The sequence below is a fragment of the Pipistrellus hanaki genome, assembly GCF_964339955.1.
Source record: "Pipistrellus hanaki genome assembly, chromosome: 12".
NCBI classification, from domain to species: Eukaryota; Metazoa; Chordata; class Mammalia; order Chiroptera; family Vespertilionidae; genus Pipistrellus; species Pipistrellus hanaki.
In genome coordinates, this window is record NC_140514.1 from 48,560,503 (window position 1) to 48,621,450 (window position 60,948).

The 60,948-nt window shown below is 59.3% G+C and overlaps 1 protein-coding gene and 1 pseudogene across 2 annotated transcripts; one reads left to right on the plus strand and one right to left on the minus strand.

Annotated features, from left to right (window-relative positions):
* The first annotated feature begins 19,782 nt into the window (after positions 1 to 19,782).
* Positions 19,783 to 51,746, plus strand: ATOH8 (atonal bHLH transcription factor 8). Its single transcript, XM_084900283.1, has 3 exons — positions 19,783 to 21,114; positions 28,443 to 28,634; positions 50,690 to 51,746. Exons 1-3 carry the CDS (start codon positions 20,371 to 20,373, stop codon positions 50,693 to 50,695), a joined length of 942 nt encoding a protein of 313 aa, XP_084756409.1. The 5' UTR covers positions 19,783 to 20,370; the 3' UTR covers positions 50,696 to 51,746.
* Positions 51,747 to 54,455: 2,709 nt separating this feature from the next.
* Positions 54,456 to 59,994, minus strand: LOC311631154 (small ribosomal subunit protein eS6-like; annotated as a pseudogene). Its single transcript has 4 exons — positions 59,961 to 59,994; positions 55,750 to 56,128; positions 55,381 to 55,518; positions 54,456 to 54,498 (listed from the first exon to the last, which is right to left on the minus strand). The product of its transcript is annotated as a small ribosomal subunit protein eS6-like (transcript).
* Between the last annotated feature and the right edge of the window lie 954 nt (positions 59,995 to 60,948).

A 60,948-nucleotide genomic window follows, 5' to 3' on the forward strand; every position in this document is an offset into this window, starting at 1 on the left:
CCCTTCCCCGCTTTCCCAATAATCTCAAGCTTCAGTGTGAAGGGAGGGGCGGGAGAAAGACACACCCTTCACTTTAGGGACATACATCTCACAGCCAGAACGTCCTGACAAGAGCTACCTCTAGCTGCAAGGGATGCTGGGAAATGTAGTCTTTGTTCTGAGCATCCACGTGTCCAGAGTAAAAGGCTCCAGGAGCAAGAAGGAGACAATGGATATTGGGTGAGAGGGACATTAAGAAGAAGAGAAGCTCTCAGGAGCAGGAGGCAGGAAACAGGAAGGAAAGGAGAGAAAGACCTTTGAGTAACTTGCACTCAGAGTCAGTCCTGATGTCTCAGCATACAGATCCCACCCTGAGATTTGTCAGGAACCCCCCCTCCGCCCCCCCAAGATTGGTTAATGTGCTTCGGGGCCCAGACCTGAAGTGGGCTGGAGTCTCGGATGAGGGTCTCAGAGAAAGGTCTCAGGGAAGGAGACGAAGTGCAGGTTCTACTTTCTTTCTTACCGAGAGGCGGCTGTCAGTGTCCCTGGTGGGGTGGCAGGAGAGGTGAGCACTCTGCTGAGTCCCATTCTCTCAGGATCTAAGAGGAACTCGTCCAGTTGTCTTCACGGTCTGTGCAGGTACATGGAGCAGGGGCCATCGCATACATCAATTCGGTGGCTTTGGGTCACAAGTAACGGGAAACCCAACCCCAGTGCTCAGTAAGAGTACTTATTATCTCTTGAAACAGGAGATCCAGAGGAGGCAGTTCCAGGATGGATTCACTTCACAGCTCCGTGAAGTTCCACTTCTCAGAATTTCTCATGCTTTTTTTTTGGTTGTGAGATGGTAGCTGGTTCTTCTAAAACTGCCTAAAGGAAGGAAGTCTTCTCACCACGTCACTTATCTGGGGGACTTCTCCCTCAGAATTCCCTTTCTCCTGGCTGGGCTGGGTTATCTATCTCTCCGGGTTAGGGTTAGGGGTTAGGGTTAGGGTTAGGGTTAGGGGTTAGGGTTAGGGTTAGGGGTTAGGGTTAGGGTTAGGGTTAGGGGTTAGGGGTTAGGGTTAGGGTTAGGGTTAGGGGTTAGGGGTTAGGGTTAGGGTTAGGGGTTAGGGTTAGGGTTAGGGGTTAGGGTTAGGGTTAGGCTTAGGGTTAGGGTTAGGGTTAGGCTTAGGGTTAGGGTTAGGGTTAGGCTTAGGGTTAGGGTTAGGGTTAGGGTCAGGGGTTAGGGGTTAGGGTTAGGGGTTAGGGTAGGCAAGGGGGAATGGGAGCACCCTTCCATGGTGTGGTTGGGTTAGACCAGTGATGATCCATCACCTGGGACCACCTCCTCTGAGCACATTGCTGCTGGATCCTGAGCAAAGACAAATCCTGTTTTCAGATAAACAGGGAGCCGTGACTGTCGGTTAGGCCTAGGGCAGACGTTACTAATCAGTTATGTCTCTCCTCTCACAGGGGCCTAACCAATCAAACGGCATTGGCACGGGAGATAAAGCGTGTGTGCCATCTTGGCTTGAGATAATGGGACGGGAGAAGATCACATCCAGGCATCTTCAGTGAGTCAGTCATCTTGTCACTGCTTCAGGCGGCGTCTTTAAATATGCCCACACACTCTCCGACGGCCCTTCCCTCAGAGCAGTGCTGCGAATTCCCCTCCCGCCGAGTGTGGTCTGGGTGGAGTAATTCCTTTCCAGTGAATAGAAAATGGCAGAAGTGATGGCGTGCAACCGTTGACACTAGGTTTCGCCCTGCTCTCTTTTGGATCATTTGCTTTTGGGGGAGGACAGCTGCCCTGCGGAGACCTCCACGTGGAGAGGGACTGAGCCGTTCTGCCCGCCACGTGAGGGAGCTGTTTTTGAAGGGGATCTTTCAGGCCCGGTCAAGTCCCCAGAGGACTGCAGGCCTGGCCGCCACCTCGCCCGCAACCTCATGAGAGACCCCAAGCCAGGACCCCGAGGCGAAGCCACTTTCAAAGTCCTGACTCACTGAAACCATGACATAATCAGTGTTTATTGTTTGTGGCCACTACGTCTTGGGGTAATTGTTATGCAGCCAGGACTGGGACTAGGGTGAAACCAGAGAGGGCCCCAGGGCGTAATGTCTGAGGGCCAGTCTTGCGGGAGAGCACCTCCTTAAATTTGTGCCCTGGGTTCCTCCCTGGACTCACCCTAGTCCCAACCCTGCGTCTAGCAGGACATGAACCTCCATCCCCTTCCATTTCCCAGCTTGCATGTGGGGGCCCCTGGGGTTCTGAAGAAGCTGGTTCCATCTCTTGTTCCACAGGAGGGGGTGGGGGCATGTGACAAAGCCCATCAGCACATTCCAGTGCCCTTAGCTCACAGTGATGGGATCCGTGTGGCCTGTGACTCAGTCTTGTCCCACCAGAGGAGATGTGTTGCCAGAGCTGCTGGGACAGGCCTGATCCCACTCTTGTGGAGGAACAAGGGTGAGTGTACCTCTGAGGACTTCTGCCAGCCTTTTGGGGACCTGTGAGGGGAGGCAGTTTGGGGCTACCGTGGCTAGAAGGATACAAGGAGGCTGGGGCCGTGGCGATAGTGCGCAGCTGCTAGATTACCGCCTACTTGCAGCTAGCCTCGTTTCTGGACTTTCCAGCCTCGTGAGCTAAGAATTTCCCTCTTAACAATTTAAACCAGTTTCAGCCTGGTTTTCTGTTACCGGCGAAGGAAAGCACAACTGTGATGTTAAACACACAGCGGGGACCCCACAGCGCTTACTCACGCAGATGCTGCCAAGGACCCAGCTGCTTCGCACTGTGCAGCGTATCCAGATGTTTCCATTAAAGTGTGCTTGTTTCAGCCAGATGTTGAGTATCTTGTAAGATGGAAGGTTAACATGATTTAATGCTTAAAAGCAAACACCCTTCCCTCCTTCTCCCTCACCCCGTCGGGTGCCTGCCCGCTCACAAGTCCCTTCCAGGTAGCCGTGTCCCACCCGAATCCTCAGGCAGGCGCCGTGTTTCATATCACGGTGTCATGTTATCCCCCTTCACCAACTCCCACTTGTCCCCTTCCTCCACGTTTTGGGGCAAAGATTGGTCCTAGAGAGCCAGGGAGGCGGCTGGGAAATGACCCACATCTGGCCCGGCACAAAGGGATGATCTGGGGCAGGCACAGCCTGTCTTTGTCTCTCTGAACTAAGTAAGACGTCCTGAAGGAAGCAGTTACAGGTGGAGCCACGAAGCAGAGATGGGGCCCCGGGAGAATGTGAAGCAAGCAAAAGCCATGCAGGAGCAGAAAGGAGGAGCAGGAGGCTCCGAGGAGAGAACTGTCCCAGAGTCCAGGGGGAGACGAAGCCACCGGCAGTGAGAAGGGATGGAGCCGACTCACAGAGAACCGGCTTCCTGAGATTGGGCATGGGCCCTCAGGAGATGGAGATCAGTGACTCAGGATACTAACAACCCCCCTATCTCAGTGGCTCAACCCAACAAGAGTTTACTCTTGACCACACATGGCCTGTCCATCACCGGCCACCAAGGAAGACTCTGAACACCTGGACACATGCGTCCACCATTGCCGAGTCAGGGGAAGCAAATTCTGCCCGTTGCTCCTGAGCTATTAAGGCTTCTATCCAGAGGTGACACGTGTCCCTTCTACTTGCAATTTATTGGCAAAAGCAAGTGTCATGGCCGTGCCTAATATAAAGGCAGAATAACCTTCATATGCTGGTGTGCACAGAAAGAGGAGAAACGGGAATATGGGTGACCAGCCTGCTGATGTCCACAGAGAGGGGAGCTAGACCCTGGAGCTGCCTCAGATGCCACACAAAATCTTCACTATTCTCATTGCCCCACGCATGCCTTGCAATAACCACCACCCTCCACACACACATTTGCTTATTTCTTGCAACTTAAGACGTCCCTCCATGACTTCTGTAAAAACAAATGTTTGTATTTATTTTAGAGGGAGAGAGACTCTGATGTGAGAGAAACATCAGTCAATTGCCTCCCACAGATTGGGGACCAAACCTGCGAATGAAGATGCTATGGCACAGAGAGATAAGCAACCTGGGGGATGCGCCCTGACTTGGAATCGAACTGGCAACCTTTCAGTGCACAGGATGACATTCAACCAACACAACCAACCGAGCCACACCAGCCAGGGCCATCCATGACGTCTTATTCCCTTTGAATGCTCCCTTCTCCACTGGGAACTCCCTCCGTCAAAAGCGTAAAGCCAGCACAAATCACCTTTGGGTCTCTTTTTTTTTATAACAAGGGAGGATCTAAAGGCCCCCCTGCCTCGGGGATGTCAGCGAAGAATGCTGGAAACTCTATTTGCACACACCAAGAGTAACCTGGCAGGCAAGAGAACAAGTGCATGAAGTTTTTTTTTTTTTTTTTTGCCAAGCACTGTGCTAAGATCTTTGTATGGACTCTGCCATTTAAAATACTTTTGCCAGCCAGGCTGGTGTGGCTCAGTGGTTGAATCAGTCACGGTTTGAATCCCTGTCAGGGCACATGTCCAGGTTGTGGGCTCCATCCCCAGAAGGGGGCGTGCCCAGAGCTAAAACATCAGTGATGACAGAGCTGATTCTCTGTCATCATGATGTTTCTATCTCTCCCTCTTCCTTCCTCTCTGAAATCATTAAAAAGATATTTAAAAAAATAAAATACTTTCACCCTGGTCGAGTGGCTTGGTTGATTGGAGCGCCATCCAGTACACCAGAAGGTGACAGGTTCGATCCCCAGTCAGGGCATGTACAGGAGGCAACAACCGATTGACGTTTCCCTCTCATGTGCATGTTTTGCTCTCTTTCCCCCTTTCTCTCTTTCTTTCTTTTTTTCTTTTTTCTTTTTTTTTAAAATATATTTTATTGAATTTTTTACAGAGAGGTAGGGAGAGAGATAGAGAGCTAGAAACGTCAATGAGAGAGAAACATCGACCAGCTGCCTCTTGCACACCCCCTACCGGGGATGTGCCAGCAACCAAGGTACTTGCCCTTGACCGGAATCGAACCTGGGACCTTTCAGTCCGCAGACCGACTCTCTACCGCTGAGCCAAACCGGTTTCGGCCCCTTTCCTCTCTTTCTAAAATCAATTTAAAACAACAACATATAACCTCAAGTGAGGATTTAAAAAAATCAAAATACTTTCAACCTCACTTTGCGAACAAAGAAGTGATGGCAGAGAGAGGTAAGAGCAGTTCCCTCGGGGCCTGACTTCATGGCTGTGCTCACACGTTATAACATGGCCCAGGACCGTGGCCTGCAAACTGCAGCTTGAGAGCCACATGTGGCTCTTTGGCCCCTTGAGCGTGGCTCTTCCACAAAATACCACGGCCTGGGCAAGTCTATTTTGAAGAAGTGGCGTTAGAAGAAGTTTAAGTTTAAAAAATTTGGCTCTCCAAAGAAAGTTCAGTCATTGTACTGTTGATATTTGGCTCCGTTGACGAATGAGTCAATCACTGGCCCAAGAGAATGGTGAGGAGGGTTGGAGGGCTGAAGGGTCTTCCCTGGCGGATGGAGGTTAATCTCTGGGGAGAGAGAGGAAGCGGGGAGGCTGCCTCAGGTGAGCAGACAGCTTCCCTCTGAGGAGGAAGCAGCCTGGGTCCCAGGAGAAACGAACTTACTGGGGCAGGACGTCACACCTTCCTTATGCTCTTGGGCCCAGACTCAAGTCCTTGTTGGAGATTGAGAGACTGAAAGAAAATAAGCTGTGTTTGACTGAGCACATAGAGTGACCGAATTGTGGTCGCCACACACCTTTTCTCACCGAAAGGAACCAAGGCTTCTTGGAGAACTGGCTGTTTCCAGTCCCGGAGCACAAACCTACAAGAGGAGCTCAGAGCATGTGGTACCAGAAGGCAAGACCACTACCCGCCACCCCGGGTCACCTCCAAAGGACTCAGGTGCCAACGTGAAGGCACTCATCCCAGACAGAGGGGATCATTTGTGCATCAAAACCAAAACTAAACAAACAAGTAAAAACCCCACACTCAGCCTGGCCGGCATGGTTCAGTGGTTGAGTGTTGACCTATGAACCAGGTCACAGTTTGATTCCCGGTCAGGGCACATGCCTGGGTTACGGGCTCAATCTCCAGTGTGCAGGAGGCAGCCGGTCAATGATTCTTTGTCATCCTTGATGCTTCTATCTCTCTCTCTCCCTTCCCCTCTGAAATCAATAAAAATATATTAAAAACAAAACACAAACACTGCAATGAATTGAAACACATCAAATATTTAAAAAATACATAGGTTCAGCTGAAACCGGTTTGGCTCAGTGGATAGAGCGTTGGCCTGCAGCCTGCTGAGCTGGGTGGCTGCTCTGCCTGCCCTCCAAAAGCCTGCCCCACTGTCCTCTCTCCCACTCTGTCCCTGCCCTGGCCCCTGCTGTCCCTTAGGCTTCTAACTGTCCCTCCTGCCCTGGGGTCTGGCCCCAGGCTCTCCCCGGCAGAGAAGAGCACCCATGGTCCAAGCCTGAGCCCACCCTTCCCCAGCAATGCTCCTCAGCCCACTTCCTTCCTCCTCAGCCCACCTCCTCAGCCCACTTCCTCCTCCTCAGCCCTCCCTCTTCCCTCCTCAGCCCACCTCCTCTCTCCTCAGACCTCCCTCCTCCCTCCTCAGTCCTCCTCCTCCCTACTTAGCCTTCCCTCCTTCTCCTCAGTCCTCCTCCTCCCTCCTCAGCCTTCCCTCCTTCTCCTCAATCCTCCTCCTCCCTCCTCAGCCTTCCCTCCTTCTCTTCAGTCCTCCTCCTCCCTCCTCAGCCCTCCCTCCTCAGCCCTCCCTCTCCCTCCTCAGCCCACCTCCTCCCTCCTCAGCCCCGCCCTCCTCCTCCCTCCTCAGCCCTTCCTCCTCCCTCCTCAGCCCTCTTCCTCCTCCTCAGCCCACCTCCTCCCTCCTCAGCCCACCTCCTTCCTCTTAAGCCCTCCCTCCTCCCTCCTCAGCCCTCCCTCCTCCCTCCTCAGCCCTCCTCCTCCTCCTCAGCCCTCCTCCTCCCTCCTTGGCCCTCCCTCCTCCCTCCTCCTCCCTCCTCGGCCCACCTCCTCCCTCCTCAGCCCACCCCCTCCCTCCTCAGCCCTCCCTCTCCCTCCTCAGCCCACCTCCTCCCTCCTCAGCCTCGCCCTCCTCCTCCCTCCTCAGCCCTTCCTCCTCCCTCCTCAGCCCTCTTCCTCCTCCTCAGCCCACCTCCTCCCTCCTCAGCCCACCTCCTTCCTCCTAAGCCCTCCCTCCTCCCTCCTCAGCCCTCCCTCCTCCCTCCTCAGCCCTCCTCCTCCTCCTCAGCCCAACTCCTCCCTCGTCAGCCCTCCTCCTCCCTCCTCGGCCCTCCTCCTCCTCCTCAGCCCTCCTCCTCCCTCCTTGGCCCTCCCTCCTCCCTCCTCCTCCCTCCTCGGCCCACCTCCTCCCTCCTCAGCCCACCCCGTCCCTCCTCAGCCCTCCTCCTCCCTCCTGGGCCCTCCTCCTCCTCCTCGGCCCTCCTCCTCCCTCCTTGGCCCTCCCTCCTCCCTCGTCAGCCCTCCTCCTCCCTCCTCGGCCCTCCTCCTCCTCCTCGGCCCTCCTCCTCCCTCCTTGGCCCTCCCTCCTCCCTCGTCAGCCCTCCTCCTCCCTCCTCGGCCCTCCTCCTCCTCCTCAGCCCTCCTCCTCCCTCCTTGGCCCTCCCTCCTCCCTCCTCAGCCCTCCTCCTCCTCCTCAGCCCACCTCCTCCCTCCTCAGCCCTCCTCCTCCCTCCTCGGCCCTCCTCCTCCCTCCTTGGCCCTCCCTCCTCCCTCCTCAGCCCACCCCCTCCCTCCTCAGCCCACCTCCTCCCTCCTCCCTGGGGACTGAGCGCCCAGTTTGGGGCTGACCTTCGGAGCCTGGTCCCTGCACGCCCAACCCATGACTAATGGCCCTGGCTGAGGTCCCCTGTTCTGAAACCTGGCCTTTGCCTGACCCCACGGGCAGGCCTGGGCACCAGCCCCGGCCCTCGCTGGCTGGCCTGTCCCCCTGCCGCCTGAGCCTGGGTTATGACATCTTTCCACCCGGCGGTTCTTATTTTGGGAAGGCAAACACGGTGGTGCCCCTAGGCATCTGCACACACTAATGCACACACACACACACACACACACACACACACACACACACGGCTTTGCCCCGATGCCTCACGCACGGGCGTGAAAATCCGGCCGGCCGTGTTTATTTTCCTTCCTCTCCTTTCCCCTTTAGAACAAACACCAGGCCTGTACCGGCGACCACCCTGGGCCCTGTCCTCCCAGCAGCTGTGAATGGAACAGAGCGGCTTTTAGCAGGAGGCCGCCGCCTGAATGAATTGATCGGAGCCTCAAAGCCTCTGAGCAACTCAGTGCCTCTCCCCAAGCGAGTTTTCCACGGGCCTCACCCCCCCTTCCAGATTTTATTTTAGTTCATTTTTGGTCCCAAGCATTTTGTTTTCTGTTTTCTGCAAGGGAGCCTGAATCTGGGCCTCAGAAAAACAAGGCCGAGCTGCCAACTGGAAATGTTTGCTCTGGGGGCGAGTTCGGAGGCTGGCGTCAGGCGGGGCCAGATCCGTGCCAGCGGAATGTGATTTGGGGGGGAAGCTGCAGGTCACTCAATCGCTGGCAGCCTGCCCGGGAGCAACTGGATGCTTTCTGGGCTGTGTGTGCGCGCAGGCTCTCTCCCCTCCTGCACACGGAGCCCTGGGGACGTGGAGACAGAAGCATTAGGAAGAAACTAGACAGGGGCTGGAAAATCAGGGGGACTGGCGAGGTTAAGTGGGCGGGGGGGAGGGGAGGGTGCCAGGATCAGGGCGGCCGCTTCATCCACAGCCATTGTGTTCTCAGCCGGGAGCAGGGGCTCCTGGGAGCAAGGGGAGCTGCAGACCGGAGGCTCAGGGGCCCTCTGGAGAAGCCAGGCTCCCAGCACAGGGCCTAGCTCAGTGAGGGAAGACTCCCTGGAGGCGGCTCAGGGTCCGAGTCCTGAAGCACGAAGCGTTGCTTTGAAAGGAAAGGAGAACTCTTAGTCGCTACCGTGGGCCAGGCCCCATGTAAGCCCTTGACTTGGATGATCTCCTTTAATTCTCCCACCAGCCCTGCCAGGGCAGGAATCTTTCTTTTTGTGTGTGTTTGTTAACCATCACCCACGGGTATGTTCTCCACTGCTTTCCAGAGAGAGAGGAAAGGAGGGAGAGAGGGGAAGAGAGACAGAGGGGGGAGAGAGAGAGAGAGAGAGAGAGAGAGAGAGAGAGGCCTTGATGTTAGAGAGACACACCAATTGATTGCCTCCAGCACGATCCTCAACCTGGGCAGGGAATGAACCTGCAACCCAAGAATGTGCCCTTGACCAGGAATCGAAACCGTGACCCTTGATTCGGGGGTGGGGAGAAGGGGGGAGAACACTCTAACCACTGAGCACACTGGCCGTGGCTCTTTCTTTTTTGAAACGTTGAAAATGAGGAAGCTGAGACACGGAGGCTGAGAGAGATCAGGGAATTTGTTAAGAAGTGACCCTCAGTGAAGTTCAGGCTGCCCGACTTCCCTTTCCATGGAGGGTCCTTTCCCGCTTAGCCAACTTTCCTGGTGAGGGGCCTGCTTTTGTTTTTTTTTATTAAAAAAAATTTTTTTTTTTCTGTTCCTGGAAAGAAACTGTTCAATGCAAGGTGGGGGTCTAAGATGCGAAGGTAGATTTTGCAGAGGGCAGTGTGGGAAGTGCCTGGAGATCAGAGAGGACCTGCCCCTTTCACACCACGCCAGGCCTCTCCTACAGCCCGGATCGCTGCGCCAGGGGCCCGTCCCTCCGGCACGCCCGGCTCCCCTCCGCCTGCCAAGGTCTTTCCACCAGGTGTTCGCTCTGGGGCTGTCCCCTGGGGTCCGCAGAGGCCGTCCGCCGCTCTGAGCAGTGGACGAGAGGCGAACCCACCGGATGGATGTGCTCAGGGCGACCAGCACGGCCTTGGATTTGGAGTCAGGAGACCCCGCGCTGCCACTCCTTCCCAGGGACGGCAGGCGAGGGGTTACGCTGCTCAGGTCTGTCCTCCGCTCTAAAGTGGGGAGTGGCCAGGACGGCCTTCGAGCTGCACAGGCGGAAGGCAAGAGCCTGAGACGGCCGGCCTGGTAGGCAGGTGCTGGGTGGGGGTGAGAGGAGCCCGTCTCAGGTGCCCAGCCCAGGGCTGGGGGATCCTTTGCCCCAAAAAGTGGGTCCAGCACAGGCCCAGGAGCAGATGGGGCGAGGGAGGGGGGGTCCTGGCCAGGCCGTGAGGCCCAGGCTTGCTCCGTAGAGATCAGAGGGACAGCAATCTGTCTGATGAGAACAGCTCCATTAGCCATTTAGGGACTTTATGGTCCTGAGGCTCAACAGCTGGTTAGTCTCCGCCACTGGTTCTGTTTTTACCTAACTACCACTAGTGACAGGTAAACACCGGCTTGGGGCCACCCGCCCGGATCATCTGTTTTGGCTGAACTGACTCCCTAATTCCAGGAGATAAATGATTTGTACCAATTCTTCCCAGGAACCAGGCAATCTCCTGGCTGCACCAAACCCATGCACCGTTTTTGGCTTTTCAGAGACAAACTGGATCTGACATCTTTGGTTCTCAGGAGAGACAGGCCACCTGCCCCTCACCAACAACAGCCAGATCCCCAAGAAGGCTGGGAAAAACCCTGCCGACAATGGGGTCTGGGACTCAGTCTACCCGCTCTGTAAAATGGGAGACTGGACCAGGCCCGCAGCAGCAAACACCTGGCGTGCATGCTGCCACCCTGGCTCGTCCCTCCACAGCGGACATTGCTAATCAATTACCGCCCGTCTCCGTGGGACCCCGATGCAGCCTCGAATCCTTTCCAACCTGGGGCTTCCCGCAGCCCCTACCAACCCATCCGATTGGGCATGTCTCATAAACAGCGTCTGTCCTCTCCAAGCGGCTCTCCAGCTGTGCTGATTCCGAATCGCAACTGATTGGGTGTCTCGGGAGACAGGCCACCAGCCCGCCAGCTGTCCCCGAGGCGCCCCAGGTCCGCCGCGCTGCCCCCAGCGGGGCCGGGACTCAGCGGTGCCTTATTAATTTTCCTCACTGCTAATAAATGTGCATTGCGTCAGCTCCGTCCTGCCCCCTCCTGTTCTCCGGCGGCCGCCACCAGCGGGGACTTTTTCAAGAGCCGTAAAAATAGTGGTTTTTTTTTTTTCTTTTTCTTTCTGAGGAGCCTGCACAGAAGAGGCAGCCAAGCCTTTTTGTTCCCTTTCTTTTCTGAGGGGATGGGAGAGATGGGCAGGGAATACTTCACAGCGAAGGAATGTGCTCCTCGGGGAACGGAAAGTTGTTTTCCTTAAAATAAAATAAAGGAGAAGTTATCACAGGCCGGTTTCACACGGAGCCGCAGAGCGCGCCCGTGAGGCTGGGCAAGGGCTCCCGGGAGATCAGGCGCAAACCCGGTCTCGTCAGGCTGCCGGGTGAGGGCTGGGGCCTGGCGAACAAAGCCCACACGAGCCCCTTGCTCCCCACCCGCCCCCCGGCTGGGCCCGCTCCCCCGGTCCAGCCGGCTTGCTGGCTCCGTGAGAGAGCTTGTCCTGCCTGCAGGGGAGGCGCACATGGAGGAGAGCTCTCTTTCTCAGAGGGGATGTGCCTTTCCCCACTTCGCTCTGGAGTTTGAAGAGACAAGACAGATGCTAAGAGGCCAGGGATGGCCCTGGCTGGCTTGGCTCAGTGGATAGAGCGTCAGCCTGCGGACTGAAGGATCCCAGGTTCAATTCCAGCCAAGGGCGCATGCCTAGGTTGTGGGCTCAATCCCCAGTGGGGGGTGTGCAGGAGACAGCTGGTCAATGATTCTCTCTCATCATTGATGTTTCTATCTCTCCCTCTCCCTTCCTCTCTGAAATCAATAAAGAAATATATTTAAAAAAAAGAAAAAAGAAAAAAGAGACCAGGAATGGGAGGGGCCTGAGGTACATAGGCTTCACTTCCTCCTCACTCTTGCCATTTTACAGATGAAGAAACGGAGGTTCGCAGGGGCTGGGTCACAGGGAAGCAGGGACTAATAGGGGTGTCGAACTCAATCAGAGAAGGGGCCAAAATCTAAAATCCAGCCTAAATCGCGGGCCGAATGGTTTACTGAACAGTCATAAACTGACAATGTCATAAACTGACAGCGGAGTGCAGTGATGACAGCGCGGTGCGGGCCACATTGCAAGGCCTGGCGGGCTGGATTTGGCCCTCGGGCCTTGTGTTTGACACATGTGGACTAGAAGGATGGGTATGTAACGGGTCCTGGGAAGAGGAGGCATTTCTCACACCCGGACCAGCAGGTCCACGCTGCAGGAAAATCCCACGAGCATTCGCCAAGCTCCTGGAGCCAGAGTGATATGGGCCCCTGTCTTAACAGGCAGCACACTGTCCCCAGTCCCTAGGACACAATTATGCCCTTACGCCTTCGACTTTTAATTTTGATGTGACTGCAACCCAACACCAATGAATAAATTAATAAACCAAATCACAAAGGTGATGAAATTCACAGAACAACAGTAAATTCATACGAGGGATAAGACGGTTTTGCTGAAACAGAGCCCGCAGGGCCTGGAAGAGGAGCAGAGAAGAGCAGCAGAGGCTCTGGGCTCCGGTGAGAAGCCACCGGAAGGAAGGAATGTGGGGGCAGTTAGTGTCAGGGGGAGAAGGCGGGGAAAGTCGGGTGCTGGTCAGGAGAGGCTCTGAGACGTGGCTGGTCTGGGCAGCCCTTCTACCTCCTTAGGGGGAGTGTTCCTCCATGGACAGGTCTTCCTGAGGCATCCTGTCGCTTCTTAGCGAACCTTCGACAGCGCGGGCTGTGCCCTGCCGCGCCCCTCTCTCCTGCCGTCTTACCTGGCAACGGGAAGAACCGGCGCTGGGCCAACGGCTCCTCCCTGCCACTCCCCAGCTCCTTTGGGCGGCATCACGGACCATGGCGTGGTGCAAAGGCCTGGCGGTTCTGTTGTAAATGGGCATTTAGGGGCGGTCTGGGCGAGGAGGTGACATAGCGGCAGAGGCTTGGGGGGAGGGGGGAAGAGAAGCCAGGCATCTGTCAGGGAAGTGGTCTTTCTGGCCAAATCCTACTGTCCTCTTAGCCCTTCTGGCCCCTTGAGAGTGGCTCTTCCACAAAATACCACGGCCTGGTCTGTGGCTCTTTGGCCCCTTGAGAGTGGCTCTTCCACAAAATACCACGGCCTGGGCAAGCCTATTTTGAAGAAGTGGCGTTAGAAGGAGTTTAAGTTTAAAAAACTTGGCTCTCAAAAGAAATTTCAATCGTTGTCCTGTTGATACTTGGCTCTGTGGACTGATGAATTTGCCAAATACTGTCCTAGCCTCATTCAAATGCCCTTCTTCCGAAGTCTCCACACACGGAATTCCCCCAGCGCCCCCTGCGGCATGCACCACCCTGTCCTGGTCTCACAGCTCTTGTCAGACTTGGATTGTCTTTCTCCTGGACCTGGGGCGGGGGCACCGTGTCTCCTCCCCGGAGTCTCAGCTCCCAGGGGCAGCTTCGTGCTCACCCACCGCTGCACCCCCAGCCTCGGTGGGCGTTCTACACCTGTGTGCTGAACTGGCAGAGGCGGGCCCAGTTGGAGATGGGGATCATCTGTCCTCGGCGCTTGAGCTCCTTACAGGAGACTCCTGGTTTTTCTGTCTCAGTCCCATGTAAGGCTCAGCCTAAGACCTGTCAAATGAACGAACGGCTATTGATTAGCACTTATTGGCTCCACTCCATTGATCAGCCAGGGAGACCCAAAGTCAGAGATAAGAGAGTGAATTCGACGAGTGAATTCGACATGGCCACCGGTTCTTGGGGGTCAGAGCAGCTGTTCTTGTGAAGCGATTGAACTGTCTCTGGATCCACTGGTTTCTTCTATCAAAGTGGCTGGTTGAATAGCTGAGCAAGCCCTGGTCTAAACCCAGCAGTGGGCCTTCCTTCATTCAGCAAGTACTTATTGAGTGCCTACTGTGTATGAGGGACTGGAGGCCGGGGTAAAGCAGTGAGTAAGGTAGGCAACAATCCCTGCCCTCATGGAGCTGACATTCTAGTGGGGAGACAAACAAACACACCATATATATATATATAGTTAGATGACAGTGGTTAGTGCTTAAAACTATTTTTATGACTCTTAAAACAGGGAAGAGGCAGGGAATACTGAAGAGGGAGGGTGCACATTTTATATGGGGCATTCAGGGAGGGATGGCCTACTGAGAAGGTAACATAGAAACGGCAGACGTGGGTGAGGCAGTGAGCCATGAGCCTGGCTACCTGGTATAGCGCATTCCAGCAAAGGGAACTGCCAGCGCAAAGCCCTGAGGCAGAGGAATTGTTGGGTAGGTCTGAGGCGTGGAAAGGAGCGCAGTGTGGTGGGAGCAGAACGATGGGTGGGGTGGATGGGGGTGGGAAAGAGCAGAGGGGTTGAGGTCAGAGAGGAATGGGGGACCAGAGGTCAACTCTGGCTCTCATTCCAATGCTCCCGTTTGCCTCTGCTGCATAGCAAACCACCCCACACGGCAGTGGCTTAACATGTAAGTTAGTATTTGTTCCCATGTTCTGGGGGTTCGCTGGGCTCCGCTGGGTGGATCTTGCTCTGGTTCTCCCATGCGGCTGCAGTCAGATTGGGGCTGGGGCCGGAGGCATCTGAAGGCTCCACCCGCAGGTCTGGCGCCATGGAGGTGTCCAGGTGGCCTCTCACTCCTGCATGGTAACCGGCCCTTCTCCTGTGCCGACGAAGGGCTCCCGGTGGCCGGAATCAGCCAGTCCCCGAAAAGCACAGCACTTCCTCCCTTCTGCGGCTTCAGCAGCCAAAGTAGCTGCTCGTCAGCCCAGATCACGGGGGTGGAGGCATAGATGCCACTCCCGGGGATGCTGGGAGAATAGAAATGGATGGTATCTCCTAACCCAGTGGTCGGCAAACTCATTAGTCAACAGAAGCCAGATATCAACAGGACAACGATTGAAATTTCTTTCGAGAGCCAAAATTTTTAAACTTAAACTTTTTCTAACGCCACTGCCTCAAAATAGACTCGCCCAGGCCGTGGTATTTTGTGGAAGAGCCACACTCAAGGGGTCAAGGAGCCGCATGTGGCTCTCGAGCCGGTTTGCCGATCACAGTCCTAACCCATCAGAGAAAAAGTAGCAAGTCCCTGGGAGGTTTGGGGCAGAGGAATGACGTGACATGTCCTGTGTTTTAACAGGACACCTGGCCAGCTGCGGGGAAACCTGGCACCTGTCTGCTCAGCACACAGGATCCCCCTACTGCTGACGGAGCACCGTCTTCCCTCCGGGCCCTCCCCACAGCCACACGCTCTACAGGGAGCCTGCCCGGTCACAGCAGAGACACGCACTGCTGAGAAGGGGCACCCCGCAGGCCTCCGAGAAGGGGTGCTGAGGCCTCCCTCTCTCCCTTCCATAGTGCCCTCATCCACCCTGTCCCCTCATCCTCCCTGTGCCCTCATCCGCCCTCTGTCCCCTTATCCAGCCTCTGTCCCAGCCCCAAACTCTCTATTTTCCATAATTGGCACTTGGCATGGCCACACGGACAGCGGAAGGCAGAGTGAAGATTGGAGTGTAGGAGCTTCAGCTTGGATGCCTCAGCCCCACCTCCGGATCCAACATCCTGATGGTAATGGTGCAGCGTGGGTACTCTCACTTGGGGGCCACCAGGCGGATGGCATTCTCCTTTCTGCTCCCTCCCGTGGGTGGTCCTGTCCAGGGCTGCTGCGAGTACACCTCCAGGGGGCGCCAACCACATGGGTTCAGCTTCCTTCTGCCAGTCTACTTTCTATTCGTTCTCCCTGCCTCGCATGGGTGACGCACCCACTTTGGAACCATCTGAAACCAGAAATAGGGACCCCGGATTCAGGGATGTGGAGCTTCATCTCACCTGGCCAAGAAGGCAGCCATCACCGATGCCACCCTGCAGAGCTGTCCTGCCCTCACCCACCGAACGGCACCAGCCTGGGTGCCAAGATCTGGGATCCATGTGCCTGAGACTCTTGAATGTCCAGAGGTGGTGCCTCTGCCACCTGACCTTTTCCCGGAAGGAGTGGAGGGGCACCCGGATCCATAGGGAGACCGCGGCTTCCGTGCAGAGGTGGGCAGCAGAGAACTCCCCCAGGCTGGCAGCACCCGCAGGCACAGCCAGGCTGCCAACAGGCCAGGCCCATATGTGGCCCGGTTACGCCCCCTCCTCCTGCTAGCGGCAGTGAAGCACACGGTTCAAAGCTTAGGTTTTGGAGCTATTTGGCTTGGGTGCAAATGCCACTTCGTTATTTCCTTTCAGTTGGCAAGGATTCCCTCTAGGAGTGCCATCCCCTACCTGCAGGATGGGTTTGCCTCCTGGGTTGTCCTAAGGATTTGGTGAAGTGTGGCGGTTACTATTACCGCCTGGCTTTCCAGCATTTGCTCCCAGTGGCTTAAGCCCTAAGCCCCTGCCTCCCCTCCCTTCTTCAGTTTTCTTACTGTTCCCTGGACCAGCCATCCAAGGGCTGTGGAACCTCCCAGTGGCACCATCATGCTAGCCTCGAACCGTTGAGTCAGTGGGGGATGTTTTTAACGTAGGATTTGCTTTTTCTTGGTGGGTCTGCATTATCCCAGACAAAGCAGAAAGTGAGACCACCTGAAACCATGAGAGCCTTTTCATCCTGGCAACTCTATGAATTCACGAAATCCGTATTACTGTCCTTGCAGGGAGGGCGGTGAACCTGGCTCCACAGTCAACAAGCAGTTCCTTGCCGGGAGACCACAGTGTTGAGTGCAGGCCCGGCAGTGTCATGCCACCAGGGGGCGCTGCCTGGCTGGGCTCTCTTCCCACTTCTCAAGGAGGCAGAATCCGAAGCCCCAGGTTTGAAGCGGACAGGGGGCTGCGGACAGGTAGACCCGGCTTTGAAGGTCTGCCACCTGGCAGGCTGGGAGTGCCAACACGGACTCTTCCCATCACTTGGGCCCATTACAGATTGCCCCCTGTCCCCTAAATGCCTTTCCGTCTAATGACGAAAAGGATAATGCCCAGATGACAAGCCGGGGCTCAGAGAGGGCAAGGGGCTGCTTGCTGAAGGTCACACAACCTATAAGTGGCAGAGCAGATTCCTCCTGGGCTGCCTGATGCCAACATCTGGCCAGCAGGAGAGGCGGAAAGGTAAGGGGGGAGAAGCATGCCCTGGAGACGAGCCGGGTCTGCATCCCACTCTGCCTCCACCCAGCACATCTGGCCACTCCCACCCACTCCTTTTCCCTCCTGGGACCCCATGGGTGGGATCTCAGGGAGCACCTCCTCTTTTGAGGCAGTGGGTGAGGGGCTCGGGATAAGCATGAGAAGACCTCAATACCCAACCGAGACATGTGATTTTCCTGGCACATAGCCTAGCCTCTTCAGGGACGATTTTCAGTTTTGCCAGAGATTTCTACACGCAGCCTCCTCCCCACAGTCATGGACACCCCAACTTGCAACTGCACCCCAAGTCTGGGGCAGGTGCTGGGCTAGACGGAGCCTGGGCATCTGTGCTATGGAGTGAGACCGCCTGGTGCCACATGAATGCTGAAGGCCACCATTCATTCTGCTTTGGGCCCCATGCTCCATGCAGCCTCATTTAACCCTCATGCCAGCACACTACTATCATCTCCACTTTACAGAGGGGGAAACTGAGGTTCAGAGAGTACCTGAGCAGGTGGAGAGGAGGCTTGGCTTCCTCCAGCTCTGCCACTGACTGACTGGCTGGATGCATGAGGAGTGGGCAGGCTTGGGATCTGGAGAACGTAAAGGGCATGCGGGCTGGTTGTCTTTCAGCAAAGGTATCCTGGGCACCCACCGTGGGGGCAGACAGGAAGCAAACAGCAGGCCTCTCAGGAGCTTACAAGCCCGGAGCTCAGACAGGGCCCCGCTGGAGGATAAGTGGCAGCAGTACCTGTGAATGAGCGTGTGCAGAGGCCAGCAGGGGCCACAGGGGGCTCCAGTGATCGGCCAAGGCTTCCAGGAGGGGGTGGGGGCGGGGAATGGAACTGTCACCAAACGGTGAGGAGCAGCGGTGTGCCGCAGAGGGGAGTGTGGGAGGTCTCTGAGCAGAGGCCGTGCATGAGGGTCCCCGGCCTTCAGGACATAAAGCGCAGGAAGACACTGCGTGTCCAGGGAAGGAGGGGCCTCGAGGAGCTAACGCACGATGGTGCTGGAACCCATCTCGATGGAAAAAATGAGGTTTTGCATTCGCTATCATCAGAAAAGTACATGCCTCCTCCATGTGTGTCCCTGTGGGGATGGGGATGTGTACGTTGGAAGCCTAATGTCCAAGTTCTTTTACATCCATGATCTCCTTTCATTCGCCCAACTTCTCTGAGAGGTTGGCTGGACAGAAATGTTCTCAAGGACAGATGAGAAAACAGAATCCCCGTGGGATGAAATGCTTGCCCCAGGGTCATGGGCCTCAATGGTTGAAAAGTCAAGACCCCTCTCGGGTTCCCAGTCCCAGCTCTACGCTCCTGCCCCCGAACCCTCTGCCCAGACCCCGTCCTGCCTCCCAGGATTCTGTGTGCCACAGGCAGGCTTGGGACCCGCCGGAGCAGTGAGCTTTGTCACTGCGCTGGTAGGTATCCTAGTTTGCAAAGTGGGGGCGAGGGTCCCCCTAAGGCATGCTCTGGTTCTCCCCTGGACTCTGGACAGGGCGTGAGCCCTGCATTTTCACAGGAAAACTGCCCCCGGTCTGGGGGTGGGAGTGCAGGGCAGAAACCACGAAGATGAAGATGCCAGTGGCTGCAGAGGCCAGAGCCCAAGGCCAGGTCAAGGGTCCATCCTCTCTTTGCAAACTGCTTTGAGCCACCAGCGCTGTGGTGAGGAGGAGCCGCCACAGAAGGGTCCCTGGGGGAGTGACGCCTGTGCTGGCTCTGCAGGGCAGCCTTGGGAGGTGGGTCTGGGAGGAGAGCCTGCTAGCTTGACCTCTTCTTTCCGGGATCGCCAGGGGAATGGCATAAAACCCTGAGGGCCGGGGGAGCTGTCTGGCCCAGGAACAGCCGGCACACCACGTTCAGTGAGGCCTCACAAGCACTGGGGAGGAAGGTAGCCTTAGAGGCACAGAGAGGGTCCGTCACTGGCCCACGGTCACTCAGTTCGTAAGTAACAGAGCTGGGTTTCGAGCCCAGAGCTAGTCTGCCTCTTATGAATAATATTAACCAAAGCTACCTTTTGACTACTATCTCCTTGGTGCCCGGTTCCTTGCAGTGGGACAGTGACTTAGGCATTGATGCTCTCCACATTTCGTAGGTGAGCAGATCCCGGCTTGGTGGGTTGCTGGGGGTGAGGTAACTGCAGATTCTCACAGACGCTAAGTCTGGTTAAATCCGAAGCTTGCACCCAATTGGGCTTTGGAAGGCCTGTGTGACTTGCTGTGTGACTATGGGAAAGGACACTGCTTTTCAGAGCCTCAGTTTCCCCACCACCTACGCTGTCTGCCCCTGGCCTTCTTGCCCCAGTAAGTGGCAGACAGAGGTCGAGCTGCAGTGGGAGTGCGGGTCTCAGGACACTCCAGAGCCCTTCTCTATCCCCCATGGACCACCCCCTTCGCCCTCACACACTCCAGGAGAAACTGCTGTTCCATCGCGCCCCCCCCCCCTCCCGCCCCCAGCCTGCTGGGTTAGAGTTAGGGCGGAGGGGTGGGCCGTGAGGTGCTAGGTGCATAAGTTCGATGCTGCATCCGGAGAAGTCGAAGTCGAAGGACAGGGTGGAGAAGGCCCAGCTCTGATTTGGGGAAGGGCCGACGACCCCGACACCACGTGCTCGGGCAGTCCTGCTGAGAGCTGCCCGTCCTCTGCCACCGCGCAGCGCTTGCTCCCACGTGGAGGAGGCGGCGGGCAGGGGGAGCCCGGGGAGGCCGGCTCCCGGCCGAAGGGGTGGGGGCGGGGGGAGGCAGAGAGGACGCGGACAAAGGAGGCGGCCGGCGGCCCAGCTGTTTTGAAAAATGCTTCCTGTTTCTTTAAAGGCGCTCGCGGCCGGGCGGCCGGGCTGGGAGGCGGCGGCGGCGGCGGCGGGAGCTGCCTGCTCCCCGGGCGGCGGCGCTGACTGATCTGGCGGACCGGGCTTCTGTGTAAACTGAGGCTAAACAAACACAGATGGGGCGCGGCGGGCGCGCTCCAGAAACGCTGGCCCCGCGGCCGCGGCTGCAGAGGACGCTCTGAGCGCCCGGGAGCGGGCTGCCCCGCAGCTTCGCGGAGCCGGCGGCGCAGCTGCCCCGCGCGCGGGGGAGCGAGGAGAGGAGAGAGAGAGAGAGGAGCGAGGAGAGAGAGAGAGGAGAGAGAGAGAGAGAGAGAGAGAGAGAGGGCGGGCGGGAGGCGGGGGGGGGGGGGGGAGCAGGGAGAGCGCGAGCCTCCGCGGCGCCGGGAGCGCCGGCCGCCGGCAGAGCGGGCAGAGCCGCGTGCAGAGGAGCGCGGCGGGCGCGCCCCGGGCAGCCCCGCGCCTTCGCCCCGCGCGCCGCCCCCGCCATGAAGCACCTCCCGGTCCTCGAGGACGGGCCGTGGAAGACCGTGTGCGTGAAGGAGCTGAACGGCCTCAAGAAGCTCAAGCGCAAAGGCAAGGAGCCGGCGCGGCGCGCGAACGGCTATAAAACTTTCCGACTGGACTTGGAGGTGCCCGAGCTGGGCGCCGCGGCCGCCCACGGGCTGCGGGACAGGACCCCGCGGCTGCAGCCCGTCCCGACCCCGGTGCCCGCCCCGGTGGCGCCGGCCGTTCCCTCCGGGGGAGGCCCGGACGCGGCGGGGGAGCGCGGGGGCGCCCGGGCGCCGGAGGTCCTGGAGGCGCGGAGACGCGGCTTCTCCCTGGGCGCTGTGGGTCCGGGGCTCCCCACGCCGCCGCCGCCAGCACCCCAGGGCCAGGTACCTGGGGGTCCCGAGGTGCAGCCTTTCCGGGAGCCTGGCCTGCGGCCCCGCATCCTGCTGTGCGCACCGCCCGCCCGCCCCCTGCCTCCCGCGCCCCCCGCGCCCCCGGAGACCTCCGCGCGCCCCGCGCCCCCCGCGCGCCCCGGGGAAAGTTCCTACTCGTCAATCTCACACGTCATTTACAATCACCACCCGGATGCCTCCGCGTCGCCTAGGAAACGGCCCGGCGAAGCCACGGCCGCCGCCTCGGAGATCAAAGCCCTGCAGCAGACCCGGCGGCTCCTGGCGAACGCCCGCGAGCGGACGCGGGTGCACACCATCAGCGCCGCCTTCGAGGCGCTGCGGAAGCAGGTACCGGCCCGCAGCCGCACACCCTCCCCGCGCCCGGGGCAGGGTGCCCGAGCGGGTGGGTGGCTGGGTGGGTGAGTGCCCGGGGGACTGATGGAGGGGTAGGGGTGTTTGCGAGGAGCAAGTTGTCCCCGCGCGGAGGGCCCCAGGACCCGGACAGGTTCGGGTCCTCCTGGAGTAGGGACCTTTGCTACAGCGTTGGGACGTTTCTCAGTTTGCAAAGTCGGGGGTGAAGGTCCCCCTGGGGCAGGCTCTGGTCGTCCCCGCCCCGCCCGCCCCTCCCCGCGGGGTGACCTGCCTGCGCTCAGACTTCAGCGCTCTCTCGCAGTTAACTTTTATGACAGCGAGTGTGTGTCTCCTGGTTCCTTGGGAGCGGCGGGGAGTGGACAGGGGGAATGTGGGAATCTGTCTCCCGGGGAAGGGGAGAAGACCTCTGCCGGCTGTTGATTGGGTCGGGGAAGATTGCCCGGTGGGTGGGTGGGAAAGGAAGTCCTGGGATTGCCAGAATGGAAGGGTCCCGCATTCCCTCTTCAGCCCCTACCTCCCAGGAGGTGCCCCTACACTCAGGTTGCTTTTGTGCTCTGCACCCCTTGCCCTGGTGTCCTTAATGCCGCGGGCTACAAGCCTGGTCCCTCCCCCCAGGGGCGGCCTCAAGAATTGGCTGGGGAGAGCCTTCCCAGGGGATCCCCTCCACCGGAGAAGGAGGCAGCTCTGCTGAGGGGCCGGTTCGCTGGGGACCTTCTGAGCCTAGGTCTGGGGAGGTCAGGGACTTGTCAGTTTGGGGCTGGTGGGGGTCGCTCTCACCCCACAGTGTCTTTTGCGTTGGATGGGTGGGGGAAGGGCAGTTTTACAGTTCCACTTTTTAGACAAGATTACCCTCTGGTTCTAGGCTTCTCATCTTCTTAGAGAGAAAGGAAATCTAGGAAGAGGTGGTTGGTACCCCCCTGCTCCTACCTGCTCAGGGAAGGAATGGGGAAGGGCAGGGGTGGATGGTTTGAGTAGCCAGGTTTTTTTTTTTTTTTTCTTGCTCAGCAGCTGACTTCCTGTGTGATTCCAGGGAAGTTACTCAACCTCTCTGGGCTTTCGCCAGCAACAAAACGGTTCAGAAAACATGATCTTCTTTTTGGACCGCACTCTGCTCTTCCTTCTGTGGGTGGGGCGGGCAGTGGTGCCTGTGTCCATCATGGGAAGGGAATTGAACTGCTGGGGGCGGGAGGAAGCCCCATGACTATTGAGCCAAGGTGTCACGCATGGATTTGGGTAAGATGTTTGCTCAGTGAATTGGGGTGGAGGGGTCGTTGACCCACACCAGGCTGAGCCACATGCCAGGTGGGACCCTGGGCGGTGGGCCCAGTGACCATTCCGTCTTGCCGTCAGTCAGTAGCCTGCCACTGAATGCCTCCCACCTCTCAGGACAGAAGGACAACAGAAGGCTGCCCATCTGCTCACCTTGCTTCCCAGACTGGGGAGGCCGCATGCCCAGAGCAGCACAGCTGGTGGGCAGCAGGGCACAGGCAGGGCTGGCACTTAGGTCCTGTGACGGCCAGTCCAGGGCCCTTTCTCTCCCGCTGGCCTCCTCTTTCAGAGGGAGGAAACCGTTTTGGAGGTGGCGAGACGGTGGTTCCGAGAGCTCACGCCAGGTGCTGGGAGCCTCACGGGTTTTGCAGGGCACGCCTCCTTGGCATGCCGCTCGCTGGGCTCCAGTGTGCGGGTGCCCCCGTGGCACGGTGCGGCCGCTGCCCGCATAGTGTGTGCCGCTGTCATTGCGGAGCCTGGCTTTGAATCGGCGTCAGCGAGTCACCCCCGGTGCCCAGGCTCTTGACAGCTCTGCGCCTCAGTCTGTTGAATGCCCGAGAGCTGTCCGCCCTCGGCACAAGGAAGCCATCCTGTTTTCTCTCCATCCCACTCACAGGGAGGGGGCACGGGGACTGGCTGCTCAGCCATCGCCCTGCAGATGGATGGGGGCCGGGCCCTCGGGTCTGGGGGGTGCGTGACAGTGAGGCCAAGATGGTGGGTGTGCGGGGCAGATGGTCAGGCCTCCGCACATGCCACCGGCCCAGCTGCATAGGAGGGCCCTCCCCGCGCCTCATGTGAAAGCCATGTGTGCACAGCTGGGCCTGGCCCATGTGCAGGGCTGCTCCAGGGCCAGGTGGGAGGGGCTCCGAGGGGAAGCTTGGCCTTGCGGGGTGGGTGAGGAGCGGGGCAGAACCTTCTGGCTCACAGACGATGCTTACCCTTGGGGCACCTGGCACGTGTGCAGATTGCTTGTGCCCCCTGAAAGGAGGAAGGCCCTCAGCCTTGGCGGAGGAATGGCAGGCAGAGGCCCGAGGCATCAGTGACCAGCCCTCAGGACTTGCTGGGGTGCCTCTTCGTGAAGGAGGTGCTGCGTAGGTGGGGCCTGGGCCCCCTCCTCTGCTGCCCCTTGAGTCTCCCCGGGGGTCCTCACCAAGGGGGCTCAGGGTGGCCCAGGATGGGCTGTGGGGATGGTGCCCCCACCCCTGCACCCCTCAGCGTCAGACCCCTCCAGCCATGTCCATAGCCACCAGGGCGGCAGCTTCGGAGCCTCCTTGCATTGGGCCTGTGGTTGGGCATCGGCAGGACAGGACACTGACAGAGAGGTCAAGCAAGGGCGGGATTTGTGCCTGGGCCTATCTGGCCTTGGGGCCATGACTTAATTACTAAGACTCACATGCTCAGGGTCTAGCCTCGTTGCTGTGCAGGAAGTTGGGATTTTAAAGGACCTTTTTCAGAAGAACTTGACAGGGACCTCGCTCTGTATAGAGGGGCTTTGTGTCAGGAAGTCTGCACTCAACTGACACAGTGGTTCCAAATGAAATCAGCCGCTAAGCTGTGTCCTGGGCGCGATGTTGGAGCTCGGTAGGGCTGGAGTCGTGGTGGGCTTCCAGGAGGGGGTCTTGGGCTGGGGGAAGGGTGGGCGGGAGCTGGCACAGAGGCCAGCGGGCTTCCAGGCCCCTCCTGAACTGGGTAGGTTCTCGGCTTGACTTCTCCGTGGCACCTCCCGCCTTTGCCCACAGCGATTCCATTCTGAGGTCGCAGGGATTCCGGTGCCCTTTTATCGGTGAGGAAATGGAGGTCCCCTGAGGTTCTGGACCTGCCGAAGGTCACGTGGACGGCCCGGGGCAGAGCCTGCCTAAGGTCAGGCGCCCAGGCCAGTGCCCTTTTCACTTTCTCTGTTTCCTGGAGCCTGGAGAGGCTCCAGCGTGGGGTGGGCGGGTGGAATGTTCTGAGGGCATATGGGACCTCATGAAATCCCCCAAATTTGCTCCCCTGAAGCTGAAAAGTTATTGTGGAGTGAGCACAAGGCAGTCCCGTTACTTTCCCGGAAGTTGGGCAGCCTCGGGAGTTGGAGCCAAGCCACCCTGCTGCCTCCTCTGTCCTGTGTCCTCCGGCCAGAATGGGCAGACACTGCCCTGGGGCTCTCTGCAGGCGGCGGGTAGCTGGGCACTGGGACTCACTGAGGATGCTCAAAGGCTGGGGTCCCATGGGATCAGCCCAGCACTCTCCGCCTGCCGCTTGGAAGGGTCACCTCCCCACCTCCCCACCTTATGCTGTAGATGCCCGTCCAAACCTCCAAGCAGGTCCTTCTGGCTCATTGGGAAAAGCCCAGCTAAGGTGGGAGTTCAAACCCAAAAAGTCTCCCACCGCTAAGGGTCCTCCACTACCCAGTGCTCCTGTGAAGCGGAAGTGATGCTTTCTATCCGTCGGGGCTGTTTTGGGGTGAACGTAGGTTGTGTCAGGATCCTCAGCTCTCTGTCCGCCTTAGGAGAACACCATTATCAGCAAGGGGTGGCCTGGTCCAAGGGGGCGTGGAGGGTAGGCAGAGGTTGCCAGCCCCCCTCTACAGATGAGGAAACGGAGGCACTGGCTCTGAGTCACTGCTGGTCATTGCCCAGCATCAGACCAGCTCTTCCTCACGCCCTTGGCCTCCCAAAACTAGAACCTGCCATTGGCTCTCACTCTGCAGTCGCTGCCCGGGCTGGGGCGCCTCCGGGCTGGGCTGTCAGGGCCCAGGTGCTTCATCCTGCAGATCAGGCACCAGAGGACCTGGAATTAGCCTGGTGGGCTGAGGAGCACGTCACTCCCCTCGTTCCCCCTCGGGCAGGGGGTGAGGGGGAGGGATGTGGCCAGAAGTTGCCTTTGGTGTCCCGTAGATGGCCTCCTCTGGTGGTGGGAGCCGGGAGAACCTGGTGGCCATGTGCCTTCTTGGGCACCAGACAAGCGTGTGGTTCCAACCAGGTCTTAGCCGTGTGACCTGGGCCCAATATGTCACCCCTCTGCTTCCTTCAGTGCAGATGGGATAATATTTTTTTGGGGGGGGGATGGGGCATTATTTGTTTATTTATTTTTAAAGTTTTGTTTTTGTTAATCCTCACCTGAGGATATGTTTCCATTGAGTTTTAGAGAGGGTGAGGGGAGACAAAGAGGGAGAAACATTGGCACATTGATTGGTTGTCTCCTGCATGTACTGGGGATGGAGCCTGCACCTGAGGTATGTGCCCTCAACTGGAATTGAACCTGCAACCCTTCAGTCCACGGGCCAACGCCCTATCCACGGAGCCAGACCAGCTCGGGCTGGGAGGAAGGTTTTAAGTGGGATAAAACCCCTTATCAATAGCTCCCTCAGTGCCAGCTACGCCACCAGAGCTCAACAGTTAGTTTTCCTGTTGCCGTGGCCTTTGGCAGAAGCAGTGGGACAGAGTGGCACATCTGAGACAGGCCTGGCCCCGAACCTGGCACAGCCGCCCCTAGGCCGGCCTTGACCTTATCTGCTGCCCTGTATTCGCGCAGTCGCCCTGGATCCCGTGTGCAGAGCCCTCCCGAGATCCCTGCTCCCAGCTGGCAGGGCGGCCAGCTGTTCAAGGGCCAAGGGCTCACCGAGCTGAATCACTCCCGGCGCGGCCTCCGGTGGACGCAGCGCGGGCCTGTGTCACAGACCCGTGTCCAGGGCCGCGGGCGGGCACGCCCTCCCCGGGGTGCCTGCCCTGTCTCCGGCCTCGCAGGCCTGTCCCACGGACCTGTTTATTTGTTCGTGTTGATAAAGCAGGATTCTCTGGCCTCTGGTCGGGAACAGGCAAAGTGCATTGTTCTGCCGGCTTTTCTTGGATGGGTTTGGAGCGCGGCCGGGCTGGGAGTGGGAGGTCGGAAGGGGAAATGCATGGGAGCTGGCGCGCTCTCTGTCACCTCCCTGCCCCTCCCCGGGTTTCCTAGTCTGGTGAGGGGCGACTCCTCGGCTGCTGGAGCCTTTTTAAAGGTGACAGTGAGCCTTGCTTCTGGTGTGGGGGCGTCTCAGGACCCCCAGGGGGTGGGGGACAAGCGGGTGCTGTGTCCTGGCTGCAGGCCGCCTGCCTCTCGCCCCTCTGGAGCCTCTCTTTGGAGACTGCGCTGTTCCTCTGAGCTGTATCCCGCCCTCCTCTGGGCAGTGCCTGTGCCATCGCATGGACTCCCCACCAGGCTGTGAGGCCAGTCCTGCTAGCAAGGTGGCGAGGACGCCAAAGCTCAGAGAGATTCTGCCACTCGCCCAGGGCCCCCTAGCAAGGAAGAGCTAGAGCCAGGAGTTGAACCAGAGGTCTGTGTGCATAAGCTCCAGGCCTAACAGCTAAGGCCCCATTGCCAGCATGAGGGAAGGTTTGGGACCTCAGCTCTATACACCCTGGAGACACCTGGTGAATATGGAGGCAGCTCATTCATTTTCTCATTCACAGACCCCTCCAGATGCCTGTGACGGGCAGGACCTGGGCTGGGGCTCTACAGACAGGGGCCTGATCATTAAATGAGGGGGAGTGGGGGAGTGAAGGACAGATGGGGTGCTATTAGAGCACTATCAAGGGCAGGTGCACCCCCTCTCCACCTTACTTACCTTCAGCCTCATGGTTGGGGGGAGGCGGGCAGTCAGAGAAAGCTCCTGGACAAAGTGAGGTTTAAAGTGAGATCAGAGTGAATGTTACATTCGGGTCCCCCTCTGAGGTGCCCATCTTGTTGATGCTTTATCCCCAGGGCCTAGAACAGGGCCTCTCACGTCAGCACTGCTGGCATTTAGGCCTGGTAGCTCCTTGCTGTGGGGGCAACGTAGGATCCTGTGCAGGGCAAGGGGATTAGCCTCTACCCACGACAGGCCGGTAGCACCCCCCCTGCTCCCCTGTAGTGACAATCAAGAATGTCTGCAGGCATTGCTCACTGTCCCCCGAGGGACACAGCTGTCCCCGGCAGAGATCCACCGACCCAGAACAGGAGCTGGCGTGGGTGTGTGTGTGTGTGCTCACTAAATACTTGTTGAATGGACGTGCCTTGGGATGAGGATATCGGGACCAGATACCAGGGGCAGATAGATGTGCTGCGTACAGATCCTGGAGCCCAGAGAGGGGAGGAAACCCGGAGCCTGGGTGGCTGGGCGAGCTCGGGGGCCGCCCGGGTGAAGGATACCTCGTGGCAGCGGTGGCTCTGATGATGCGCCCCGCCTGGCCACTCGCGGTGACCTTCCCACATTACAGCACAGGCCCCGCTGCAGGCCTCCGAGGTGTCTGCTCACGCAGCCCAACTGCTGGTGACAGTGTCAAAAAATTAGAGGCTCCCTCCCTTCCCCTGGCACACAGCCCGCTGCCATTGGTGAGTGTCTGGTTGGTGGTGAGTCCCTGGCACATGTGCCAAGTCTGGTCGGGGCTGTAGGTGTTTATTATGCGCGTGTTGTATGCCCAGCGGCGTCTCAGGTTCAGCGGGCACAGGGAAAAGGAGAAAAGGAAAAGAAAGCCCACCGTGTGTGTGCCCTCCCCCCCGCCGAGCCCTGTCTGTCACCTTCCCTTTTCGTACGTTCCCGGAGTCCCTGACTCTGTTTTGGAGGTAGGAATCACATTCTTCATTGTCAGAACCTCAAGCGCCAAGCAAAGCCAGCCTCACGGAATGAATGAATGAATGAATGAATGAACGAACGAACGAATGGGAGGAATATCAGAGCCGATCAGAAATGTCTGCTCTCTCGGAGAGATCCCTCTCGGGGAGGTTGGGACAGAGCTCTGCCGTGGCGGGAACACGCTGTGCTTCATTCAGACCGGCTCTCGGGCATGAGCGGAGCCTCCGTTTCGTGTGTACACGTCCCCGGGTCTGTGAGTGGATGAGCGCAGACGTGTGTGCGGGTGCTCAGAACGGGGACTGAAACCCGGGCCGAGGGCTGAGGCGGGCCGCCGCTGTCCAGCCGTCCCTCGCAGGCGGTGCCGATGTTGCTGTGAGCAGCCCCAGGCCTGCCTGGCCGGCTGCCCCACGGGGTCATGCTCTGCAGGGGCCCTGGCGGCTCCTCTTGACACCTTCTCGCCCACCAGGTGCCGTGTTACTCGTACGGGCAGAAGCTCTCCAAACTGGCCATCCTGAGGATCGCCTGCAACTACATCCTGTCCCTGGCCCGGCTGGCCGACCTCGACTACAGCGCCGACCGCAGCAACCTCAGCTTCTCCGAGTGTGTGCAGCGCTGCACCCGCACCCTGCAGGCCGAGGGGCGTGCCAAGAAGCGCAAGGTGCGTGCCACGGCTTAGGGTGGGGGGATAGGAGCTTGGGGTGCCCGCGCTCACCCAGGCTCCCAAAGGGCCGGTGAGAGCCCCTTCTGGGAGCTCTGCTGGGGTCGCCCCGGCTCCAGAGCACCTCCCGGCCCTGGGATTAGCACGTGGCCCCGCTCCTGGTGATGGGCTGCTGGGGACCTTGGACAGCCACCCCGGCCTCTGGGTCTGCGTCTGCTTATCCCCGAAACGAGGGCGATTTGTCTCTGAAGCCCCTTTCAGCCTCTGCGCTCCGGTGCTGGTTCCCCACGTGGAAGCTGCATCAGGACGGGATCCCCTGAGCAGAGGAGAGCCCTGAGAACCCGCGGGCATGTTTTGGGAAACGGACTTGGCCTGGGGGTCATCTGAGGCTGTGCATGAAGGGAGATAATACTCATTCCCTCTCTCACTCACTCACTCGGGAGGGATTTGCTGAGCCCCAGTCGGAGTATGCTGGGCAGGTCCATAACGATGATAAACAGATGGTTCCAGTCCCTACGCACCTCCCAGGATGGTTAGACCCTCCGGCGGGCAGGGCAGGGCCGTGCGGTGAGGCCAGTGCTGGCAGCTGTGGAAGGCCAGGCGGAGGAGGGACAGCTACCTCTCCTGCCCACGGGAGGTTGAAAGGGCAGCTGGGTGTCAGTGTGTTTGAGCTGGGACCAGCAGGACAGCCAGGAGGCCACCAGGCGGACGAGGCGGAGGGAGCAGCCTGCACAAAGCCTGGTGTTTGGAGAAACTGGTGCTGGAGGAAAGGTGTTGGGCATAGCTGTGGTTCCCAGATGGCCCGTGCTCCCAGCATTTCCAGTTGGGGGCCAGGGCCAGGCCGTGCCAAGCAAGGTTTATGGAAACCCTCCGGACTCTGTTCCCGCGAGGCTAGAGGGAGAGTCTGCATCCGTGAGGAGGGTGGGGAGCTGTAACTGGCACCCTCCATGGTCCCTTCCTTCCTGGCCTGCCCTCCCCCTCCCCGTGACCATCCCTCCCCTCCCCCTTCCCAGCAGTCCTCCCTGGGGGGTCCTCCGGGTTTCCCAGAGGGCCCTGGGCCCCAAGCTAGGGGCCCCCCATGGCCCCTCCTGCCTACGCGGGGAGGGCCTCCTCTCGGCCAGCCTCGCCGCTGTGGTAATTGCACATTGCATTCCTGGGAGTGATTAACACGGACCAATTAGAGGAACTCTTCATCAAGTGGGTGAGAGCGGAAGTGCCGGTGGCGGCGAGGCTGCTCCCAGGGCGGCCTCCCCTGGAGAGGGACCGGGGACGTGAAGGGCGTGATGGATGGCTCCTGCAGCACCCTGGGACAGAGGCGGTGTGTAAACTGTCTGTGAACCTCCCCTGGCCCTCGCCAGGCTGGAGGGCGGGAGGGACAACGTGGGCAGGCCTCTTTTCCCCATCTCTGCTCCTGTTCCCCTCCCTCCACCCCCGGTTCCTCCCCTCACAGCCCCTCCCTTCCCTGTTCCTAGATTGGAGCCGTGTCCTGGGCTGGGGAGGAGGCCAGTGCTGGGAGGGGAGGAGCGAAGGGAGAGTGGGGGTGAAGATGCTTTTGGTTTCCCCTGAAATCACCTCAAATCTAAGCCACGTTAAAGCCCATCGGGTCCAACCTCCCCGTTGCCCGGATTGGGAGACTGAGGAGGGAGATTGTGGTTAAGAGCATCATCAGCTCTGACTTCAAAGTCCTGGCTTGCCGGCTGCCGGCGGTGTCCTCTTAGACCCACTTCTTCACCCCTTTGAGCCTCAGTTTCCTTGTCGATAAACAGGAACAGGGACGATTAATCGTCAGCGATCTCTAAGGCCCTCTCCGGTCTGACTCTCCAAGAGGAGGTGGTGCCTCACCCCTGAAGGGCACTGGGCAGCGTGCCATCTGCTTCACCCTCCCACCAGGCAGGCTGTCCTGGGCTGCCGTCTCCCAGGTACTGGGCCTGGGCAGACACCGCTGCCAGGAGGAGCTAGATGGGAGGACAGGACAGGACCGGACCCAGCGCTGTGGGACCTCCTGGGGCTTCTCAGGCCCCGCATTCTGTCCCAGCAGGTTGGGGCTCACAGGACTACCCACTCCTGCTGCCGTGCCTCCTGCGAATCTGTCCCCAGGCAGGTGTGAGTTCCCAGGTGTCCTCAGGGGCGGTCTCCAGTGACCTGCCCAGGGGACCTGAGTGGCTGGAGTAGGCCTCTGTTTTGTTAACCACACCAAGGGGTATGGCGTCTCTAGACATTCACTCATTCATTCATTCATTCATTCATTCACTCATTCAGTGTCAATTGAGCACCTTCAACAAGTTGCACACTGGGGAATTCTATGCTGAGCACGTGGGCACTGTGGTGGGCACAGTGGGCTTTACCCTCCAGAGTCCCCGTAGGCAGAGGGCATGGGTTTGGGGCTCAGATCAAGCCCCTGTTCCCCCCTCCCCTGCAGCCACTGAGGGCTTGGACATGGGAAGGGGCCTGGCTTACATCCTCATGAGGGAGAACGAAAGCAAAGCTAGGAAGAAACTGGAAGATGTGTCGGTGTACACGATGGGCTCAAACCAAGTCCTGGACGAATGGCAGCCGGACGGGGATGACCTCTGAGGTGGGCGGTGGAGACTGAGCTGCTCCACGCGGGCGCTCCCTTACAGCCACTGCGCCCGGAAGGCGGGCCATCCTCTCAGGCTGCCGGGGGAGGTTGCCTCAGGTCCCCTGCGGTCCCTTGCAGTTCGGCCCGTGGCCGTCCCTCCAGTCCTGTGTTAAGAACGGGATTTAAAGTGAACCCGGCTCGCCCTGAGCCGCAGGCGCGTCCTTTTACCCACCCAGACCTTTCCTACGGGGTGGGGACCGCAACCCTGGGTCGGTGAGTCTTTCATCTTTGGTCCCCGAAGGATGTGCTTTTGGGGGTAGGAGCCCCGTGTGGGAGCCCAGCAGTGCAGAGGCCCGTGTCAGAGGCCGCCCAGCGGAGAGGCAGGCGGGAGGAGTGGAAGGCCCTGGAGAGCTCGGCTCTGACTCCCGTTGCCATTCGTCCGGAGATAATGCACTTTAAGCACCTGGCTCTGGGCCATGGCTCTGCAGCTCCTGTTTTTAAAGCAGCAACTCCTGGGAGCTGAGGAAGAAGAGAAGGAGGAGGAGAAGGAGGAGGAGGAGAGGAAGAGAAAGAGAAAAAGAGGAGGAGGGGAGGAGGAAGGAAGGAGGAGGAGGGGAGGAGGAATAGTAGCAGGGGGAGGAGGGAAAAGGAGGAGGAGGAGGAGGAGAGAAAAGGAGGAGGAGAAGAAGGAGGAGAAGGAGGAAGAGGAGGAAGGGGAGGGGAGAGGTGGTGAGGGGAAGGAGAAGGAGGCGACAGAGAGGAGGGGTCCTGGCCTGTGTGACTTAGTGGCAGGAGCATTGTCCCATGCACCAGAAGGTGGCGGGTTCAGTTCCTGGTCAGAGCACATACCCAGGCTTCGCCTTTGATCCTGGGTCCAGGAGCCTGGGGGAGGCAGCCTATTGATGCTTCATTCTCACAGTGATGCTCCTCTGTCTATCTCCCTCAGTCTCTCCCAGCAATCCAGGGCCCCTCTTCCAGCGATGTTAAGCCACTGAGCATTAACAACGACAGCTACCAGCATGGATGGCATAGTTTAGGCCAGTAAGTTCCTGCACTCAAGCTGCTCTCAGGCCCCGGGTTGGAGATGGGGAGAGAGAAGAGGAATCCCGATGCCTTGAATGAAGGGCTTGGGCGGAGGCCCGGGCAGTGACCAGGGTCCCCGGGCCATGTGACTGTAGCCGGAACCCTCGGGGAAGGCTGGCTCTGCGGGGCCTGAGGATGCTCCTTACGCCGCAGGCGACTGGGAGCCAGAGAGCCTGATGCCAGGCAGCTCCGGCTGCTCCCTCTGCTCCCTCTGCTCCTGCTGCTCCCTCTGCTCCCGCTGCTCCCGCTGCTCCCTCTGCTCCTGCTGCTCCCGCTGCTCCCTCTGCTCCCACTGCTCCCTCTGCTCCCGCTCCTCCCGCTGCTCCCACTACTCCTGCTGCTCCCACTGCTCCCGCTGCTCCCTCTGCTCCTCCCGCTGCTCCCTCTGCTCCCTCTGCTGCCTCTGCTCCCGCCTTCCTCTTCCTGTTGACCTCTGGGTGGGGGAGGCCCTTCGTGCTGGGGGCACGCGTGAGCCTGGCCTGGCTCCTTTGGGAAGAATGTCTCAGGTGCTGACATCTTAGCTTCAGGCCTGGGATCAAGCTGAGGTGGCAGGTTGTGTGGGGCTCGGGGTCCGAGGGATCCGAGTGTTCCGAAGGGCTGCCTACTGTCTGGGTGGCCGAGCCCAGGCCTCCAGAGGGCTGTTCCCGAGCCCCTGAGTGTGCGAGCGGAGTCTCCAGAGCACCCACCCTCCGTGTGCAGGGCCTCTTGTGCCCCCAGCGCGCCCCGTCCCGGCTCCGCCCCCCTGCCGTGCACATAGTCACCTCATTGGGGCCTCAGTCTCCCCTTCTGTCGGGTGAGCTGCTGCTGGAAGTGATTTCTAAGGCCCTTCCCAGGTAGGCCTCTGAGCTGAGGTCTCCGCGGCCCCTTTTGCAACCCACATGACGAAACATGTCCCTCACCTGGTCACAGGACAGCAAAGTCCCCTCAGAGACTGCGGAGACCCCAGTGCCGCGCCCCAGAGCACTGAGCTCCCCTGGTGCCCTCAGAGCCTGGGTTCTGTGCCAGGCGTGGCGCTTCCTGCTTTCGACACCCCCCCACGGACTCTCCCCGCCACAGCCCTGCGGCCTCGGTGTGGCGTGCCCCCGCCAGGCGCGGGCCCCCCCGGGGAGAGGGGTGTCCGGGCTCTCGCCGCCCCCGTGGAAGTGCGCTGGGTGAGAGGAGGCTGTGTTTCCCAGTTCGCCGGCCGAGCTACGGGCTTAAATACCATTTGCTTTCAGAGCCCACAGAGTGCATCTATGCTGGGAAAACGGGGGGCGGAAGGTGGGAAATCACCATCAAATTTCCTTCTTGTCATAAAAATGGATGCAGTTTATTTTTTCTGGCATTCCAATTACATAGACGTTTGTCACCAGCTGCTTGCTCTAACACGGAGTGCTCTCTCAGCTGCTGTTTCTCCTCTCAATTTGACACCGTGAGCCCACCAGCCTGGCGGGGGCTGGCGGGCAGGATCACAGGCGGGGAGCCTCCCAGGTGAGCGGCCCTCAGACGCCCCCCGGGGGGCCGGTCCCACGGAGGGGGTGGAGGCGGGGGCGATGCTTTCCTCTCTCCTCTTTTCAAGTCGCTCCCCTCCTGACATGGACTCACAGATCCCTAACGTGCTGTGTACGAATGGAAACGTGGGGTCTCGGGCATCTATAATAATATTATAAAAGCATAATATGCTAATTAGACCGGATGTCCTTCCGGACCACCTTCTGGATAAAGCCGGGGCTGCGAGGGCTGAGGCAGCTGCCACGGTGGGCGCGGCGGGGGGGGGGGGGGGGGGAGGGGGCAGGGAGGGGGGGGCGAGGCAGAGGCAGCCGGGGGCCAAGCCCCTTGCACACATTCTGTGCATAGGGCCTCTCAGTGAATAAGAACTAATCATCAGCGGGCGTGAGAGCCCCCCTTTGAGGCTCTAACTGATCAGCCTTTGGGATGCAGACTCATCAGAGAGCCCCTGGGAGAGCCTCTGTGAGCGGGGCACCCCCCCCCCCAGAAGCCCCCGCAGAGGCTGTTCCTTCCCTCCAGGACCTGGAGGAAGAGGTCTGTGTAGCTGGGGGTCAGGTGGAGAGAACACTGCTGTTCTCGGCTCCCTGCGGTGCTGCCGTTTAACGTAAGGCACAGCAGGGAGACCCTCGCTGAGACCGTGAAGTAGGTGCCCTGTGGAGTTTGGGGGCTGGGGACCTGCATTTGAGTCCCGATCGTGGCACTTCCTAGTGGTGTGTCCTTGGGCATGTCACCTGACTCTCTGACCCCCTTCCTCTCACCCCTCACGTGAGAGCTTACGCTTTCTGTGCCGCCTTGGCTGGCAGGACCAAACAAGATCCCTCCGTTATGAGAAAGGGCTGGCACTTTCTGTGAGTGCCAGAAAGGAGGTCTCACGAATGTACGGCTACCAGATAGCGCTCTGTGGAACCCCCGGAGGGAACTTCTCAGAAGAGGGCAGCCCCCAGGGCTGGGTGAGTGACTGAGCGGCCAGAATGCAGGTGAGGGCCGGCAGTTCTGGGCGGGGGTCCTTCCCTCGTCAGCACGTTGGGCCGAACCCCTGCTCCTGCACCTTAAAGGAGGGAAGCGTGCAGCCAAACCAGAAATCCCTCGGCTTCTGAAGTTCACGGACTCACAGCGAGAGAACGTGCACGGCGTTGGTTTCACACAGAAATAATGCTGATAGATCGTACCCCCTCCCATCACACTGGCTATGTGGTAAGGACCCATCTCTATGGCGCCCCGTAGCACAGGGGGAAACTGAGGCTGAGAGAAAGGCTCTTGCCCAAGGCCATTGGCTAGACGTGGTGGAGCTGTGACAAGTCTGTCTCTTGGTTCCAAAGCCCGAGCTCTTCAGCTCCCGAGGCCTGTCCGGCCCTGAGGTGGCCCCCCCGGCCCTGAGGTGGCCCCCCCGGCCCTGAGGCGGCCCCCCCGGGCCCTGAGGCGGCCCCCCGGCCCTGAGGCGGCCCCCCGGCCCTGAGGCGGCCCCCCCCCCCGGCCCTGAGGCGGCCCCCGGCCCTGAGGGGGACACCCGGCCCCCCAGGTGGCCTCGCCCAGGTGGCGCCCGGCAGAGGCTGCCCTGGCCGGAGCCGCGGTGTATGTGAGCAGCCGGCTGCAGCACGCGGAGGCCTCCTCAGGCTGCGGGGAGCCAGTACCCCACCGGCGGTGGCGCTGGGGGTGGTACGGGGTGGGGTGGGCGGGGGGTGTCACCGGCCCCGCTGTGCTGCCGGCGAGGCCTGACACCGGGTTAAGCCGCCTGGCGGCCTCCGGCTGCAGCTGGGAGCGCGCCTGGTTCCCATTCGGGCGCGGTGGTTTTGATTAGCTGTGCTGCGAGGCGGGCCGGTGGTGAGTCCATGGGAGCTCCGCTGGAACAGAGGGTCCCCCGCCCGCCGCCGCCGCGGCCGCCCCCCCTCCTGGCAGCCCCAGACTCCAGATGTTCCGAGCTCTCGCTGGGAAGGCCTGCTGGCGCCACGGAGGGCAGAGGGCAGGGAAAGCACGCGAGCTGGAAGCCCAAGCACTCAGTCACCGCAGGCCTTGGCAGCCCGCCCAGCCCTCTGCTGGCACATTCCCCAGCTCTCCCCTGGCCATCTGTTCCCAAAACACCCTTTCAGAGCCTCATCATCACTCAGGATACAACAGCGCGAGCAGCTGGTCTGGAGGCAGCGGGAGAGCCGTGCAAAAGGTCCTTTGTGAGAGGAAACTCGCTCATGAATAACAGGGCTGGACGCCGTAAAAGCTGGCGGCTGGAACGCCTGTTTCTCAGGCGCCGCTGTTTTCTCTGGACGTTTTATCTCTGGTTTTTATTCTGCTTCCCCGTGTTTTCCTTTTCATGTTGTTTCTTCCTCTTCTTACACCACCGTGACTCCCCTTCTCCCCGCCGAGGTGCCCCGAGGCCTCCTAATTAGTTACCCTGGGTGCTGCTGCTGCTGAACTTTTTTCTTTTTTTCCTTCTTCTCAAAGCTGTGAAAACCGGGGATGGTTGGAAGTGGCTGTGTTTGTAAAACCTCAGCTCGAGGGGACAGGAGAGAACGAGGGGCCTGGGAGGACACAGCGTGGGCAGGGCCCGGGCCGTCAGCGTGTCCAGCAGAAAGTGAGCGCCGCCGGGCACTGAGCACACAGATGCGAACAGCATCCGTGTGGGGGGAGCATGGGGGGCAGAGACAGCAGGGAGAGCCCCCCATCGGCTCATCGGAGAGAACTCGGGGTGCGCTGGGAGAACGGTGGTATTAATACACACACCCCAGGTCCTGGGTCGCCCAGCTGATTGCAGAATAACACGGAACCTTTTTAAAGAACTGGCTGCCACCACTGCCAAAGCTGGTGGGAGATGTTTGCCTGGATCCGGGCACCTCCTGGGAGCGGTCCCCGGCAGCCTGTTGGGGGCCCATGGGTGCTGCGGCTGGGCTGGCGGCTGGGGGCCAGCGGTGGGGAGGAGGAGAGAGGCCCAGGCCCGGCCACCTTCCTCGCCCCCTGAGTCCTGGGGGAGGAGGGGAGCGGCAGGCCTGGGTGCCAGTGGAGGGGAGGTGGTGCCTCCCAGGTGTCAGATGGAGGTGATGGGTGGGATGGGGTGGGGCCTGGGGGCACACAGGTCAGGGCCAAGGGACTGGAGGTTTCCCCTTTACTTTCTGCCCCCACTACCCCCACCGTTGCCTCAGACCCAGAAGCTCCGGCAGCCCCCCACCCCAGCGGTGGGAAAAGCCTGACCTCCGTGCTGCTGTGGGTGGCCAGGTTTTCACAAGCGAAAATGCTGGGCTTTGCAGGGTATCTGTGCATTTCATCCGCACTGTCCTCAGGCCCCGGACTTCATTCTCCTCCAGCCCTCTCTGCTCTCCCCCAGTTCCAGCTGGAGAGATGGCCGCTCCAGCAGGACCCAGTAATGATGTTTATCGCAGTGTCAGGGCCATTCCTCTGAAGGGCTCCGCGCAGGCCGGTGAGAGCCCCCTGCCCACTGTGGCCTCCCCGGGCAGGCGTCTGGGTCTGGACTCTGCGGCGAGCCTGGGCTGCGTGACTGGGTGGCCTTGCTCCAGTGTGTTATCCGGGAGGTGCCCACCCAGCCTCCCGGTTGCTAGCGGGATCCATGGCACAAAACGAATGTGAACCTGTTCTGTGAACTCCACCCTCCCTCCCGTGTCTCCTGCCTGGGAGGCTGTTCCCAGTGAGGACCTGGGGAAGAGGAGCGGCTGCCGGCCCAGGCCCCTGGCGATGATGTGGCGTTGGCCCTGTGACCAGAAATGGCTTTTACATCAGTGGTTCCCAACGTGGGGCACACGCCCCATGGGGAGGGGCAGTTTGATTTTTTTAAGGAGGGGGCAATTCGAGAATGAGTTATTATTTTTTGCATTTCTTATGGTTCTAGGGGTCTCATGTACAGTATATAAATATACAGAGTGGCCAGATTATTATGATCTCTGAATGCATAATAATCTGGCCATTTAGTAGTGTGTGTGTCTGTGTGTGTGTGTGTGTGTGTGTGTATTAGAGGCCCAGTGCATGAATTCGTGTATGGGTGGGGTCCAGCCAGCCTGGTCAGGGGGAGGGGACATGGACGGTTGGCCGGCCTGCCTGCTAGTTGAACTCCTGCTCAAGGGGACAATTTGATATTAGCCTTTTATTATATAGGATATACACTGAGTGGCCAGATGACTATGCATTCAGAGATCATAATAATCTGGCCACTTGGTGTATATTGTGACATATTTATGTATTTCAGTTCTCTATTCTATGTTTTGGGTGAAACTTTGCTATTTTTCATATCACTTCATATGATTATTATTTTTAGCAATCTGTTAGCGATTTCTTCCTCAGCACTTCCACTGTCCTTTGTTCTTCTGTCTTTCTCTTTCATGGATGCCATGTTCTCTGGAGGCTTGTTTAGACCCACTAATGGCCTTCTAGGCTTCCTCCACGTGGATAGGCGTTCACTTTTTGAATAATAAGAATTATACATCAGGGGGAAGGGTGGCATCAGGATTTAAGGGATGCTTAGGTGGGGCGTGGCCAAAAAAAGGTTGGGGACCACCTTTCAAGAGGAAAATGAAAGGAGTGAGCAGGAAGACAGGGGTGATTGGGCCTGCCCTGCCCACTGCCTGGCCTTAGCCGCTGGGCTCAGCACAGAGGGAGGTGTGGGACGGGGGCCGGCAGGTCCTGGCTCCCGCCTGCCCTGGAGCAGGTGGTCCCCTCTCTACCTGCCCCGGTGAGCCAGAAAGCTGGTCGCAGAGGGAGTACAAATCCTTGCCTTCCTTGAGCTCCTGGTACAAATATTTCAGAAAGCAAAGTAGGACCCATTCCCCCCCTCAAGGCCCTCCGCCCTCCGCCCAGAATTTGCAGCCCCCCAGTGACCAGTGCTCCTCTGCCAGTCTGCCCCCACCGGAGCCGCTCCCAGCAGCTCTGCTGAGAGCCAGGTGTCACCGCCTCACTCGCCTGCTCAGGACCCTGAGGGTCTCCTCACAGGCCGAAGGTGGAGGCCGGACTTCCTTACAGGACACCTGACCCGCCTCCTCAAGCGGCCTGGCTCCCGCCGGTCACTCCCCGTGTCCCAGTTTACACCCCAGCAACTCGGAACTCCTCGCGCCGAGGGGCTATTTATGACCGCTGCGCTCATGCCACCCCTGCCGCCTGGCACGCCGCCTCCCCTGTCTGGCCGGCTCCTGCCCATTCTGGAAGGCTCCTCTCCTGGAAGCCCTCTCTGACCCCTGCCGCAGCCGCCTCCCGGGGCCGCGTGGCCCGGCCGCTCACCGCGCTTCCCACAGGGGCGGGTCCGGGCTAATTCAGGAGAGCGTCAGGTGACCCCCCATGAGGTCATGATAGAAAGCGTCCTATTCCGAGACACTCCATTATGCGATGCGTTAGCGTTCATGTCCTATCGTTACGTTGGGTTATATTTGCAGGCGGCCCGCTACATGATAGGCGATGGGACATGGCCAAGGCCCGCGTTCCTCGCACCGTGTTCGCTGGGGCTTGCCTCTCGAGCTGGACCGGGAGCCTTTTCATCTGTGTGTCCCAGCTCCTGGCACACAGTAGGGCCTCGAATAACCATGCACGGTTCCTTCGGCTCATACGCACACAGTGGGGACTGCCTCTGCCGTGCTGACGGCAAAGGCTCCAGGGGAGGACGAGCCAGGGGCCTCCGGACGGAGCCCCAGGAGGACAGAGCCCCAGGAGGGCCGGGGCTCCCCAGCCCTCTGCCCGGAAGTGGGTGCCTTTCCCCCTGGAATCGGCGAGGACAGCTTCAGTGTCACAGAAAACCCTCCAGCAGCAGCTCAAACCTCCAGGGGCCCTGCTCCTCCCTGCGGGGAAGGCTGGAGGGAGGCGGCTGCCTCCCGGGCCCCAGGCCCTGGTCCTCACCATGGCCGCACAGCGGCCGCCGGCGCCCCGCAGGCTTCTCCCTCACAGGGCGCCGAAGGCCGGCGGGCCTCGCCGCGGAGGGCACGTCTCCTCACCAGCTCAGCGAGTCCCGCTCCTCCTGAAACCCAGGAAGACACGCAGGTCTCTCGGCTGGGAGGCGGCAGGGTGCACAGTCAGCTGGCTCATCCCTGGAGGGTTGCCCCTCACCTGGGACAAGCGGTTTCCCCGCCCCCCACCCCGTGCGGCTAACCAGTGTCCGCCTCACTCACCGCGCAGAGCCCACCTCCGCCAGCCCGCCCACCCTCGCCGCAGCCCTGCCAAGCCAGTCCCCGTGGCGAGCCGGCGGCCTGTGCCGGTGCCCAGCGCTGCACCGTGTGCAGAGCCCGTTGGTGCCCATTCTTCTCTGGACTCCCCTGGCAGCCTCCTCAGGGCCCCGTTGCGGACCCCGGGGCCGATGCACAGGCTGGGACCCAGATCGCCCAGGTCGCACAGCTGGCGGCTGGCTGGGGTCCAGGCAGGCTCCCGAATCCAGACCTCACTGTCCTCCGCTCCCGGCAGGGGAGGTGTGAGCGGCAGGGGGAGTCTGGCAGTCTGGGGCCTGGAGCTGGGACAGTGGGGTCTGCCTCCCAGCCCAGCCACCCGGGAGCCTTGTAACCTCAGGCTCTTGCCCGCCGCAAGCTCCACATTGTTCCTAAAATGGGGGAAGCGGTGTCCGCGGGTGAGGAGGGCTCCGGGAAACAGGCCAGGCAAGGGCTTGTCAGCTGCGAGCGCGGCACCGGCCGAGGGCTTCCCGAGGGACCCGGCTGGTCCCTTGGGAAGGTGGGCACAGGGACCCCGAGTGTCCCTTCGCCACCGCAGACATGGAGAGCGAATACCAGGCTGGTTGCTGACCAAGGCCTTGGTTCCGGTGCCAGGCAAAGGTCTGCCCCTCTGTTGTTCGCCGAGAGAGGGAGAGAGAGAGAGAGAGAGAGAGAGAGAGAGAGAGGGAGGGAGAGAGAGGCGTTACATACCTGCACAGGTGTGCTGGCACGTCTGAGAGCACCATCTGTCAGGATCAGATGCAGGGCCTCCCCTTCAGTGGGCCGAGTTCCCATCCAGCTGGGAGGGGGTGCACGCTGAGTGGTGACGGAAGGCCTCCGAGGGGTTCAGAGCTGTCCCTCTCCCCCCCCGGGGGGAGGGTGGGCAGGAGCACTTAGAGATGGGCCCATGGGGGGCAGCCCGTGAGCCCTCCCAGACGGAGGACGGCTGCACAGCGCTGCTGAGAACCACCCGCCCCTCCACGACCGTGATACGCTGCCGCACCCGCCCACCACCGCGCACGCAGGCCGGGTGGTCAGCCTGCAGGGCTGTGCTTGCAAACCCACCGCCTCTAACACCCTCCTCACTGCCCACCCGCGTCACTTGTTCAGTCTCTGTAGTTCCAAGAGCAGAGGAAGATGAAGAAAGCAGGAAGGCCCCGCACATTTATTTAAGAAGCAATAGTTTTGGGTGTTTGCTACGTGCCAGGCAGTGTTCTGGGTGCCGGGTCCCTCGGAGAACCAGAGAGGCCAGGCACGGCGCATACCGGTGAGGAGAGCCCGTCGGGACCCACGGCTCGCAGTCTGTGCTTGCAGGCGTGACTGCCTGGTGTCTCAGGTCAGAGCAGCTGAGCAGAAGCGGCCTATCGAAGTGGGAGGCCAGCTCCTGGAGCAGGTGCAGTGACGGCGCCCGGAACCGCAGCCAGGGCCTGATCGTCCGGGAAGAAACAGCAGAGCGCGCGGAGCAACGCCAGAGGCTGAGAGGAGCCAAGGGGCCTGGGGCCATGGGGCGTCGGGGCAGAGGGCCCCCCACATGTCCCAGGGACCTGGAGAGCCTTCTGTGGGCCGACACGTCTGGGCTTGACCCTGAGTTGTCAAGAGGAAGCTGAAGTACAGGCGGTGACATCTGGCTGAGCCGCAGGGAAGCGCATCCGCTCCTGGGAGAGGACCTGCCCGCGCTGTTTGGCACGGAAAGCGAGAGGCTTCCTTTCCTCAGGGAAACTTGCCCCCCCCGGGATGTCGGCGTGTGGGGTGGGGTGGGGGCTCCGTGTGTTCTGCTCGCCACAGGAGCCCCCGTGCTCTGACTGGAGCCTGGCTTGGTCTGAACACTCAGAAGGCATTTGCCAAATGCCTGGGATAATGGAAGCTCAAGGAACTAATGTTTCCCAGTTGTCATCCACAGTAGCTGCTGGGCAGCGCCTCTGTGCCCTGTGCTGAGTGGGGCCTCGGCACTCTGAGGTGGGACCCAGTGCCTGCCTTGAGGAACAAATGGGGGGGGGGAGGCACACATGTAAACACACACACGTGTGTGCTCTGACATGTGGCTGCCTAATGCTGAGTGCTAGGCTCTGTAGCCGCTGTGTTCCTTAATCTTGCTCACTATCTCATGCAGTAAGACGATTGTAATTACCATTTTATAGATCAAGAAATGGAGGCACAGAGAGGTTAAGCAACTTGCTCAAAGTCACACAGCTGGCAGAACGAGGAAGTCAGGATTCAGAGGCTGCCTGCTGCCCTTTCCTGCTGTGGCCTTTCCTTTATGCGCCTGGGAGCTACTTTCGTGTTGTCACTGATGGTCAGGGTGGTAGTGAGTCAAGAGCCCCCGAGCAGAGCTGTCCCCTTCCTGGCTCCAGAGTCTGTCTGTGCAGGGATGGGGGTAGGGTGGGGTGTTTTTCTCATCTTAAAGCTGCATTGTCACACTTTTTGCAGAAACCGTTAGGCTATTTGGGCTGTCCAGGGACTCTGTGGTCTCTCCCAGCCGCCCCACTGTTGCCGCCACTGATCTTGAAATGCCCAGAGCTGGACCCCCCCCCCGGGGAGACACGCTGTGGTCTGGGCATGAATGGCTTGTCTGGTTGGCGCCCCGTCACTCCCACTGTCACTCTGTGGTGAGGCCTGGGGAGGGTAGAGGCGTGATGGGGAGCAGCCGGGCCCTGAGGAGGCAGCCTGAGGGGGACCCGGGGACCCTGTGGCTGGGGGGGAGGGGGGCGTGTGTGTGTGTGTGTGTCTGTGTGTGTGTGGTGTGGAGGCCGGGAGGGAGCGGCCTTCCCCACCTGGCTGGCCCCCTGTCTGCACAGCTGTCTGCTCCCCTCCAGCCTGGGGCCGCCTCTGGCTCTGGGCGAGGTCATGGGTCCTTGAGCTTCTGGGTCTGGAAGAGCCGCGGGCAGCCAAGCGGGGTTGGCGGCCGGCGTCACAGGATGGGGAGCAGATGGGGCACTGCAGCAGCTGGGCCCCAGGCGTCGCCCGGCCGGCCCGCCCCTCGCGGTGCCCTGCGCTGCGGGTGGATGGGGGGCCGAGGAAGACGGATAGGCTGACGGACGCGGAGAGACAAACACAGGGGAGGCCAAGAGGGAGTTGGCACGGAGACACACAGGCGGAACGGGGAGAGAGGAACAGAGATTGGCAGCCAGCGAGCGTGGCCTGCCGCCCAGGAAGGAGTCAGCGCGGCGGGGCCCCGTCTCCCTGGCCCGGTGCAGCCCCGCGGGCTCCGTGTGAGCTCTGGCCGGCCCTGCCCGCGCCAGCACTCCGGGCCAGCCGCCTCCCCTCGGCTCCGAGGGACAAGGCTGAGATTTTCTTAGAACCCAGGACGGCGGCGGCGGCTGGGCGGATGGTTTGGGGACTTGCCCGTACCGTTTTGTTTGCCAGGGAAGACGCTGAACTCTGCAGGGGTCCGGGTGGCCTGGCTCTGCTGCTTCCCTGCAGGGTGACCGGGCGAGGGAGGAGGCCGCTCAGGCCCCATTCCCTAGTCTGCAAAACGAAAGCGGCAGCGGCCGTCCCGGGGGACAGTGTGCGACCCCAGTGCGAAGGGGTGCAGCGAGGTGCTGGGCCAAGGCGCCCGAATGGTGGTGGCTCTGAGCGCTGATCCGCTCACTGCTGTTCCCAGGCCTGGGGGGGGGGGGGGGGGGGCGCAGGGCGGGGGATGGGCGTGGAAGACCCCCCAGGGGCTCTGGTTGGAGATACGTGGGGTGAGCGAGGGAACAATGGCAGTGGCTCCACAATGATTTGGCACGGAGGGATGTAGGGGGAGTTTCTCCACCTGCCATGGAGGTGGGAGCCATGGGCTAAGAGGTCTCCCTGCCCTGGACAGGGAGGCGGCGGGGGCACAGCCACCAAAACCTCTTCCGCCTGCAGCTCTCCTTTCAGGGAGTGGCAGGAGCCCCAAGCGAGGCTCCAGGACGGTGTGGGTGTGCGAGCTGTGACGGACAGGAACCCCAAGACCCAGCTCCCTCCACGCGCCTTGGCACACGAGGGGCCCCGGGGTCGCCTGCTCTCACCCTCAGCGTTGTCTGACAGTGGCCGTTTCTCACTGGATGGAAAGCTCTTCTGCATGACACCGCCTGGCCCTGAGGTCTGGGCAAACCCACTGGCCTCCATCAGAGAGTGGCTTGGCCTGCCAGACCCACCCATGCCCAGCCTGGGAGCTGGAGCGTGTGGGGCAGGGAGGCCTCTGAGCAGCTCGGGCCGCTGTTCTACCCGGCGGCCAGGATCCCCACAGCTCAGCCTCCGCTGGCCAGCGGCCTGAGGAAGGGACAGACGGGGGGATGGGCGGACCCCACAGCATTTCCCAGCAGCAGCGGTTTGCAGCTTCCCCCTGGAGCCGGGCTGAGCACGGCCCCGGGAAAGGGACCAGAGAGAGCCCCAGGGCCCGTCACAGAGCTGGCTTCCAGGGGGAACTCAATAAATCTTTGTTGAGTAAATGAATTTTTTCTCCCGATTCATGGTCCCCAGGCAGATTCTCCTGGCTCACCAGGGGCTCTGGCCATCACTTCGCAGCTCGCCGACGCCCGAGACCTCCCCGGGCCCTCCCAGCCCGGACACAGTGTGATCCTTGATTCACGCCATGTTCCTGCCCTCAGCACACAGCGGCCAACTCCGGCTGCTCATAAATTTCCCGCTGTCACCCGTGGCGCCCGGGCCAGGCGGGCGGAGGCGCTGGGGTGGCCCGGTCGTACCTGCGTCCAGTTCCCTGGGAAGCTGGGAGGCCGGACGCCCAAGCCCGCGCGTGTGCCCAGAATAACCTCCGCGAAGCCGGCCCTCCGGGAGATTGGAAGCACATCTGCCAAGTGCAGAGCCGCATGGGCTGCTCGGGAAAATACAAACACCCGCTCCCGGGGCGGTGTGCACGGCATAATTCTACTTCATAAAGCACCACTTCGGCGATGTCTCCGAGGGACGGGGCGCCCAGCGTTGTCCGAGGTTTTCTCTTGATGGGGAGATTGGGGTGATTTCATTTTTTTTTTCTGTTCACTCTTCTGTGGCTTTTAATTTTTCTATAACATGTGCCACTTATGCAGATTTAAAAAATTATAACAGCTATGACCAAGATTAGTTCACCCATGTAAAGCATGCCGTTCAGTGGTTTTTCGTGTTTTCACAGATACGTGCAGCTATTGCCGCAGTCCATTTCAGAGCGTTTTCATCTGTCTAAAACGAAGCCCTGTGCTTTCGCTCTCACTCCCTCCCGCATTCCTCCCCCAGCCCCAACCCCAACCCCGGGCAACCACTCATCTGTAGAGCTCCCTGTTCTAGACATTTTATGGGAACGGAATCAAACAGAGATGGTTTCTTGTGTCTGGCTCCTTTCACGTAGCATGCTGTCTTCAAGGCTTATCTTGTTCTATCATGCATGTTGGTACCTCCTTCCTCTTCATGCCCATGTAATGTTCCACGGTATGGGTATTCCACACGTTGGTTATCCGTTCATCAGATGATGGACGTGACTGGATGCGATTTTTAAAATTGTGTTTGTTTTTTAAAAAGAATACATGGACATCAAATCGTTCAAGATGGCAGTTGGTTCAAAGTGACTGTCTCTGGTTCCTCGCTTTGAGGCTTTCCAGCCTGTCTAGTCTACGTTTTCAGATGCCGGTTAGTCAAACCGAGGAGCCAGCTCTGCGGGGAAGCAAGTTAGGGCGTTCCAGCGCTTCCACTGTAAGCCAGGCCCGACAGGGCACAGCTCCATTGTCTCAGCGGTCCTTTGTAAATGAGGGAGTGGGTACTACTGCTGTGCTCACGTAAAAATGAGGAGACTGAGCCCTAGCCGATTTGGCTCAGTGGATAGAGCGTTGACCTGCAGACTGAAGGGTCCCAGGTTCCATTCTGGTCAAGGGCACATGCCTGGGGCTGTGGGCTCAATCCCCAGTGGGAGGCGTGCAGGAGGCAGCTGATCAGTGATTCTGTCTCATCATTGATGTTTCTCTCTCCCTCTCTCCTCCCTTCCTCTCTGAAATCAATGAACATATATTTTAAAAAAATAAAATGACAATGAGGAAACGGAGGCCTGGAAAGACTAGTTAGCTGCCCAGGGCCCCACGGCCCACTGGCGCCGGGGCCGAGATGAACAAAGCCCAGTGTTTAGCGCTCAGAATGGGACACGGGCCCCCTTTTCTAGCCCACAGCCTGGTGGATGGAAAAGTGAAAGGTGAAATAATGCTTTACAGTGAGGGTCTCCAGAAATACTTCTCCCATGTCCTCTTTGCTTGTCTACCGTAGTTTAGTTTTAAAATAACACTTGAAACCTGACTTCTCTTTTTAGGACAAACCAATTTAAAAAAAAAAAAACTTTCAGAACTTCAATCCCATTGGGTAACTTTTTCTGCAGGTCAAAGTCTGTGTCTTAAATTGCTTAGATATAGGAAAATGCCTAATTTGAAAATAGTGGGGAATGGTTAAGCAGATAAAGTGGACACCAGTGACTGAAAATGAATTTAGAAGGTAAAGTGATGCAGAAAGCAGATGTAATTGACTTTATGTAATGCCCCGATGTGGCAGAATTACTCTGCAGCACACGGAAGTTATCACAAGAGGAAACCAACCTACTTGAAGCCAGAGGCAAGCTTAGCGAGCAGAGGAGTGGTAATCAGGAAGGAGACACTGGAAGTGAACAAGAGCAAAAAAGATGCAGAATTATTTCAGGATTCACAGTAACTACCAAAAGCTCCCCTAAAGCACAAGTACATCGACAAAAATGCTCAAATGTTGTATTTGAAATAGGAAACACACCCTGTGGCATAGAGAAGCTACAGTGGCCCTGGCCGATTGCTCAGTGGTTAGAGCATCGACTGCAGATGGGATGGTCCGGGTTCGATTACGGGTCAAAGGCACATACCTGGGTTTCAAGCCCCATTCTGGCCTGGGTCGAGATGTGCGCAGAAGGCAACTGATCTATGTGTCTCTCTCACATCAATCTTGCTCTCTCCCCTTTCCCTTCCTTCCACTCTCCCTAAAAATCAATGAGGGGGGGGGGGGATGGGAGGAGGGGAAGCTATAGTAAAGAAAACTCCTGCAACCAGAAATATATTTTCACTTGTTCACAAGTGTTTATTGAGATGCTGCTGTGGGTCGGGCACTGTTCTCGGCACTGAGACTCCAGCTGCGAACACGACAGACCTCATCCCTGACCTCGCGGAGCTGATGTGCTGACCGCAAACAGGAGAGCCAGTGACAAGACGCCTTCTGAGTGTGGTCAGCTCAACCCCTCTGCCTCACTGACCAGATCGCCTGGGTCCGACTCAGCATGGCAGAGCCCTGAGAGGGACGGAGAGGCTGCCTGTGTTCAGAGTTTGTGTCCGCGGCAGAGCCCGCGGGTGAAGGGCATCTTCCCCGGTGAGGGGCGGTGGTGCAGGGGGTTCTTAAGGCAAGAGCCTTACCCAGCCGTCCCCGGAGCCCGGCCCACAGCACAGACAACGCCCCCAGAGGTGCAGGGGGGGAGGGATGGCAGAGCCCGCCCAGGGGCCGGGTAGGAGGGACTCTGCCAGGGGTCTGTGGTGTCACTCATTGGGGAGTGTGTGTCAGCCTACTCCCCGTGTTTGCACTTAGGTGCACACTCACCCCCCTGCACCCCTCCCCCCAGCTCCTTCTGAAGAGATGGCACAGGCAGGCTTGTCTCCGTTCCTCGGCCAGAGCTGATGGGTCGGCAAACGGCGGCTCGCGAGCCACATGCGGCTCTTTGGCCCCTTGAGCGTGGCTCTTCCACAAAATACCACAGCCCGGGCGAGTCTGTTTTTGAAGAAGTGGCGTTAGAAGAAGTTTAAGTTTAAAAAATTTGGCTCTCCAAAGAAATTTCACTCTTTGCGCTGTCGATATTTGGCTCTGTGGACGAATGAGTTTGCTGACCTCTGGTCCAGGGGAAGAAATCGGGCTGAGGCTGCACCAGTCGAGGTCTCCACCAGGCGTTGGGGTTGGGATGCTGAGAGCCCGGGCCAGCGGGTATCAGGCAGGAAAGAAGCATTCCCTGCGCGTGGCCTCGTGCTGGTCTGGGCGGGCCCCCGAGGGAAGGCCCACAGAATGCAGACCTGCAAGCCCTTGACGGCCGTTCCCGAGATTTCCCGGGCCCTTTTGTCGCCTTCAAGAAGCTTTACTTTACCCGAAGGCCGAGTAAGCTTCTCCTCAGGATGCGCTTGCCGTCGCATCACCGAGCGAATGAGTCCGGAAAACGCCGGGTAAATAGAGCCACCAGACTTCCCCTGCGGCCGGACTTCCCGGAGCCTCCCCTCGGCGAGCGGACGTAGAAGCTTTCCAGGAGGGGCCGTGGTCGGTGATGGTTCCCAAACTCACGGGACCCATCTCACCTGGCCCGTGTGCCGCCGCCGAGCACCCTCTGGGAGTGCAGACCCCCGACGGCCCCAGGCTGCACAAGCCACGGACTGGGAGCACAGAGAGGGAGGTCACGCCCGGAGGTCACACAGCTGGATGATCACGGAGAAGGTCCCGGCTCCTCGGGCCTCCCAGGCTTCTTCCCACCGCGCCCCAACCGACAAAGGCTTCCTGGGACGGACGGTGCCTGTGCTGGGGGTCCGGGGCCCCGCGGGGTGGTGGGGACACAGGTCCGGTGTAGACTCGAGGGAGAGGGTGGGGTCAGGAGTTGAAGGTCAGGTCTCGGCCAGAGAAACCTCATCTGCCTTGCTCTTAGGAGATAGCCCTGGCTTCAGTAGGGCCTGAGAGCTGATAGAGGTCGACCCAGCCTTTCACGCTCACACACACACACACACACACACACACACACACACACACCCGCCGTCTTCCCCACCCCCGACCACAGGCCAGCCGAACAAGAAAGGAACTCCGCTGTCCTCGGGGCCCGCCCAGCCATCCAGCGCCAGGATGACGTGGGCTGTAAATCACCCCGTGGACCACAGACTCGGTGCCATCCCCACGGGTTTCCTTTCCTGCTTCTTAATCCTCCTCCTCAGACCGGGTAACAAAAAGCAGATTCCTGCTGGGGCCAGCCACACACCGCAGCGGCCCGGAGGCCGTGAGCCAGCACTCGCCACATCAAGATGCTCCCCGCTCTCGCTTTCCCCGGCTCCTCCTCGGCCTCTGCTCGCCGGAGGACACACCCTCCTCCTGGCCTAGCTCCCTCGCCCTCCCTGGACCCCACTCTCAGCCTTGCCCCAGCCTCGGCCCCTGGCGGCCTGCTGAGCGGGACGCCCCAGGACTGTGGCCCGAGGCCCTCCAGCCGGGGGTTTGGCTCCTTCCCGGCTCCCCAGCCTCCGGCTCAGCAGGAGCAGCCCCTGTGTGGCAGGATTAGCGCTGCCGATCTGGATTCAAATCCCGATGCTGCCAACGTCTGGCGCTTCCTTCCCTGAGCCGGAGCGGGTTGCCCGGCGGCGCTGAGGGGCTGTGAGGAAGGGCCCTGGCACGGTGGAGGTGCCTGACAGATGTTTGGCTCCAAACATAAGTGCTTAGCTGTTTGGTCAGGGTTGCTGCAAACCGGGAGAGAAGTGTTTGGAGCTGCTTTCTTCGGGGCGTGCTGGGCCGGGGTAAGGGACTACCATTCCCCGTTCGCATGTTTGGGGTGGACGTGGGGCCCTCACAGAGCCTTCCCCACCAGCTCCGACCTCCCCCACCCTAACCCCCAGCAGCCCCAGGACCTTCCCCGCCTCCTGGGCCTTCCCGGGAGCGGGACGCACCCTCCGGCCAGCTTTCTCCCGGCAGCACCACGTTTCGCCCCCAGAGAAGCTTCCGAGGGTTAGCGCTGTGAGGACCCTGACGGTGACGAACAGGGACTTTGAAGCCCTGCTCCTCAGCCCCCAGGCTCTCAGGATGCCCAGGGACGCAGTGGGACTCTGGGCCCCTCCCCACGTGTCCCCCTCGCCCCGATGCTCCAGGTAGACCGGAACCGTGTGGATCTGTGTTCTGTGTTAGGGTCCACGGCACAGACTTATTTCTAACGCTTAAGAGGAAGGTTGGACATTTCCTGACCTGCTCCAGGTGTCATTTTACAGACGAGGACACTGAGGCACAGGAGTCTCAGGTCATCTAGCTGCAACTAGCCCACCCCTTGACACCCGGTGTGGGGCTCTTCTCGCCCAGGGCAGGGAAGAGGGCCGGGGACACCGTCCTCCTGGGGGCAGGCCTGACGGGCATCCCTCAGAGCTGTACCTCGCTCTCCCTGGTCTCAGGACCAGGAGTCCCTGAACTGCCTATAATCCTGCAGCCTTTCCCACTCCCCCACCCAGCACAATCAGCAGTGGCTCTGAAATGCTGGGGGTGATGGTGGTGATTGTGGTGGTGGTGGTGGGGATGGTGGGGATGGTGGTGGTTGTGGTGATGGTGGTAGTGGTGGTTGTGGTAATGGTGGTGTTGGTGGTTGTGGTGATGGTGGTAGTGGTGGTTGTGGTAATGGTGGTGTTGGTGGTTGTGGTGACGGTGGCGGTGGTTGTGGTTGTGGTGGTGGTGGGGGTGGGGGTGGTGGTGGGGGGGTAGTGGTGGTAGTTGTGGTGATGTGGTGGTGACTGTGGTTGTGGTAATGGTGTTGGTGGTGGTTGTGGTGACGGTGGTGGTGGTTGTGGTGGTGTGGTGATGGTGGTGGTCATGGTGGATGTGGTCGTGGTGGTCATGGTGAAGGTAGTGGTGGTAGTGGTGACACCGTGGTGGAGGTCAGGTAAGGGGACAATGTAGCCCCAGAGGCAGCCAGTCCTGGGTCCCAATCCTGGCTCCTCCACTTCCTGAAGCCCCTGCCTGGGCCCACCAGGGCAGCTGTGATGACTGAGTGAGAGCAGGGGCTGGGGCTGGGCCTGGTCTGCCTCTGGAAATGAGTCAGAATGAGAAGGGGCAGCTCCTGACGGTTGGCTGTTTTTTTCCAGGAGTGACTGGCCCTGTGCGGACCAAGGACGTGCTGCGGGCCCTCTTTCCAGCCGAGCCTGAGGGGAAGGGAGCCGCCAAGTCCAGCTCGTCGTCTTCAAGGTGCCGCCCGATGCTCAGACCACTGCCTCTCAGGGTCAGACAGGAACACGCTGCCCCCACCCCTCCCGCCCTCCCGGCCACTCCAGTGACTGCACTTTGCCCTCTGCCTGGCGGGAGGGGAGAGCTCAGCCTCCCTCTTGCCTGGGTCCGAGGCCCACCTTCCGGCTGCAGCGATTCATTGCCAAAGACACCACAGAGACCCTGAACCAGACGTGGTGAGGGAGCCCCACGGAGAAGAGCCACGCCGCTGCCCTGTGCCTGTCCCTCCCGGTGCCCTCCCGGTGCCCGCCTTCCGTCTCAAGCCAAAGACGGGTCAGCAGTTCCACAGAACCCATGGGAAGGATGGACGTTTGGTGATCACTGGGTGCACCTGAGCTTCTGAGCTGGACCCTTCTTTCTACACTGAGCCCTGAGCTAGTGGGTTCAAGAAAAGCCCCCTAGGGGCTGTGAGAGGCGGGCTGGGGTGCCTGTCGGGAGTGGGATCTGAGATCCTGGCCCCCTTCTCTCCCTCTGCCCAGCTGCCCAGGCCTCTGACCCTGATTCTCAATGTGTCCTGGGCACTGAGCATCATGGGAAGGGGAAAGGGGAAGGGGGAAAGAAGCAATATTGACCACCCTATACCCCACCCCAGGGACCTGGTGTAGGTGACCTGCCTGCGGGGGGGCGGGGGGTGTCTTTGTTCCCCAGCCAACACTCCCTGCCCATGGCCAGCCTGGCAAACAAGATGGCGCCTGCTTGGAGGCCAGTGCTCTCTTACTAGCTACACAGGGGGCAGAGGGAGGAAGGGACCAGCGGGATAGGCCAGTATGTGGGGGAGTGGGGCATGTTTAAAGCCAAGGCCTTCTCCTTTCTTTGCTCAAGCGGCCAAAGCAGTTCATATCTGTGCTCAACCATCTGCTTCAAATTGAAGTAAAAGCGCCAATGTGTAAGGAAAATGCTTGTGTTGAGTGGACTCTGTGGGTGAGCAGGGCTCTGACTGGTCAGTTGGGGGGCGCGCTGGAGGAGGGGAGAGGTGGATCTCTGCCTAGAGATTGGGAGCCCTTCAGGAAGTGGGCAGTGAGTGTGTGTGTGTGTGTGTATGTACGCATGTGTACATGAGGGGCACTCACTGTGACCTCCGCCTGCACAAATGACCAGGGGGCCTGACAGGAACATGGGGAGAGCTTGCTCCACCTCACTTAATCCATACACAAGTGCCTGAGGGGGGCTGTACTTTCAATCCCATTTTATAGTTGAGGAAACTGAGGCCTCATGAATTCATGGCTCATTAGTGACAGCCTCACTCCAAATCCTGTGCTCTTATCCCCCTTCCAGCCCCGTCGGTCCCAGCTCCAAGTCCTTGGGCAGCCTTGTCACGTCACCTCATCCCATACACGTGCCTAAGGCAGGGCGATAGGGCCCATTGCAGACAGGGGAGGGAGCTAAGAGCCAGGAAAGGCAGTGTGGAAGGCTGTGGTGGGGCAGGGCTGCCCAGGGGGAGGGAGGCGAAGAGGGAAGAAGGCTGTGCTTGTGCCGGATGCACCTCTGTCCCTTGTCCTTCCGTGTCGCCCTCTCCTGTCTGCTCTGGGGGTTCTGGGCTGGGTGTCTGCGGGTGAAACACGGAAGAAGCCTCCTCTTGCACTCATGGCCCCTGCGTGGCCCCTTGCAAGGACCAATATCTGGGCAGAACCCAGGGACCAAGATTGCTGAGAGTCCCTGGAACACACACACACACACACACACACACACCTTCTTGTGTGTACATGCACTCCAGACACACACTTATGTACCTTCCCAGGTAAGGGAATTTCATTTCAGATAGATTCAAATTTCATCAGCTCCTGGGAGCCAGCCGGCCGGAGTGGGCTGGAATGGGGGCTGAGAGGGCAGTTAGGAAGGTCAGTCCCCCTGGGACTCCAGACACAGGTTACAGCCCCACCCAGTTGCCCCTCTGAACCTCTGATTGATGCCTGTGGCACTTCCTAGGAAAGCAGAAAATGGGGCCAATCAGCATCAAACCTGGCACCAGGGGACCCTCTCTGTTACTAACGGGGGGGGGGAGTACCCCCATCCCACTGCCTGGGGACCCCCGGCCTTACCCCCCAGAAGCAGCCCCTGGCCTCCACTGCCCGCTCCCTTCCTGTTTACGGCCTTCACTGTCCATGTCCCTTTCACACCAAGGCCTCTGTTGACCGCCAGCGGCTTGTGCCATGGGCTGAGTGCTGGTGGTAACGAAATGGGCCCCACGGAGCCTGTCTTCACAGAACTCCTGCTTCTGTAGGACAGACCGATGACAATATTTCACCAGCAGCCTCTAAACCACATATGTCAAACACAAGGCCCGCGGGCCAAATCTAGCCCGCCAGGCCTTGCAATGTGGCCCGCACCGCGCTGTCATCACTGCACTCCGCTGTCAGTTTATGACATTGTCAGTTTATGACTGTTCAGTAAACCATTCGGCCCGCGATTTAGGCTGGATTTTAGATTTTGGCCCCTTCTCTGATTGAGTTCGACACCCCTACTCTAAACAGTTATCTGCAAGCAGCCCTACAAGGAGATTCTCACCAACAGAGACACGCTGACGAGCACCTGCTGGGGCCCCGCGGGGCATTCCCGCACCGGCTGGGGTTCCTGGGCCCAGAGCCCCCTGCAGGTGTGTTTTCTGCCCGCCCTCCTTGCTCCGTCGTTTGCTCTGGGTCCTGGCCCCAAATGCAGTGATGGCTCCTCAGCCACCGGCCACAGAGGGGCACGGGAACCCTCTCCAGGGGCCTGGGCACCTGCGTGAGAGGCCTGTGTGTGCCCCTCTGTGTGCGTGCCTGGTTCCTGCAGTGCCCATGCCGCCTCCTCTCGGCGGGAGGAAAGATAAGGGGGTTCCACAGGTCCTTGGGTCCCTTTTGGGGCTCACGGCTTGGCCCAGGCCCTGGGAGGATTCCATCTCCCCACACTACTTCTTCCTGTCCCACCATGGCCCACCACTCTGCCCTGGGACCTCGTCCTTCCCCCGCTCCACCTCACCGTGTCCTCCAAGTGCTGGCCTGTTTCTTTTCCTGATTACCCCCCCCCACCACCACCACCACCATCTCCCCTTTCTCACAAGCAAGGAGGCAGGATGGGCAGGTCCCAGGGGCTGAGAACTGGAGAGCACAGCCCTGGGCAGGGATGCTAGGAGCTGGGGGAACCGACAGAGCCGCCCTGTGCCCACAGCAGGACAGAGCGTGGGCGCAGCGGACCGGGTGCGACAGGCGCCGTGCGGCCAGCGTGGGAAGCTGGCGCTGGGGCTGCAGCCCGGACTGCGCTCGCCCTGCTCCTTCCACGGCCTCTGGGCCCCCAAGGGGGCGTGCCGGCAGCCGGTGACAGAGAGCCTGGCCTCTGGAGAGCAGGACTCGGACGTCTCCACGTGTTTCCTTCCAGGGGAGCCGTGTGGCCGTTCTCCCTCTGACCTCCCGCTGCCTCCCCACCTGCACAGCTGTGCTCTGCTTCAAGGCTCCAGGGGGACAGGGAGGCATCGACGGGCTCTGCCCGGGCTGGGGCTGGCATGGGTGGGGGAGGGGCAGCTGGCCCCACCCTTTGCCCCATGGGTGTTCAGCTCGCGCACATCCCCTCTGGTCCCCCGGACCCCAGACCAGCCTGTGTGCCTTCCTGAAGCCAGGCGCCCCGAGGAGTTTGGATTTATAAAGTGGGACGGTTTTACGGGTGTCTGGGCACGTGCTTCATCTTCAGATGGCGCCTCCTAGAGGGCAAAGATGGGGCGTAATTCACCCCCAAATCCTTGGAAAGGTCTTGCAAAATGTTTATGCTAGTTACTTAGTTAAATAAACGAATAAGAGTGGAAAATATGGTAATTTATGCATTTATGTTCTTCCACAAATAACTACCAAGCAGCTGATTGGTTCGAGACCCTGGAAGAATGGGACACAGGCCTTTCCCAAGGCCTCCGAGGAGGGAAGTACCTGCAGTGGGCACCCCCCAGGCGGACCTCCTGGGCACCACCGGCGGAGTGCCTGAGGTTACCAGGTGGCCCTTCATTATTGCTCCCGGGGCTGGGTGGCCACCTTCCAGCTGTGCCCTCCCCCTCTCTGATGCGATCCTGGCCAGCCCTTCCTCCGCCGTGGCCAACAGAGGTTTATTTCTGAAGGCCCTGCCCTGGGCCCACACCTCCGGGTCAAAGTCCAGGCGCCTTTAGCTGCCCATCCGAAGGCCCCATCCTCTTCTCAGTGTCTTCAGCGCCTTCCAGTCTCCGTGACCTCCAGTTTGGCCATTTGGGGGCACTGGCTGAATCTCCGCCTCACAGCCTAGCAGCCCCCCTTCCTCAGTCATATCCCAGTTTCCATTTCTCTGGCTGCCCACGAAGTCAGATTCTTTCTGAACCTTACTGGCTGCCATAATGAAAGAGCCCCCCCCCCCAACCCCCACCCTGCCACCCCGTGTCTGTTCTGGTCTATTTGTTACTCTTAGGAAAGGTCACTCTGGACTGGACTCGGACTGAGAGGGAGAAGCTCTCAGGAAGGACAGCCTCTGGCTCTTGGTCTGTTCCTGGAATTCTCTTTGGCCTCTTCGTTCTCTTAACCCAAAGTTTAGCATATTATGTGGCCTCTTCCTTTTTTCTACCTACTGTGCCGTTTGTTCAGAGTCGTTACACCAGCGTTTGCACCACAGGACCCGTGGAGTAACAAGATGCTGAATGTCAGGTGGTTTGGTCTGAGGTTTCTTACCTTCTTTGTTTAGGGGCTTTCTCACAACATATTGGTTTCTCACAACTCCCCCCCCTCCTCCTCCTCCTTCTAGTATATTTCTGTTGATTTCAGAGAGGAAGGGAGTGGGATGGAGAGAGAGAAACATGAATGAGAGAGAATCATGGATCGGCTGCCTCCCGCATGCCCCCTACTAGGTATCGAGCCTGCAACCCAGGCATGTGCCCTGACAAGAACTGAACCTTGGACCCTTCAGTCCACTGCCCAATGCTCTTTCCACTGATCCAAACTGGTCAGAGCCATCGTTTTCTTTAGAGATTGATAAGTTTGCGGATTCTGCTAGCTCTTTGGGACCCTAGGCGATGAGGCACAGTGGTATCAGGAAGACCAGAAATATCTCCCCCTGTCCCCTTTTTTCACAATGACCAAGTTGAGAACACTGAGACGGACATCCACAATGCCACCCCCCCCCCTTCCCCCCAGCAGATTTGCGCTTTCTCTCTCCAGACCTCCTGGGTCTATAGCAGGAACGCCCTTAGCAGCAGGCAGGCAGGGCCATGGGTCAAGACCCCTGCTTCATGGAAAAACCCTGTGTGCTGTTCCCACCACTGATTCGAACCACATAACCCCTCCGTACCTCACCCAGAGCATGGGCTGCAACTTCTGTGCCTAAAAGGTAGGAAGCTTGTGTCCATTGTCTATTGCAATGAGTTTCTGGCAGCCAGAGGCTGGGAAAAGATGTTCAGCTCCACTGTGAAGCAGCTGACTGCCTCCCAGGCACCGGAAAAAGAAATGGTTCCTTTTTAATCTAACTTGCCTCTGCATTGCACCCACCGGCCCTCTGGTGTCCCTGGAACTCCAGTGCTCTCAAGCCCAGAACCTGGGCAGACAGAGACCTGTCCTCCTGTCCTACATGCTCTTGTTCATAAATAATAATAAAAGCGTAATATGCTAATTAGACTGACAGCCGGAAGACCTTCGGGACATCATTCCAGACGTCCTTCCAGACGAAGCCACAGTGATGGAAGCCGAGGCAGAGGTGGTTAGGGGCAATGAAGCAGGCAGGCAAGTGGTTAGGGCAATCAGGCAGGCAGGCGAGTGGTTAGGGCAATCAGGCAGGCAGGCGAGTGGTTGGGAGCCAGTAGTTCCAGATTGTGAGAGGGATGTCCGACTGCCAGTTTAGGCCTGATTCTGCAGGGATCCCTGAAGGATAGGGCCTAAACCAGCAGCCTGACATCCCCCTGGGAGGTCCTGGATTGCGAAGGGTGGAGGCTGGTCTGAGGGACCCTCCCATCCCCCCATGCACAAATTTCACGTACTGGCCTCTACTATAGAAATAAAACCATCCCCCCTCCACGCAGTGAGAAGCCCAGCATTGCCCCGGGTCTCTGAGGACTCTCCGGGGCTGGTATCCCCATGGTTACCTCTGGCTTTGATCTCTTGGGTTCTCTGAACTCATCATCTCTCTCTCCACTGCCTCCTATGACTGATGCTTCAGCTCAAGGGAACACGGCCATTAAGCAACGTTTACACTCACACAAAACAAACAAATAAGACCTTGCCATTTTCTTCCCAATTAATTTAGCGGATTTCATGGAATTTTGACAGGTTCATCATGTTTCCGGCAGTTAAAAATACCCTCCCCTCTGGCTCCACTCTCTGACACTGCATTTCTGGGCTGTGACTCACAAAGTCGCCCCACAGCTGGGGTTGAGTCCTGTCTCCTCCTTTCACTCTAACACCCCCTCCCCAACTCCAGGGCACCCTCAGACCCAGGCCTGCAAGCAGGAGGCTGTGGCCTATGGTCCCAACGGAAAGGTCAGGAGCAAACACGGCCGCTGCCCGGGCCCTCACCCCCCTCAGCAGGGGGAGGAGAGACGCAGGCCCTGGACCAGCCACATCACCCCAGCTCCGGAGACCCCTGACTGAGCCCCTTTCAAGCCCGTACCCCAAGCTGCCTTCAAAGCTCTCTGGCCCACAGACAGCGTGCCTTCGCCCTCTGGGTTTCTTTCCCAACTCCACACCGGAAGTTCCCAGGGAATTTCCCTTTGCGCGTTCGCACATGCATGCTACACACACACTTTTAAAACAACAACAACACCAGTTCTCTGTTTTAGTTTTTAAAAAAGACGTTTTTATTGACTTTAGAGAGGAAGGGAGAGTTAGAAACATCAATGATGAGAGAGAATTATCGTCGGCTGCCTCCATCAAGTCCCTCCTGGGGATCGAGCCTTGCAACCTGGACATATGCCCTGACCGGGAATCGAACTGCGACCTCCTGGTTCAAAGGTTGATGCTCATCCACAGAGCCGTACTGGTTGGGCTTTTTTTTTTTTTTTTAACTCAAAATGTTTCCAATACTAGGAAAGAAATCTCCATTTTTTGGAGGGGAGGAAAATAGAACGGAAGAGCAAGTTTTGGGGTACACTTTGGGATAGCTATGCTGAAGTTTATTTTCTAAGTAAAAATCAGGGTAAGGGGTTTGACAGTTTTCCTACCTCTTCCATGTGGGAGAGGCAGCCTAGGAAGCGAATACTGCAATGTGATCCAGAGCTCTCAGATGGACAGGAGTAGGCCTTCTAACACAGGGCTCAATGATCCCCTCCAACAGGGACCGCCGCATAGATCTCCCTTTTGTAAAGGCTCTGAACAGTCCTGCGGGAAGAAGACCCACTCAGATGTGAGAACGGATTGTCTCCCAAACTTATTCAGCACTTATTCTAAAAATAAATAAATAAATAAATAAATAATAATAATAATAATTGTTATTGTGATAACATAGCATTTATACTTTTAACCATTTGTAAGCATGCAATTCAGTGGCCTCAAATGCATTCACAACGTTGTGTAACCATCACTATTGTACTATCTAAATCCCGAACTATTCATCACCTCCAATAAAAACTCTGTAGCCATTAACAAATAAATTCCCCTTTCCACCTCCTCCAGCCCCTGGTAGCCTCTCTCCCACTTTCTGTCTCTAGGAAGTTACCTGTTCGACACAATATTTCCCCTTCTCTGTCCCTAAGCATAGTGCTTTCAAGGTCTAGCCAGAGTGTAACATGTCTCAGAGCTTTGCTCTCATTTTTATGCTGAACAAGGTTTCATTGTGTGGATACACATTTGGTTTGCTCATTCATCTGTTGATGGAGGGGGCTTAGCTTTATTTCATGCCCGATCTCTCATGGGCCACCAAGGAGGGTCCCTGGAACAGGTCTCAGACCGCTGGTGTATGGAGCCGCTAGAATATTTGGATTTGGGATAGGCCAGGATTTTCTTACCCCCATGGTCGGCAAACATGCGGCTCTTTGGCCCCTTGAGTGTGGCTCTTCCACAAAATACCACGGCTTAAGAGAGTCTATTTTGAAGAAGTGGCATTGGAAGAAGTTTAAGTTTAAAAAATTTGGCTCTCAAGAGAAATTTCAATTGTTCTACGGTTGATATTTGGCTCTGTTGACTAACGAGTTTGCCGACCACTGTCTTACCCAGGCAGTTGGCCCAGGCACTGCCAGAGGGCTCTGGTCTGCTTGGCCTCCAAGCAGAAGCCTGAGGGGGGAAGCCACCTAGAAGGTACCCAGGAGGGGTGGTCAGTGGCCTGCCCCGGGGGCAAGCAAGGGCGAGCCTCTAGCCCTCACAGGACACAGGACCCTGCTGTGCGCGGGGCCCCGCGGGCATGACTGACAGCTCAGGATTGGTCACATCTGTCGGGGATGCCTTCTCTGGCTTTGATGACAGCAGTGGACAGCAGCCAAGCTTGAGGGGAGCAGTTGCCTGAGAGGCCCTGGCCCCCTCCTGGCAGCCCCACAAGTGCACCCTGTCCTCCTCCAGGAGCTGGACAGGCTGTTCCCAACCAGTGCCCCGCCCCCCCCTCCGCCACGTCTCCCCCTCGGCCCTTCCCACAGAAACCCCTTTCTAGCAGGCCTGCTGGGACAGTGGGGTGAGGTGCGTGCCCCCCGGGGTCCACCCCCTTTCAGAGGGCCTGGCTGCCGCCCTCCTCTCCCGGGGAGGACCTGGGACAGGAAGTGGGGAGACTCCCAGAGCCCTGTGACTGGGCCCCTCTGGGAACCTGGAGGCCTGGGCCAGCGTGGCCTGACCTTCAACTCTGAGTGTGACCCCTCTTGGCAGTGGCTCTGTGACCTTCACGACCCCTCACAGCGATTTGCAACCTGGGCCCCCCCCCCCCCCCCCCCCCCCCCCCCCCCCCCCCCCCGCCCCAGCCTGCCTGCCTGCTGGGCCCGGGCTCAGGTTACAACTCCCCAGAGCAGCGCTGGCCGGATCCGCTCATTCTCCTCCCCACAGATTATCTTTTGAGCCAGATAATTATTTGAAGGTGCAAAAACCTTCTGGAGATGCTAAACAAAAACAAAAACATCAGAGCATCTCTGGAAAAATGGTAAATAAGTGAGTGTTCATCCTTCTAATCTGGGAATAGGCCACCTCCCCAGACCCGGACCTGCCTTCCAATTAAAGGTCCTTTACCCTTTGGCCAAACTCCACCCACCGTGGGCCTCCGGGGACACCGCCTCTCTCCTCATGGCCGTGGCGCCCGCCGCTCCCCACCTTCCGGCTCGGTCTGCACTCCGGAGGGGGTGTGCACTCTGGCTGTGGGCCCGGTGCAGGGATAGTATCTCTCCCCCCCCCCCCCCCCCCCCACTCCTCAGACTGAGGCATCCACGCGCAGGGCTTTGCCTGGGACTCTGCTCTGGGGGAGGGGCTGCTGTCCCGCCCCAGCCCGAGCCAGAGAGGGGGTTCTGCAGAGCCCAGTGGAGACTCAAAGGCAGGAAGTAGACGAGTATTTGCAGTTTGTAAACTGAGTGAGGAGTGGGAGTTGGAGGGACCCGTGAGCACTGAGCTTCTCCCCGAAGCTGTGCTCAAGGTGGAGGCAGAGGTGCCCCCGCAGCACAAGGTGGAGGTGCTCACCCCTCCCGCGGGTCCGCTCTCCTCAACTGAGCCCCGGGAGACCTGCCTTCACAGAGCTCCCGCTCTCTCCGGCCCGCCCGGCCAGCCTGTCCTCAGGACCCTCTTTCCTGCCGCAGAGCCCACGCTGCCCTCACAGCCAGACCTCCCGCCCTCCTTCCCCTGTGGAGCCCACCTCGCCCCTCCTGGGTCCCGCCTCCCCTCCCCGCCTGGTGTCTCGGGGCCTGGATTCAGGCGGCAGCAGCCTCTCCCAGGCTGCCCGGGCTGACCCAGGAGCCAGGGGCCTGGGCACTGCAGCTCAGCCCGCCACTCCCTGGCTGTGTGACTCAGGGCGAATCACGCCCTCTCTGAGCCTCGGTCTCTCCACTTGTAAACGGTGCAGTTGGAGGACAGGAAGGCTCAGGCCTCGTCCAGCTCCATCGCCCCAGCTCTCCAGAAAATGTCACTCACACCAGGCGGAGTGCAAACGCTGCTGACTGTTGGCTCTTAATGCACCATGGTGAGGCTGCCCCGCCCCGCCAGGCATCGCCCACAGCGGGAGGAAGGGGCATCTCGTGCCATCTGCTTTTCTC

Coding starts and splice junctions, on each gene's coding strand:
- ATOH8 (XM_084900283.1), top strand. CDS start 20,371: ATGAAGCACCTCCCGGTCCTCGAGGACGGGCCGTGGAAGACCGTGTGC. Junction 21,115..28,442: donor TCGAGGCGCTGCGGAAGCAG/GTACCGGCCCGC, acceptor CTCGCCCACCAG/GTGCCGTGTTACTCGTACGG.